Here is a 51329-nt window from a genome sequence, read left to right on the forward strand (position 1 = left end):
AAGATAAGAACAGATACACAACTTTTCTATCTTATCTCTATCTTTGTGTCTTTTGTTCTATCCTTAAACACTTACCAAACACAATCATAGTGCCATACTTCATAAAATGGAATGATACCAAATGTCATATAACTTAAATCCCTGAAAAGGTTGGCCTATAATCTTACAAATGAGGAGTGTCGTGCGTAATATCGCCTAACTTCAAGAACAGTCAATCAAATTCACCCAAATAGTAATGATTAAATGATTAATTAACACTAAATATGTCACTCATTGCATATCTCTCTAAATTTCATCAATCACACACAACTTCAAATGCTAATATAAGTAATGAGGGGGTAAACTGGTAAAGCCCTTACCCTAAGCATTTCCATGTTCAGTGAAACTTCTAGCAGATTCTTTCAAGAATGGATATAAATTGCAGTATGGAAACTTAGCTCAAGATTATGATGGTGAATAGATATAATTAACCTACATCACAGAGAATAGCTATACATGCAAGTAAAAATCAATTCAACTTCCAAACTCATAACCTAAATGTAAAGAAGAACCAATACAACTATGGAAAAGGAACACTAACTAATTCATTAATTAAACAAGATTAAGAAAGCTGATTAACTTAACAAAATGGATACAAACAAAAAAAAAAAAACTTTTTGAAATTGAAGAGAGTACAAACATCATGCAATAATCAATGTACATACAACCTTATGATAAAGATTAAAGGGCAAGTTTTTTTCCGAAGCTCCTTAAAGTCAAACCTGTGAACCTGAAAATTGAAATGATGAACAAAACAACAACAAATGATTGTGTGTGGGATTAAGAACAAGAAGATGGTGGTGTTGTTGAACAACAAGATGCAAGAACACAAAGGAAAAAAAGGATTTTTAAGAAGCCATAAGCTAAAGTTGGAATTGGATAATGGAGTTAGATATTAGAAAAACCAAAGCTTGTTTTTGTGATGCTCCCACCACTTATTATTGTCTTCTCTCTCTGGGGATTTAAATAAAAAAAATCAAATTTTATTGATGAGTGAAAGAATATTAAAAAAAAATTAATAGGACAACAAATATAAACTGTTAAAAAGAATAAAAATCTAAAAGTACTATGTACACCTACAAATTATTAGTAATTAATTATTATATATTGTGTATAAATATATAGGTAGTTTAATTTATTTTTAATGTGTATTTTATATATTAATATATATTTTATATTAATAATTAATTTTAATAGATGATTTCATGTGTAATTAGTTTAATTAATGAAAATTCTCAAGTATATTATTAAGAATATGTAAACTAAAGGGTAAAAAACCATATTAAGCCAAATGAGTGAAAAAATAACGTAAATACGCTAAAGTGAAAATCGTTTCAGCAATAAGCCAAATCATATTTTTATATAATTCGAACCAGCTTGGTTCGAATTATACACAAACACATGCACACACGTAATTCGAACCAGCTTGGTTCGAATTACACACAAACACACGCACACACATAATTCGAACCAGCTTGGTTCGAATTACACATTAATAATTTATTTAAAAAAATTTATTAAAAAAATTAATAATTTAAAAATTAAAAAATATATATTTTTATTTCATACGTTAAAAAAAGCTAACAAAATATTTAATTACGAGACTTCTTTAAAATATTAATGAGCTATCAATTCGAATTCCATACAATACTTTTCTGTCCATTTTTAATAGTTCATGAATATTTTTTAATAAATTTTTTTAAATTATAGTACAAAAAATATTTTATCCTATGCAAAAAAAATAAAAAAAGATTGCTTAAAAAATGTTAGGAGTACTATAAAAATTTGTAATGTTATAATAACTTAGGTAAATACATGCATGTACTCAAATTTTAAATAAAATACTCTACATAGTTCAGTAATAATTTAGAAATGAAAGAAAATATTTTATTCCATACAAAATAATTAAAAAATATATTTTATTCTATACAAAATAATTTTAAAAAATGGCTTAAAAGATGTTATGAGTACTATAAAAGTTTGTAATATTCTAGTGATTTAGGTAAATACATGATAAAAATATTTTTTCTTTAATTTCTAAATTATTAGTGACTATGTGGAGTATTTCTTTAATGTCTTAAGTCACTAGGACATTACAAATTTTTATAGTACTTCTAACATCTTTTAAGCCATTTTTTAAATTATTTTGTAGAGAATAAAATATTTTTTTTATGATATAATTTAAATAAATTTATTAAAAAATATTCATGAGCTATCAAGAATGGGCAGAAGAGTATTGTATAGAATTCGAATTGCTCACCATATCATTTGAATCAGAGTAATTCGAACTTCCCTATGCGTATTCGAATAATGTAATATCTCAGCATATAATTTAAATAATTTTATTAAAAAATTATCATGAATATTTTTTAATAAATTTATTTAAATTATATCATAAAAAAATATTTTATTCTATGCAAAATAATTTAAAAAATGGCTTAAAAGATGTTAGAAGTACTATAAAAATTTGTAATGTCCTAGTGACTTAAGACATTAAAGAAATACTCCACATAGTCACTAATAATTTAGAAATTAAAGAAAAAATTTTTATCATGTATTTACCTAAATCACTAGAATATTACAAACTTTTATAGTACTCATAACATCTTTTAAGCCATTTTTTAAAATTATTTTGTATAGAATAAAATATATTTTTTAATTATTTTGTATGGAATAAAATATTTTCTTTCATTTCTAAATTATTACTGACTATGTAGAGTATTTTATTTAAAATTTGAGTACATGCATGTATTTACCTAAGTTATTATAACATTACAAATTTTTATAGTACTCCTAACATTTTTTAAGCAATCTTTTTTTATTTTTTTTGCATAGGATAAAATATTTTTTGTACTATAATTTAAAAAAATTTATTAAAAAATATTCATGAACTATTAAAAATGGACAGAAAAGTATTGTATGGAATTCGAATTGATAGCTCATTAATATTTAAAAGAAGTCTCGTAATTAAATATTTTGTTAGCTTTTTTTAACGTATGAAATAAAAATATATCTTTTTTAATTTTTAAATTATTAATTTTTTTAATAAATTTTTTTAAATAAATTATTAATGTGTAATTCGAACCAAACTGGTTCGAATTATGTGTGTGCGTGTGTTTGTGTGTAATTCGAACCAAGCTGGTTCGAATTACGTGTGTGCATGTGTTTGTGTATAATTCGAACCAAGCTGGTTCGAATTATGTAGAAATGAAATTCGAACCAGCCTGGTTCGAATTATATAAAAATATGATTTGGCTTATTGCTGAAACGATTTTCACTTTGGCGTATTTACGTTATTTTTTCACTCATTTGGCTTAATATGGTTTTTTACCCTAAACTAAAATTACATAATTTAAGAATAATTATATTATATATATATATATATAAATAGTTATTAAATTAATTATTTATATAAAATATATATTAAAAATAAATTAAATAATGTTTATATTTATATAAAAATATATAATAATTAATTTAGTGATTAATTTTTAATGTATATATAATATTTTTTATTTAAAAAATAAAATTTGATATGGTAAAAAATATTGCATTGTTCTATCAAAGGAATGTAAGTTGGGGAGGTGACTCACTCACATTTTCTCAGGTTATATAATATATTATATACAACAACACCCTATATATTATAGATAGTCACAAAAAAATAGCCTATACATTATAGATTGATTAAGTAATTTTGAGAAAAAAAGTTTTGTTTTGTTTTCTCTTGTCTTGTCTTTTATCAGTGATATTTAAACCCTTTTATTAAGAATTTGAATATTCAAAAAAATGTACTATCTATTTTTTTTACTATAATTTTTTTTGTTTAATCTTAAAGTTCAAGTTCTAAATTCAAACAAATTTCTTTAGTTAATTTTAGTCCCTTGTCTTTAAACTTTTGGTCAAATAAAGGAAAATAAAACTTATTTGAATTTAAAAATTTAAACAAACTCAAGTATTTTTTACGAAATCTACAAACTTAAATGTTTGTATTTTGTAGAAGATAAATGTTTTAAGGGACTTATTAAAGAGTTTAAAAATTAACTCTTATTTATTGAATAGATTTTTTTTCTTAATCCAAGAGTAATCTACAAGTATTTTCATATAATCATGTTATTTTTCTTAAAACCTTATCAAATGTCTTGTCAACAATAATTATCGACAGCTATAAACTAGTATATCATAATTTTTATATATTTGTTATTTAAGTGGACCATAATCTTTCACAAATGAATTATCAACAATTTCTAAAACCCATTGATCATTGGGTTCCCATTTTAGTACGACAACCACCTCCAAAATCTATAGTGCATGGAGGGAATATTCTCATGCCATCATCAAATTCTGATTTTGAGTAAAAAAGAAAATCCTAACATATATCTTTTCTTAGTGATATCATCACCCCTTCTTTATATGATTTTTTTAATAAATTAGTTTTTATTCTGGTAATCATAATAACAAAAAAATCTTAAATTATTTGGAAATAATTATAATAAATGAATAACATTATCGATTTGACAATGACAATATCTATATTCTTTTTCAATTTTTTTGAATCGAGCTAACATTTATTATTTATTATGAAATAAAAAATAATATATTTTTTGAGGTTTGAGATTAAAACCATTTTTTACGATATTTTTTAATTCGATTGATTAAGAATTAATTTATTATAAATTTAAATTTTATTTAAAAATTTATCACTAGTTACTAGAAGATTCTAAGAATATAAAATGAGTCACTCTAACTCCAATAAACCCAACTCATTAACATTAAGTATTTTCGAAAAAAAAAGAATTAAATTATAAAAAAATCTTAATTAACATCTAAATTGTGTGCGCATATATATTAATAAATACAATTATATTAATATTAATATATTAAATCTATCAAAATTCCGCAATTAAACGTGCTTTATACTTTTAACTAATATGGTCAATTAGTGTGACATGCATTATCTCTTTTAACTAATGTTATTTTCTATTGGAAAATATTAAAATAATATTCTCTAGGGAATCTCCAAAAATAAAATAATGTCAAGTAAAAGAATAAAAGAGAATAGCTATAATTCCAAAAGGAAAAAGAGTATTTTGTCGCCAACCTTTACAACCCTTTTTGATAAAGATTGAAAATTTCCAAATGTAATGTAGTATCTTGCAACCTTTTGTATGTCACAATGCCTCTATTATGGAAGAGGACCATGCTATGCCTCCATAGATTGCGCCTTTTTCCATTCAAAGAACCTTCAAAGCTGTTGTCTTTTGAGCATTGTCATGTTTACATATCAATATCATCAAAGTTTGGTCCCCCTTCATGATATCATATTTTCAATAAAAGAAAAAAAATAATATGTTGGCTTCATATATAGTTGTTTCTACTTTCCACTTTTCTATACCTTGAAAATAGTTGCCATAGTGAAAGTGATTTATTTTTAAAAAAAATGTAGTATGAAAGTTTATTGAAATGTCAATATCCATAGTGATAATAGTACAATCATTTTAAAAAGAGTTTATTAGAATTTGAAATGCAAAAGTATTTGGATGGCAATGGCTTATAATAATTCAAGGTGGAAATTAAATTTCTTGTTGGGAAATTTGTGTTTGGATTTACATTGAAAGGATTTATAAATTTCAAGAAATTTTATTGAAGAATTTTAATTAGTTAGAAATAGGAGTTTTTAATTTCCACAATTTCATCTAGAGTGAGAGAATTTTAATTTTCCTTCTCTTTATCTCACTTAAAATTAACAAACAAATAATAATAATTCAACTATATTAAACAAGAGAAAAACAAACTAATATATCTATTTCATTCAAAATAAAAAATTGTAACCGAAGAAAATTCAATTAAAGCATTTCAATTTCCAAGCAAAATCTTAGTAAAAATTTGTCTATAACAGACCTTTGGATAAATAATTTAAATAAATTTTTTGAAAAAAAGAGCCTAATATATAAGGACTTTTATTAATAGCAACTTATAAATAAGTTATTTTGTGTTTGGATTTTAGTTATAAATGTATTTATTTTGAAAGTGGTAGCATTTGGATAAATAACTCAAGAACTTGTTATAAGTTATAACTAACTATTAAAATAATAGCAAGCTATATACAAATAAAATCACATATAAAAAAAATAAAATTAAAACTGAGATTTCATATCACACACAATGTTAAATACAAAATTAATAATAAAAACAGAATGATAAAATAATAAAAAAAACAACTGAAAGAAATATATGAAGTAGGTCATTCAGATGGAACATTATTTTAAAATGGTGGTGGAAGGTCAATATTTTCAGCAGATAAATCATTACATCAGAATGGTGGTGGAGGGCTAATACTTCAAGCATATAACATTACGTAAAAATGATAGTGGATAGTCAGTACTTTTAATAAATAGAACCTTGCGTGAAAATGGTGGTGGAGGTAAGTATTTTCAACAAAAATAGTAAACATTTTCACATAACTAAAATAAAAGTAGATTTTTTTTGTTTTAAAATTAATTTTTTTTAAAAAAATGATAGAATGAAAAGAGAAGTCATATATTTTTACTTTTTAAAAAAATTGTGAATTAATTTTTCGATAAGTTAAAAACTTTTTTTTAAATGGTGCTAAACACGATTTTTTATAATTTAAAAATAAAAAAAATTAGCTTCTACTATTACTCAAACGAAATCTAGTTACTTTTATTAAATTATTTTTGGTAGAGAATAAAAGTAAATTAAGTGAAACTAAAGAATCAACCTTTTTTTAAAAGTTTACAAGGAGAAAGAAGAAAAAGAAAGATAAAAATAAAAGAATAAAATTTAGATAGTAGTATAAAAAAATTGAAAGATTAATGCATTTTTAAATAATATATAATATATAATTGAGAATTTTTTATGACTACAAGAATGACTCAATGTATTAAAATGTCAATACTTAAAACATATTTTATTAGTGATTTCATATGATTAAGAAAAAAATTATTCACTTAATTACTTAAACACCCTTTTGAATATTAGATGAGGATATTATCTTTGGTCAGTGACAATCAGCGGCGAAGTTGGAGGTCTTTGATTATTGATTATTATGTTTGGTGGCCATATGAAGGAACCATTTTTTTAATTTAAAATCAAACAACCATATTATATCATTAAATATATAATAGTTGATTTTTAATATGCCCATTTCATTTTTTTTAATGCAAGTGGTAAAATATTTTCATAGTCAGCATTACAATATTAGTTTAGATAAAATTATAAATCAATAGGAGGATTTTTAGTTTAAATAAATGAGTAAGAGTATAATTCACTTGTAAATCTCTTGTGAGTTTTGCTAAACATTATAGTTAAAGATTTTAAATGTTACTCTATTTTGTTTTCTTTAAATTACTCAAAGCTTTAGATTAAAAATACAAGTTCTCATGGCTTATTTTCGGTAAATGATAAAACTTTTAAAATCAACTTCATTCATATTTATACCTAAGATATTATGTAAATCACTAACAATTTTATATGAATATAGTAGTTACTAAAAAAATAAATGATAATCATACGCAATCACCCATAAATAGTAAATAAATAATAAAAAACTTCTGGTGGCAAATGAGTACTTTCACAACAATAATTAGACACAACAGTCAAATTTTAGATACAATCATGGTATTGTATTATGTATAAATTAAAAATTAAATATTAAATCAATTATTTATAAAAATATATATACTAAAATAATTATATTAGATATATATTAAAATTACTCACTAAAATTAATTATTAATATAAAATATATGTATATTTATAATTTATATACATACATGATAACTAATTTTAATATATAAATAATATTTTAATATTTTTTTTTGTACATCTCAATCTCATATATTTTTGTTTTATTTCAGATAATAATATGCATCACATGCCGTAGATCTGTCTTTCATTGATCCATTCCCACACACCAACAAACACAGTTCATAACAGCATTTCCAGCAGCTTGTTATGTTCTTTTGAGTTTTAACTCTCTCCTTTCACACTCATTCACTTCACTTCAATGCCAACAACAACAAAAATTTCTCTGCCATCTCTCTTCCATGTCCACTTCTTCATCTCATAAACCATTATTTCCATTGCCCCCTTCTCAGGTAACTTCCCATTCCCACACCACAAGAAAAAGTTCCCATTACACATGCTTCCTTTTGTCCTATACTCACATGGGAACACTATTACCCCATAAAAAATGAACTCTTTTCAGTCTCTTTCATGATACCCAGATCTTAATTCTCCATTTTATGCCACCCCATTATCTCAAAATCTTAACTTGCTTCTGGGTCACAAAAAAGATAAGATTTTTGTTTTTATTTATTTCCCTTTCAGATAAATGAAAACTACCCTTATGGTGATACTAGTACTAGTACTAGCTTCAGCTACATTTCTTGTAATTGTTGCACTTTATGTGTTCTTATACTTGAAAAGATTATCATCAAGAGATGGAAGTGAGAGGAAGGATATAGAGAGCTCAGAACAGCAGAAACAGGAAGAAGAAGAAGAGGAGGTGGCTATGAAGGAGGACTTGATCATCTTCCATGGTGGTGAGGATTTGACAATTTGTGATATTTTGGATGCACCTGGTGAGGTTATTGGGAAGTCCAATTATGGAACTTTGTATAAGGCTTTGCTTCAGAGGAGCAACAAGGTGAGGCTTTTGAGGTTTCTGAGGCCAGTTTGCACCACAAGAGGTGAAGATTTGGATGAGATGATTCAGTTTCTTGGAAGGTTGAGGCACCCCAATTTGGTGCCACTTCTTGGATTCTACACAGGTCCAAGGGGTGAGAAGCTACTTGTTCATCCTTTCTATAGGAATGGAAATCTGACTCAATTCATTAGAGGTAATGAATCTTTTGCTTTTTAAATTCTTCTTTTTTGTTTGAAATATTCATTTGATGAAGTGTTCTGATTTTGTCAAGATAAGGATCTAGAAGACATTCACAGTGCCTGATCTCCTGAAAATTTTTTAGATAATTCAATTATTCCATGTTTTGTTTGGTATCTCTAATTGAGATGAAGGATGTTGAATTATGGGAATTATGGAAGTTACAATGCTGAAGAAACAACTTATTTTGTCTTGTAACTCTTAATCTTAGTAGCTAAGTAACTCCCTATTTCTAAGTGCTTGATATTTGTTTCAACTTGAATCAAATAGTTCTGTTTTGCTTTGTTTTTTGTTTTTTGTTTTTGCATTTTTTAGTGAATATTTTGATCTGTTGTCAACATTGCATTTTTCTTAATTGTACCCTTAGTTTGAACTAGTGATCAAATAGATAGATTTCAGAACTTGCTATTTGAATCATCAACCTACTCTTCCCCTATTTAGATAATGACTTTTTCTGTTTTTATATATATATATTGAAAACTTTATGTTATAATTATTGATGAACAATGTTCACTTAACAGATGGAAATGGAGAGTGTTACAAATGGTCTAACATATGCAAAATATCCTACGGTATAGCCAAAGGATTAGAGCATCTTCACACTGGACTAGACAAACCAATCATCCATGGAAACCTCAAGTCGAAAAACATCCTTTTGGATCGGTCTTACCAACCGTACATCTCAGATTCCAGCCTCCACCTTCTGCTGAATCCTACTGCCGGCCAAGAAATGCTCGAAAGCTCGGCTGCTCAAGGATACAAGTCACCAGAGCTCATCAAGATGAAGGATGCAAGTGAAGAGACTGATATATACAGCCTTGGTGTGATCTTCCTCGAATTGCTTTCGGGAAAGGAACCTATCAACGAGCATCCGACACCGGATGAGGATTTCTATCTTCCCAATTTCATGAGAAATGCTGTTCTTGCACATAGAACTGCTGATCTTTACCATCCAGCCATTCTCCTCAGAAACAGCAGAGATGACAACAAGAATTCGGTCAGCGAAGCAAGCATTCTCAAGTTTTTCCAACTTGCAATGGCTTGTTGCTCCCCTTCACCTTCAGTTAGGCCTAACATAAAGCTAGTCCTTAGAAAGCTTGAAGAGATTATACACTAGGAAAAGAAATCTATAGTGGTAACCATTATTGCCCTTTTGAAGCAGTTTACAACTACTATAGTTCTCTCCAAATTCATAATATACATTGATGTGGTTGAATATACTAAGGTTTTATGGATTCAGGCTCCTCTAAAGTGCAGATCCGAATGCACTTCGGAGAGTAAAGTGCAATGTTTGAACCATTGATGGAAAAAAATTGACGACACACATTGCATGATTAGTTACTCTGGCCGTTAATTTTCTCATCAATGGTCTAAAACATTGCACTTTACCTCCGCACTATAGAGGATCCGAATTCAACATTTATATATGAGATATGAGAGAGAAAAAAAAATGTGCTACTTACAAAAAATGTGGAACTGGCTACCAGACAAAGAGTTCAAGAACAGTTGATGCTGATGTTGATGTTAAGGGTTAAAAAGTCAAGTGTGAAGAAAAGTATAGCTACAAATTGAACACATTAAATTCTTGCTCACAAATTAAGTTACTGACTTCATTTTTGGGATGAGATCATTATGTTCTTTTGAACAATTGAGAATGTGACATGGACAGTGACCCAAGGAACTATTCATGTGATGTTATCATGTCACCTATTCTTAGTAACTTTTAGTTATTGTAGAGTTTTGAGGGGAGAAAGAAGACTCTTTCACTGTCAAGAATTTGTAGCTATTCTCTCAGATTTGTAGTTGTGGAGAGACAAGAGAATCTATCATGAAAAATGCAATTTTTTCAACAGTGACTAACTCCTGTTCAAGTTTTCATTGCTGGAAAGCTTAGACATTGAGAGTGCAAAAGTGCAAAGGAACCTGAAGAATTGAAGTGGGGGGCAATTTGGTAATTCAACCATCTCTCTGCACAATGAGTCCTCGGAACTATGATATATAATTCAAAATTCTCACCTATTGTTTTTTCTTGGTTTGATCTCACAGCATTTCCATTTGATTATGTCCTTTATAATTATCATTATTATTTACATTAGACCATACTTCTCATTCTCAATTGGTAGGATTATAATCTTCATCAGACAAAATATAAACTGATTTTGATGTTGATGTCCAAATACTTTAAAAGGATTTTATATTATCATTCAATTGGACTAAGTAACATTTTATTATCCAATATAATTGAGTTTGATACTGATATTGCAACTCATCAGAAAGGGAAATAGAATAATATCTAATACAGTTGCCATTTTTAATTTCTCATTGATAACTTCTAAGGTGTTGGAGAGTGGTAGTTGGCAGGTAGGTATGGTGAGTAGGGTCTGCAATATTCATTGTTGTTGGTAACATCACAATCTACTTAAGAAGCAATTAAAGTGATATCATTATCTACTTAAAAACTAATCAAAGTGGTTTTGAGATTTTTGTACCCTCCTCAAAGAATATTAAACATTTTTTTATATAGTATCCTTTAATCTAGTATACTAATGACTAATTCAAGCTCTATTTAAAAATATATCATTGATCAATGAATTACACAAGGTGAAATTTAAATTTTAAATACTTGATTAAATAATAAAATAAATTAACCACTCAACTAATTTAAGTTATTTATTTATTTATTGACCACTAAACGACTTAGTATCATTGAAATTGCAACTACACACAAATCAGCATGTGCTTTTTTGGAATTGTGAATGCCACCTGGAGTTCTAATGTTGTATGACCACTCTATGTAAACTGTTAAGGACCAATAAACCATAATTTTGTCAACATAAAATAAATTGGAGGACATGTGGGGCATAAGGTCATTGTGGATAACATAAAGCAATCATATGATTCCAGTTTTTTCTCCTTCATTTATATTGGTAGATTTGTAGATAATTACTTTATGCATAATATAGTCCTGGGGATATGAAGATCAGATATGACTGACACACACAAAAGGGAAGAGATTCTTTCATATTTGACATGTTTGTAGAATCTAGTATAACAGGGCTCACAAGAATGTAAATAGCTATTTGCGGATTAATTAAAGAACTCAAAATTTCGGATTAATTATAAAATTATTTATTAATTAAGGAAATAATTTATTGTGTTAATATTTGATTTTTTACTATAAAAGGTAAAACTGAACAAATATTTACTGTACGTCCTTTGATTAGTTCTTAAACGTCATTATGGTAAAGTGCTCCATAAGTTTTGTTTTTTTGCCTTTTTTCATGGCCTTTCTAAAAATTGAAACCAACCAAAAAGTTGTTAGAAAATATGTAGTTGAACAACTTTACATAATTAATAATTTAATATTAACATCATTGCAGTGTTTGTTTGATTGTACTTTTGTATGTTGTCCCAAAACTAAGGTGATTCCACATGGTTTTGAATATGTCATTAACCAACACACATGTAGTGTTATTATTGCAAACATACAAGGGCTCTGAGTTTTATTGGGATATCTCAAGCGTTTGAGTTTCTTTTATATACTATCAATGTAAAAATGTTTTAAAATAACATTTAGTCATATATTACCACAAATAAAAGTAGTTCTTCATGTTTTTCCAAAAGTTTAATTTTCATACACATTGTCATAATGTCATTCAATAAAAATATATTACCATATGATCATGACTAGTTGCACAAATCTATATCTATATGTATAAATGTAAAATTCACTTAACTTAGCAATTAATACTTTAAATAATTAATGTTCTTTGTTCTTATTATACATGTATTTCACTAGACAATTTTATTATGTCTACACTCTCTAAACCTTTTATATACTCATTTAATCATTGTTCTTATAATTAAGATATTACAATATTTGTTATTATCATATTTTAAAAATTAATTTCAAAACTCTAATTTAAAATTCATAACCCAATTGTTTATATACATATATGTTGGAATTTAAAATGATGCAATCATATATGAAATTTTTTTAGTAAAGACAAAAAAAAAATGTAGAATTGTCATAGATAAATGAGAATATACAAAAATTAGATAAAAATAGAGAAAAAAAATTTCTTATTGTATCTAACTACATGCTAACACTTGTATTTAAAAAAAATGACATGGTAGTTCGTTTATTGTAACTGAATGGATTATATTTCTTGAATCTAACAACTTTTTTTTTTTTGTTATTCTTTGCCTTACCACAGTGACGGAGAAATATGTGTTCAGACTTCTATTTCTGGTGCATATGCAAGATTCACTGTTTTTATATATAGAAAAATTAACACGAGCTAAATAGAGAACATGATCCAGCAGCACAATTGGTGAGGGAAATTAATAAAGTAACCACCGGAAGAAAAGCCTGTTTGCTACACTGATTATCCCAAAATTGGCTTGTTTAATTTTAAAGTATGACTATAGTTGTGATCATTTTTACAAGCAAATAATAAACTCGATTATGTAAGACCAAGTACTTACCACCTGGTACTAATGTCCATGAAGTGTAGTTTCTTAACTCTATTTTGCTAAAGTAATAAAAGGGTGAGCTTTCTTTCCTTCAAATATAAATTGTGTGGTGTATTAGGGACTTTGCCAATGTTACTCTAGGGGTGAGATCATGGGTTCCTTTATAAGGTTAATAATTTTTGGGATCATGGGGTGTCTAATGGTGGAGAAAAGCAAGGGGAAAAGGCCCCAAAGACATGGGTCAAAGTAGCATTGCTCAAAGGGCGTCTCTCTGCTAATGGCTTAACATGGGAATAAAGGTTAGGCATTGGCATTGGCATTGACAAGTGTTCAGTGTTGGGTTTGGAAGCTGGATGGTTTTCATCAATGGGGGCAATATAATCAACCTTTGGAGAAGACACATCCCTATTTGGCCACACAAATACCCCTTTTGGCTTGCAAATTTGGAAGCCACTTACCAAGCTTTCCATATTTCCAGTGCTTTTTTCTTGCATCAGTGCTTCATCCCCTGAATTTGCTGATTCTGACATTGTTGGTTCCTTCAGCATCCCTAGTTGCTCCTGCATCAAATGCGTTCCATTAGCAGCAGTGTCAAGCAAATAGGATTCATTACTTTCAGCTAGAAGAGTTTTACTACTGTTCATTTTGTGCAACTCTTTGCAGGTAGTACTAATAAAAAATCATTCAACCCAAAACCCTATGCAAAATGAAGAGTACTGATAAACTAATGGCTATTATGTTACCGCCATGGTGCTCAAAGTGAGGGAAATTTCCTTCAGTTGTTCCTCAATTTTAACCTTCTTATTCACCAACTCTACATAGATCTCCTGAAATTTGACAAATAACCTAAGATGTTAAAAGCAACACACTTTCTATGTAACACTCACATGAGATTCCAAAATAGGCTATTATGAATTCACAAAATTAACTGTACATTAAAAGTTAAAACTATATACTAACCAACCTTGGACAATTTAGGAAAAAACAAAAACAAGAAGTGTCTCTCTGGTGTATGCATGTCATCAAAGTTCAGCATCACATTTCATGTACAAATAATTAAGCTTAGAAATTAGCACTAATTAACTAAGCCTTATTGTATGCACACGGATGCATTCATGCAGAATTCACCTGCTTTGGACCCAAGGAAGCATTCTCCTCGGATTGTAAATTGGACAAGCATGAAGTAGGGGTGGTGACCAAAGCTTCCTCTTCCTTCTTTGCTGCAAGCTCCCTCATTTCCCTGTTGCATTCATAATCAATCAATCAATAAATGACTCACCATCTCAGAATTTAGGAAACAATACTAATTATGGGCTTAAATCTGAATCAATGAATTAAGTAGTAATTACTGCTTCAACTGAAGAATTTCCTGCTTGATCTCATTGAGTTGAGCAACAGCAAGAACATGATCATGTGGAGAAATGATAATATCACCAATGCTCCAACCAGGAGGAGGAGTCCAGTAAGGGTCCTGAACCCCTGCTTGGCGCCGGACATCGACGAGATCAGCACTCTCCAGCCAATACTCCATGGCGCCCTCGGCATTGTGGCGCCGCCGGAACCTCTCAGTTCCGCCTGGTGCCACCTTGCCTGCCATGTGCTTGAGCAAATGGTCCAATAAACCAGTGTCCCCAATGTACTTCCTTGCTTCTGATCTCAGCTCTGCCCTCATTATTGGGTTGCCAAACACTGCCCCCTTCTCCTTCATGACCCTCAACATATTCTCCTCCGCAGTCTTATACCTACCAACATCAATTAAATCAATTGATTCCAATAATTAAAGCAACAAACAAATAATAATTTCACTACTAAATTGAAGTGCACTTATGACTCTGAATAATTACAATGAGATATACTTAAATTTCAATAATCAAACGAACAAGAAAACGAATAATAACACTTTATGATATGATTCTAATTATGTTATATACCTTTGAACTGACCATCTATCAATAGCGATTTTCCGGCGCTTGTTTTTCGCTTTGGTGTTTCTGTTCGATGCATGATTCGAAACGACGTCGTTTGTGGTTACAACAATCGCATTGCATTGACGAGTTGTCAACTTCTTCTTCGTCTTCGTTTCTTCTTCTTCGTCGTCTTCTTGATCTCTTCCGTTTCTCTTCTTGTTCTCCTCCGTGTCATCAACGGTAGCTAGTTGAAGTTGATTGGGCCGTAATTGGGCCTCATGGCGGCCCAAGAAGCGAACGTGGCGTCGTTGGCCCCACTGAAGCATTCCCGTGAACTTGAGGTGAGACCAGCACCGACCTTGCTTGCATGCTATTGTACTATTTGCTCCTCCACCGGCGGTGGCAATGGGCTTTTCTTCCGGCGAGGCCCAAAAGGCCCACGACTCTCTATTTTCGACGAATTCGAGGATCGGAACTCTCCTGAAGAGTGCTTTCACGGCGGAATTGAAATCCATAACGCATTTCTCGTCGAGCGCTGGAATCTTCTTGGCTTCGGGTTTTCCGAAGTCGGGATTAGTGAAGTGAGTGCGAAGAGAGTGAAGGCTTGGGTACCTCAACGAAACCAGATTCTCCTCTCTGTCAATCTCACTCACCTGGTTAATTAATTAATCACATTCATTCATTCATTCGTAGTTCAATTAATTGACATCTTAATCATGAAGAAAAAAGCTAATAATGAAGTAATTATTACGATGATGATGATACCATTGCAATGCGAACGGATTTGAGCTGAACGGGGGAATCAGGTGGGAGCATGGAGTGAAGGATTTCATGGAATCCACCGACTTGTAATTCATCGGAACCTGCTGCAATGGTGGTAGTGTTCACCATTATCAGCCACACTCTGTTTCAGGTGAGAGCATGTTAGGAAGATGAAGAGATTATATATGAGAGTAGTGTGTGTGTGAGTGAGTGAAAAAAAAAAGATTTAAAAAAAAAGAATGTAATGATGATGGTGAAATGGTGCAAATGTGTGCGTGCGTTGCAGCATGCAACGCTGGGTTCGTTTATTCGTTACACTCTCACAATGATTATTTAGCGGGGTCGTGGCGCGTTTGATATAGTGAGAGAGGTGAGGTTCACGTGCTATGGAAGCAGAGAGGGTGTGTGTTGAGAAAAGAGCGTAGGTGCGCGTGTTGGTTTCAGTGACTCGTTTTGTCAACTGTGCCAAACGGGCAACTTAACAAACGAGAGAGAGAGAGAGAATCAGAATGATATCGTGTAGCAAGAGCAGCAATGGAGAATCACTGAAACGGACACACACTCGTCTCTGCAATTCAAAGAGCTAAAGCATTTGTGGCATATGTAGTAGTAGTAAACTAGTAACTACTTTTATTGTAACCAAATTTCAGTATACTTTATATAATAGAGTATTAAAATGCTATTTGTACCATGAAATTACTATGTATTTATGTTAGAAGAAGTGTTACTCGCGTTATTATTCTATAAAGGGTATAACCATAAATGTATTATACATAATTACATATAAGTTGAGCTAAGGAGTTGCTTTATTCACACACGGAAGACGTACACCTTTTCAGCACCAAGAATGCAACCAAGCAAGTACCTTTTGCTTTTTGGTGTTGCTTCTTTCTTAACTAGATTCATGTTTTGAGCTCTTCCACCCTCCCAGTGATGAGCAATTCAGGTTCATATGGAAAATATTTGCAGTGCATCTCCTCTGTGGTTTGACGAGACCATGAACTGGAAGGACACCACAAGGAAAGGAGAGGCTAGCTGGGCCTGTTTTGTGCGTATTTCTCTTTTTGTATCATCCCCTCTGTTATAGTTGGGCCTAGGCCCAATACTTCTATTCTTCATCAATGAATATTAGGCTGAACAGTTACATGGGTCCATATGTTAGTCGGTTTAGCTTTGCCTATGGAAAAACCACCAAAACGACGTGCCGTTTTAGGTGTAGTTCAGTTCCCTCCTTCCCAGTGGCAAGTAGTGAATTATTCGAAGGTGGAAGTGGAAGAAGCATCTTTGTAGAATTGTAGTAGTTGTTCTCCATTGTAGCATAGCATCTCCATCACAATCACATAAACCTTTTGTTATTATTATTAATTCATTGTTCAGCTCAGTATCTTACTTCCCTTTCGTTATTCTCTGCGTCGAAGACGAAGAAGAAACAGAACAAAGATGGAGGAACATGAGAATGGCACTGCCGGTAATGTAACTGAGGAAGAGCCCGCCATCGGACCCGGCCCAGCCCCTCGAGCCCGCCCCAAGCGTCCCCTCCAGTTCGAGCAGGCTTACCTTGACGCCCTCCCCTCCGCCAACATGTCTCTCTCTCTCTCTCTCTCTCTCTCAACCGTACTTTTCTTTTTCCAATTAGGGTTTTAGAAACTCACTCACTCTCTGAGCTTTGATCCAATTGTTCTTTCCGTTCTTTTACAGGTACGAGAAAAGTTATATGCACCGCGATGTGGTTACGCATGTTGCTGTTTCAGCTGCCGAATTCTTCATAACTGGAAGTATTGATGGTACGACATGTTGCTAATTCTACTTTAAAGTTAGATTTTTGTGTAACTAGTTAGTAATTCATCATAATCATGTATAATGATTTAAGATTAGGTATATTTGGCTAATTTTAATATCACTTAAACATTGTTGTCAGGGCACTTGAAATTTTGGAAGAAAAGGCCCATTGGTATTGAGTTTGCCAAACACTTCAGATCTCATCTCGGTCCGATTGAAGGTCTAGCCGTAAGTTAGTCAACTCGGTTTAACCCCTTTGCATTAATCTAATTGATTATCACTTCAATTATTGCTTGCTTGTTATCAACCATGACTTATTTCAGCTATGCAGGTTAGTATTGATGGTCTGCTATGTTGTACCATATCACATGACCGTTCTGTCAAAGTATATGACGTAGTGAACTATGACATGATGGTAATGATTCGTTTGCCGTATATCCCCGGTGCTGTGGAATGGGTTTACAAACAAGGGGATGTCAAAGCTAGACTTGCCATTAGTGATAGGAACTCATCTTTTGTGCACATATATGATGCTCGATCGGGTTCAAATGACCCTATCATTTCCAAAGAGGTAGCTGACTTCAAAATGTGTTACTTTCATTTTCCACAGTTAGTTACATAATTGTGTCATTCCTTGCCTCTATGTGTAGATACATATGGCTCCTATTAAAGTTATGAGGTACAATCCTGTATATGATTCTGTAATTTCTGCTGATACAAAGGGGATCATTGAGTACTGGAGCCCCACCACGCTTCAATTCCCAGAAGATGAGTATGTGCTTACTGTTAACTTCTACTTCATCCATCTATTTATATTAATCAATTCACATACAATTATGCCAAAACATTTACAAATTTTTAGGTAATCCAAACCCTTTGTAGTGCTATGGTACTCCTTTATTGTTGTGATGAATGGATTACGTGATTTCAAACATTACAAAGTATGCGTTTTATTTGTTCTCAAATTCTCATTCTATTTGTTCTCCTTTATGGTGCTTTTAGGGTCAATTTTAAGCTGAAGAGTGATACTAACCTCTTTGAAATAGTAAAATGCAAGACATCTGTTTCAGCTATTGAGGTATTTTTCTTGTCCAAACATAACCCATAATTTTGGTTACCATATATGCAATCAAGACACTACTTGTTCAGTTTACAGTTTATTGTTACTGGTATTCATTCAATGTATTTCACAATGTTTTAGGTCAGCCCGGATGGTAAACAATTTTCGATCACATCTCCTGACCGCAGGATACGTGTCTTTTGGTTCAGAACGGGTAAACTAAGAAGAGTTTATGATGAATCTTTGGAGGTAATAATTTAACAGAAATTTCCCCTGAATCGTGTGCTCTTTATGAACATGTGTTACAGAATGAATTGCTTTACTGATAGGTTGCTCAAGATCTTCAAAGAAGCGATGCTCCATTATACCGGCTGGAAGCCATTGATTTTGGCCGAAGGATGGCTGTCGAGAAGGAGATAGAGAAAACAGAAAGTGCTCCATTGCCCAACGCAGTTTTTGATGAAAGTTCTAATTTTATTATATATGCAACCTTGCTTGGGATTAAAGTAAGATTTTTCCCCCTTTACTTACCGTATAGAGAATAGAGCCAATTCTTGATCTGTGCAACTATTTCACCTTTTCAAGTTATCTGATCTCTCCACATACATAACTACATAATTTTTCCTTGTTTGCTTATTGATACCATGAGGTGAGTGGATGAAACTTCATTCGCTAATGTGTATTTCATCTTCTCTATTTTTATAGATTATTAACTTGCACACCAACAAAGTTGCTCGAATACTTGGAAAGGTGGAGAATAATGATAGGTTCTTAAGGATTGCGTTATATCAAGGTGATCAAAGTAGTAAAAAAGTAAGAAGGATTCCTTCGGCTGCTGCTAATGCCAATGAAAGCAAAGAGCCTTTGACAGACCCCACTCTCCTGTGTTGTGCTTTCAAAAAGCACAGGATATATTTATTCAGGTATAGAAGATCCTGATAGTGATAAAACCCGAATTTTACCCCAGGTTTATCATCCAAAGTTATGTAGTAATGTTATAATTCCGTGTATTATCTCATGTGGAGTGGGTTTCCTGGCATTTTTCTCAGTACATTGAGGCTGTACTTTTTTTACCTGCATATCATCAGTCATATGACATGCAAAATATAACTCTTTATTGTATCTAAGTTTTGGAGTTTGTCATGTGTCAGTCGGAGAGAACCAGAAGAGCCTGAAGATGCAACTAAGGGAAGAGACGTGTTCAATGAAAAGCCTCCTGCTGATGAGCTTTTGGCAGTTTCAGATATTGGAAAGACTGCAACAACCTCACTTCCTGACAATGTGGTGAGTTATCTATGTTAGTGTGTAAAACAGGCACACACGCACAATGTCTACAAATAACCAACCTTATGTGTATCAGAACCTGTCTCTTATTCTTCTCTATCTCTCTTTCTTTCTTTCTTTTTTATTTTATTTATTTTTAAATTGCTACTTAATAGCAGAAAGGAGACCGGGTTTCGTTTGTATGGTTTTTCTTTTTTATAATTTTTTTTTTTCCAAATCCCATTGGTCACCTCTTTCCCGTGATAAAGAGCTTTACAATTCCAATTATTCCTTTGCAGATTCTACACACCACCATGGGTGATATTCATATGAAATTATACCCAGAGGAATGTCCAAAAACTGTGGAAAACTTTACAACTCACTGCCGGAATGGTTATTACGACAATCTTATTTTTCATCGTGTCATCAAGGGCTTCATGATACAAACGGGAGATCCTTTAGGAGATGGCACTGGTGGGCAGTCCATTTGGGGGAGGGAATTTGAGGATGAATTTCACAAAAGGTAATTATTTTTGTTTATAATGTTATTATGTCGAAGTGTCAACGAGATGCTATATTGATTCTGTTCTCCTCAATAGAATGATTACCTTCGTGCTGATGGCCTCTGGAATTTCATGTTATGGTTTACCTCATGGGACATAAAGCAAATATCTTTTTCTCTTGCAGTCTAAGGCATGATAGGCCTTTCACGGTGTCAATGGCAAATGCTGGTCCGAATACGAACGGCTCCCAGTTCTTTATCACCACAGTAGCCACTCCTTGGTTGGACAACAAGCATTCTGTATTTGGTAGAGTTGTGAAGGGAATGGATGTTGTTCAGGTACATTGACTTCAATTCTTGTATAATCATCATCATTTAATGCAATAAATTAATTCAGCACTGTTTATTAAGGGATTTGCTTGCATGCTCCTATTCTGATTCACTTGCAAAATAATTTCCATGTTGTGATTTGAGCTTCTAAGTGTAATTTAATCATTTTCCTTAGATTTCTCAATAAATGCTCTCGCTTAAGTTATTGTCTACAATATTAGGTTACCATTTATTTTTAGGTGTTTGATTACTGTGAGAGGCTGCTGCCCGGAAGAAACTAACCAATAAAAAACTTTGATCTTTGACAGTCTATAGAGAAAGTGAAGACAGACAAGACAGATAAGCCATACCAAGATGTTAAGATCCTAAATGTCACTGTACCGAAGTCCTAAGGTCCATGGTTTGTCCGGCTAATTCTGTGGGTCAGTCCTTGCTGGCACTACAAGCTGGGCAGACGAATAAGCTTCAACATGAGTAATTTTAAGTTTCTTTATAACAACCATTTTAACAGGCCTTGTACGAAGAGCAGCTTTTGTCTTCGTGTACCAGTCTCCAAGCCAAGCAGTTCAGACTCGGCGAGTTGCGATCACCTTGCCATTATTCCAAATGCTTTCCAACAATACAGAAACATTTTTGCACATCAAATCTTCATAAGCCATGTCAACGCCAAGGACTTGCCAGTCTGTACTTGATATGTATGCATGTCCAAAACATGAAGCAAGACTTTTCTTCTGAAGTGTTTTTCTGGAGTTTTGGACATATATTGTATTCGGTGTTATTTATTCTTAAGGGACTACTAAAGTAGTGATTGTTACTTGTTAGTCCTTTGTCTTGATGGAACTATACGTAGGTTTGATTTGAAGATAAACTCCCTTTAGATATTGTCCAAGTCTAATAGAAAAGATTACCCAGCAATGCTACATAAACAACTTTTACCAACCACTCCAGTCTACCTTGTCAAATATTAAATAAAAAATATCCATAGCCAAGAACATAACTTACTATCTTGTTCAAATTATTTCATTTTTATTTAATTCATTGCAAAATTTCTGTACTTGGATAAAAATATATTTAGATATATCCATTTTTAAATAAACCCAAAAAGACACTATTAACATGAAAAAAGTGTAAAAACTATATGAGGAATTCTCCACGTACAAGCGTTTTTTCAAGTTATTTATTTCTTTTTCTTTTTCTTCTCCTCTTTTTTCCGTGCCTCTTTTTCTTCTTCTTCTTTGTTTTTGAAGTGTTTCATCTTCATCGTTGTGTTTCTCCTCGTTCTTCTTTTGATTTTGCAACATTATATATTTTTTTCTTCTTTGTTTAATTTTTTTCCTTCCAAAAAGAATTATGAGAATATGAAATAAGAAAATGAAGAAGAAGAAGAAGGAAGATGAGGAGGAGAAAGAGGAAAAGTTCTGAATTATGTATAAAGTGTACTTCAACAAATTTTGGATGTATTTTTAAAATCCTTTGGGTGTATTTCTATAATCCTTTGGGTGAATTCTTGTAACCATTTGGATGTATTTCTGTAATCGGTTGAGTATATTTCTGTAATCGTTTGGTTGTATTTCTAAAGTTCCATTATCTTCAAAACGATTTCAAAACTTGAGTTCAGAAACTATGAAAATCGAAAAAAAAAACGAAGCAAGAATACCAATGATAAACACAGATAAAATAATGAATGAAAAAGCAAAGAACGCACGAAAGAGATCGAACAAATTTGACAAGAAACTCGTTTTTATGGAGGGAGAAGAATAGTAGAAGAAGAAGGAGAAGAAGAAGGAAGACGAGGAGGAGAAGGAGAAACATGAAGCACGCCATGAAAATCGTATATGGGCCAACGTTTAAGTTTCTCCCAACTTGTATGACTTGTAAACCAAATAATTTGTACACACTCTTCAAACTATATATTATTCAAACTATATATTATCCGAGTCTCAGTCCCCCACCCCCTCCTCTGATTTTCGTTGGTTCCAAACTGTTAGTAGCAGTTGCAAAATTTTAAAATGAAGATGTTGCTAAGAATCGTCAAATAGAGATATTGAATTGTTTATAAAGCTTTTTTGAATATATTAAAAAACATTCCCTTTTATTACCTAAAAAAAATCCCTTTACTTTCCAAAGTTTTATGCGTTGGACTCATTACTCTAATCCATTGACAGTGCATAAATCGCATGCTAGCAGAGCAAAGCATTCAAATGAACTAGCTTTTTCTAGTCAAAGAGATACCAAAGCAAAACTGATAAATACCGCAAGCCTTATTTTTCATAATAAGGAAGAGCATAAAAATGCAAACCCATAATAAGCAAAACATTCAAAACACGACTAAATTATATAGGGCATTTTGGTGTCATTACATTGTCTCAAGTCAAATGAAAAATGGCAAAACCCATGAAACCTAAAAGTATGTGTAACTTAAGTAACAAAACCTTGTGATTTGGGTTGAAACTCTTGACTAAAACCGAAAATGTGTTGTACACATGAAACACTTGAGATCTTTCTAGTCAAATAAGCTGAAACCCATATCCTGTAGAAAGAATAAGAAACATAAATCAGCAGCAAATCATGAATTTACTATATACCAATCGAATAGTGGTTTAATTTTGAAACTTACATCATCTGACTCTTCCTTCTCTTCAACTTTCTTTTCCTCCTTTGCTTCGGCAGCAGGTGCAGCACCACCCCCTCCAGCGGTGGGAGCAGCGGCAACAGCAACTCCACCGCCACCAGAAGGCACTGCGGCCAACTTCTCCCTTCCACATGCAATTAGCTCAGTGACATCTTTGCCCTCCACTTGACTCAAGAGCAAGTCAATCATGCCATCATCAGCCTCAGCTCCAACTATAAATCATAAACAAAAGAGGTCAACAATTCAACAGCATGGAAGAGACACCCTCGAATGATTTAAAATTCAATGTTACATGTACTCCAATTCAAAGATTTCAATACATTATACTTCATGTCTCAAAAGAAAAAAAACAGACACACTTGATTCTATATGGAGAAGAAAACTGTAATGTCTACTACAACTGAATCCCAAAGCAATATAAACAAATCAACAAATCAAATAATTAGGACTAAAACACCAACTAATGCATCTGAGTTAACTAACATATGAAAATGCAACCAAACTTAATTTAACTCCAGTAACACATCTTATATTAAAGTCAATGTTTTACCAATCAGATTCTCAACTCTAAATTAACAATAACAATAAATCTCCAACTATGCTAGGTGTACACCAAAACCAGCCACCAGTATAAAACACATGTTGGAATACAAAGTACATTGAAAATAAATTAAACCTCACATGTATTTATTCGTAAATAAACTCGAGACTGATATTAGTAGCTGATTTTGGCGTGCGAATAGCATTTTTTATTACAATAACATAATAAATAAGAAAACCATACATCTAACTCACAAAACAATTGACCATGGTAAATCCAACTCATACATCTAACACTTGACCAGCTCAAATATTTAAAATAAAAAACAAAAAGAATTTAAGATGTTAGAAAATAGGGACCTGAGGAAAGGATGTTCTTGATATCATCAGCTGAAGGGGCAATGTTGCCTCCCAATACGGCCAACAAATACGCAGCAATGACCTTCATTTCTGAAAAATTGATTCCGAAAAGAACATAGCAAATTGCAAAAGTTAGTTACTAACAAAAAATTCATAGAACATATAGTCAACGAAAGAAAGAGACTTTGAAATTCGTCGTGAGTGCACGAAATCGTACTTGCTGGATTTGAGTGCGGGATCCGACTGGGTTGCGATTTGGGCGCTAGCTAGGGTTTCTGCTGAAAGATAGGAACTTGGCACTCTCAACTTATTTTATAGCTAGGGTTTTCAGTTGTATTCAAGTTTTGGATTCCCGGAAATACCCTCCTATTGCGCCTATCAAACATTTTGAATTTGGGTGTAATTGTAAAAGTGGGAAAATGCGTGACTAATTATACTTAAATCAATAATTTCTAAATAAAAGAATTATTTAAAACTCTAAAATGTTGGGAAGATGTTATTTTGACCAAATGTCTTTTGTTTTTTGAAGTTTTGTTAAAAATCTAATCTAAAAGAAAACAAAAAAAGTAATACAATTAGCATTTATCAATCAACAAATATTAAAAATAATTATCAACATTTGTAGAACAAATTTGTTTAACTTATTTTTTATGTATATTTTATATTTTAATATATATATATATATATATATATATATATATATATATATATATATATATATATATATATATATATATAATTGATTTGGTAGCTGGTTGTTTGTAAAAATAGTGAATAATTTATCTATCTTTATATATTAGTCTTGAATGAGAGTAATTTAGAGTGTAAGATGCATTTTAGATGATAAAGAAAAATGATGTTTATATGCTTGATTTTTAATTATTTACTAAGTTGTATTTAAGTTGAACATGAGTTATACACAACTTAAGATACAAATAATACCATCCAACAATAAAATAAAACATGTGAATCTTTGATAAAGAAAAATAAATGTTAATGATTTCATATTATATAACTAGTTGTGCATGCGTTAATAACTTGATAAATGAATGGATTGATTATCACATTAACTTTTTAGATGCTTCACTTTAAGTACAGCTTGCATTTTGAAAAAGTCAAATTAATCTAACATGCAAAAGTTTAATTTTTCACATTTTAGATCTTATTAAGAGTTTATAATATAATAGAGTTTTCTTATATATTTATCTAATTAATTGATGTTCAATTAATTTTAGATGTTTATTTTTTATTTAATTTTAATACAATAATTATATAAAATATTTTATATAATTATTTAATTATATCTAATTTTTTAATGACAATTCATATATTTAAAAAAATTTATTTTATTGATATAATAGTATATAATTAGATACATACATAAAACAATTTTATAGTTACAGTATATTAAAATTAATTATTTTATTTTATTAAAATAATTTTAAAATATAGATATATAAAAGTAAAAAGTAAATCATTTAATAATGTTAAATTGATACCTATTTTATTATGTCAGAAATAATAAGGCCCAAAAATTAAAAAATAAAAAATAAAAAAATTCAAAGACTGGAAACGAAGCGTTTAGATTTAGAACATTGAAGAACACAGTGTGCAGGTTCGTCGATCTTCCTTCGTCTATCGTCATCTTCTTCTTCTTCTCCCTTCGCGTTAGGGTTTCCAGATATCCAATTTCCCCTCTTTTCTTAACCCTCCTTGCTCCAATCATATTGCAATTTCTCGCAAATTTCATCTCTGCAATTCATCAATTCGCGATATATTGGCCTTCAAGGTACCGTATTCCTCTTTGAGATGCAATTTTTATTGTTAGTTAGCTTAGCATCTTTTCTGGATTTACAATTCACTTCAATTTTAATTAAATTTATTTATTTTTAAATAATTTCAGTACCACTCTAATGTTTGTGAATATTAATTATATGTGCATGATTAATTAATTAGGTGTGGATTCATTTTTTTCTGTGCCTGTAAGCTACATTGTGAAGTTTGAGTCTGTACCTGAATTTAAAAAAATTATGATCCACAAGTTATTCGAGTGAGTTGCAGCTGAGGCATATTTTTTATTCACAGGGAAAAAAATTGATATTTGTTGTTGATCACAGGGAACTAAATCTTGTATCTTTGGTGCATTTGAATACCATAGAATGAGCATATACTAGGGTGAGAAAAAATGCAGGCTGAGGCACAAATCTCGGTTAATCCGGATACTAACCTTAACCCGGAGAATGCTGTTTCAATCCGAAATGGGGATCCTGTTGTTTCCTCATCTCTTTCAAATGCCACCACAACTCAACAGCCAGGTTGGTCGTTTACTTTCGTCCCTAATTTGTTTCGTTATGACTTACGAGTGATGTCAGGCTTTGATGATTAATGTGTTTCATGGTTGAGAAGTAAAAGGTATCATTCCCTTGTCTTTTGTAGCTCCGAAGAAACCGACAAGACAGTGGGCTGCTTGGACTCGTCAAGAAGAGGAAAGCTTCTTCACTGCGCTACGACAAGTTGGGAAGGTATATTTATATTTACTGATTTTGCTTTCCCTGTGGTTGTTTTGTTGTTAATAATTACTAATTGCATTACTGTTAAATGTAGAATTTCGAGAAAATCACTTGCCGTGTGCAGAGTAAAAACAAGGATCAGGTACCTGTTACAAGGCTTTATCATCCGCTTCAGCTTGCTTACATGATTTTTTACCCCTCATTTATAAGTTTTGGGTTTTATTGCCAAGCTAATAGCCTTCATTGTTTCCCATTTTTCACTTTGTTTCTCCTGGATGATGATTTGCAGGTCAGGCATTATTACTATCGGCTTGTGAGACGGATGAACAAACTTCTTGGTCCAGGATTGTGTTTAGATGCCAAAAACTCAAAAGATACCAATGCTGCAATGCTTCGCTGGTACACAACTGTCTCAATGGGTTTTTGTCAAATGAAGTGCATATGTTATATATATATATATATGGCTTAGAAGTTAGAAGAGATCTAATTCGTCTTTTTAATTTTATCATTTCATAGTAAATTCCTGAATAAGATTTGAGGAATGGTATTATATCAATTGATAATTTTGCATTGAAAATTTCTTAGGAATGATTAAGATACTCTCCTCAAATTATCTGACCTTTGACACAGGTGGTCTTTATTAGAAAAGTACAGCTGCAAAGCCTCAAAGCTTCACCTAAAGCCCCGAAGGTTCAAAGTTTTTGTAGAAACCTTGGTTAGTCAAGACTATACATTTGTCTTTGCATTTTAATTTTGAATATCTTAATATGTTTGGGAACTCACCTATACTTGTTGCCATGAAGGAGCACCAACTTTTGAAGGACAGGAAGAAGAACGTAAAAAAGAAACCTCTGCAGGCGGTAAACTGTCCTCCTCCTGCTCCTAACACAGTTTCAAATCAAAGTAGAGCATCGGTAAATGATCCTCGTGCAGTTAAACTGGTTATTGTTGATAGTCAAAATATTTTAAAGCTTGGGCCTTCAAAACCACCATTGAAGCGCAACATAAACATGGGTGTTAACCGTAGTAACACAAAGGGAGATTCAATTACCATGAAGCCCTCAAGGCAGCGAAAGAAATCTGGTGATTCTTTTTCATTTCCCCTTTGAGATATGATAATAGATCTAAAATAAATTCATGTATCTTATTTTACATTTAAAAATAAATGGAAATTTACTCTTTGATGTTTCTATCTATCAGGTGTGATCACAACTGCAGCATATAAAAAGTGGGAGAAGGCTGCAATTGCTGGTGTTTCTTTAGTTGCAGATGCTGCTGAGCATTTGGAGCGAGCTTCCTCTGGTAAGGAGGCTGAAAATGACCAGGAGAATAATCTAGGTAGTTGTTACCATGAGAGCTTTATCTAATCTTTTCTCCCAAAAAGGCTTACTATAGCTATTCTGCAACTTCACACTTATTCTTCCATCTTTGTCCAGGAGAAAAATGTTCTGATCCTGCTAATTATGTACTGCCCCCTTTGCCCACATTTCCACAAAATCATGTAGATAACAATGTACATAATAGTATGAAACTCAAGCTGCAATTATTCCCAATTGATGAACCTACTCGAAGAGCATTGGAAATGGTGAGCATGAAAGAAAACCAACTAACATCTTACAGTAGTACTGCAAAAGTGCTTTAGAAAGCGATTTACATATTCATTTTTCTTCTTTCTTTCTTTGTTACTCCTAGGATAAGCATAACCCATACCTGGAGCTTACACTTAGTGCAAGAAAGAAGATATCATCAATTTTGGAACATCTAAACCGTAAGTGGGGGAATTCAAGCATAGCAACTGGAGAATTAATGATTTTTCCCTATGGTACTCAAAGGGAGAACTTGGTAAATTATCATAGGTGGACCCAGGAATCTACTCTTAGTGCCGCAGATATATATGCAATGATTGGAAGTCCACACATATTTCGTTTGAGGTACCTCATTTCATTTCCATGTTGCTCTCTTGATTTTATTTTCATATAAGAAGTAACTAAACATCAATAGTAAGACATGCCACCTCAACCTTGTATGAAAAGCTAACCATATCAACATTATAATATTTATATATATTCTGTGAAGGTATGGCTGGATTTCCAACACTGAGCTTGAGTTATTAAATATGCAAGCCCCGGTAGTAACTGGCAGCATGCTTGGACTATCAGACAATAGTGTGAACAATACTATGGGTCAGATGCTGAATTCTGAAGCACTCCCTATTCCTTCAACTAACAATCATTCCTTGGAGCTCTCTGAAGAACGAGGAACGTCCATGATCAGAAACTGTGCTAACACTACTTCCACTGCTTTGCCTAATACTAGAGACAACAGCGAATACCTGAATACAAGAACTGATGATTTCTTTGATCCTACAGCAAATGTACCATGGCGTGGAAAAAATGTTGGGGATAGAACTGTGACTAGACAGTTGGAAGATGCGGTATTTGTTGTTCTCTCATATTTTATTTTCATTAGCTCTGAGATTATACTGTAGATTTTCACCCTATTGTATTTCTTTGGCTCCTCTGCATAAATTCTCATATTTCTCCTTGAGATCTTGAGCATAATCCACTCATCTTTTTAGATTGTGAAGATCTAAAAAGCTTTGCTTTTAAGTTTCTGGTTGGGTTTGTATGGTTTTGTTATGATGTCTGATGTATAATTACTAGCATCTATATCTATAATGCTACTTGTTTGTATTCAGGATGAGATGAAGTTAAGCAGTGGAACTGGTCTGTCAGCTGGTGAGTGGGCTGACAGCCTTACCAACATTAGTGTGGGGGACCTACTTTCAGGAGTTTCTCAAGATCTTGAAGATAACTGTGTTGATAACCGTATTGCTGAAAATTGTCATGGTCTTCAGCAAATTCCTTTCAGTAGTGATTCTTTCGATGCTGCTATTGCTGCTCATATCTCTAGACACCAAGACAGGATGGGACAACCGACCATGGCATCCCACATGTCTTCGATATGGGATGCTGAAGAGACATGCGATGCTTTCTTATTTAAAAAGGATCCTATTCCTCATAAAGATGGTACTTGTCTATCACCAATTGCTATGTTAGATTCTGAAAATGTGGTCCTTGGAGGGTCCGAGAAATTTGAAAAGGTGACTCTTCTTCCTTTTGTTTTCTATCAAACATTCTTTGCAAATTTAAATAAGATTTAATTTTCTCCATTCTTACTGCAGCTGTCACCTGAAAGAGAGAGGCTTGTGGATGATTTTGCTCAAACTGACCATATGGATAGTGGTGAGTCGGATGCAGAGGCCCAGCATCAATTAGCAAAAGATTTCAATGGACTAGCGGATATCTATTGGGTATGTTCCTTGCTGCAAGAGAAGCAAACCTAAATAACTACAAATAGGGAGTTATTAACGAATATGTTCCGCACTCTAAACCATCTGTCAACACTAGCTCTATGAACTTAAATCTTTGAATCATTATTGCATTTTTGAAACTTTTTTTTTTACACTGGCATCTGATTTTGAAGAACATATTACAGAATACATACATGTTAGTTTATTCCGACCTAATCTTTCTTTACTATCATCATGTTACAGCCTGATTCTCTGGGACCGTTGGATCTGGATATACCATCAACCAAGTATCACAGTGAAGATCTAATTCTGAGTGATAGCCTTAGTGGTCTGAACCGCTTAATAGCCAGCAGCTTGGATGCATTCCAGAACTGCTCCTTTTTCGGGTTTGACAAGAAGGAAGCATCATCAGCAGTTGAGGCTCGAGAAGTTTCTCCTCTTTCGGATTTTAAAATTGGAAGTGAAAAATGAGCCTCAGCAGTCAGCATGATCGGATCATCTTGGTAACATTATCGTTCTTCGGCATGAATTTTTCTGGCTGAATCAATGTTCTGATTAACATTTTACTTAAACTTACTTGACTTGAGGTGTGCAAGCTGAAAATGAGACACTTCACACTTCCTGTATATGTTTCTCTAATCTGGGTCTTTCCCCTTCTGTACAAAAAAGAAGTTCATCAAAGGATTTCACTGTATCAACCCCTTGTTTGATTGTGTTAGCTTCTGTAGAAATACATCTGTTGTTTTAAGAAATCTTAACCCCTCTTTTTATTCTTAGCTTCTATACGTTGTATTTTTTTAGTAGAGTTCATAATGTGGGGGAGGGTAAAATTAAGATTCTTTCAAAGAATGACACACAAACTTTTGGTGGAAGTGTCTTCCCATTTGTTAAACAACCGAACAAGCTATCATATGAATCTTTTCATTTGATTTCTTACCGCTTCATCTCTTTTTACCCATTATCGTTTTAGATCTTCCAAAAACTTTTCGTCCTTAAAATTGGGTTGGTTTTGATATTAAAGTATAAAAGTAAGAGAAAACCAGCACCATGTATAAGTTGGATTAGTTCGGAAGGAATCGTTATAATTGCATTTCTTTTGAAGGAAAATGTACAAGTTTGAATCCCTAATTTGTATCCCACTATCCCAAATATATTAAATACAAGAGTTTAATTTTGATGCATTGATCGTGCAAAATATTTTATACAATTATCTAATCTAACTTATGTTTTTAAGTAACTTTTAAATAATGAGATTGAAATTAATTACCTTTGCTTATGTGATAATACACGATTAATAATGTCTGTGTAAAACCGACGGTATATGAAAATTAAATTCTTAAAACAATACATTAACAAACTTCTAAATTAGTCATGTAATTGCCTTGCTTACATCATAAGCAATTATAATTGTTTAGACATCAAAGCATTGCCGTTTAATGTATTTAGCCATGTAAAAGGTGTAATTACTTGTACCAAATGTGATTATAAGATCTTACAAAGGATTAAGTTATCCTAATCATCAGCTACATATAATCGTTTGGTTTAGTGTGATAAGCAATAAGCAATTGATTAATAAAAGGCGCATGTTCATAAATTTGAATTTATCGGCTAACTTTGTAAATGGAATTTTGCTATATTAGCTTTACATGGCAAGTAAACATTAAATTTAGTCTTTGTCCATTTCTTCCAATGATAAGACGGTTTTTATCTAAAAAAAAAAAAGAATATTTTGGCCTCTAACAAAATTATTTTGGGACAATACAATTTTTTTTTATAAAAAAATTGTTAAATAATAACAAAAATTAGTATTGTGGGACTTTTATTTGTAATTTTTGGGGGTTTTAAATTTCTCACAATTTTTCTTTTACAATAAGACTAGCTACTATCATCACTATCACTGTCTTTCTCTTCTGTCATCATTATAATTTCTACCTATACTATTTTAATTATGCAATCATATCTTGTCATCATCGTTATCTCTTCTACTATTATCAATACCAACAGCAACACCATCAACATCCCATTCTCTTCTCTCATTTCTTGTGCTATGCTATTTTTTCTTTTTAAAAGGTTTTAGTATTGTAATTACTTTTTTTTCTTGTGATGTCTTTTTGCAATGAACTTTCTCCAATTAACTATTACTGATGAAAAAAATTTAAAAATAAATTTATTAATAGTTTGTAGATATTTAAAATTTTTATAAATTATAAATAAAATTCCTATAAAATTAATTTCTATTACTATTTAATGAATTTTTTTAATAGAAGAATCGTATTGTCAGAGCCAGTGTCCCTTTTTTCTTTTTTTATAAGAATCACTTTGTCCTTAAAAAAAATAGATAAGAAGCGACTTAGATGTGTACTCTTATATGGCTATTGTTTTTTCTAAAATTTGATTGCAATAACATTCTCCTCCATTGGCTTATAATGGGCGCAATCCGTCAATTATGGCTAATGTTTAAAATAAAAAAAAAAGGGGGGGGGGGGGGGGGGGGGAGAATGACAATAAAAATTGAAGGTAGTACTTATACAGCTGGTGCGTGTTTGGATTTTGGTGGCACCCTAAGTCAATGGCACACAATGGCACATGTTAGTGTGTTACAATCTTGACAGTTGACACAATCGGAAGTTGAATCTTGTCTTCAACACCACATGGTAGGGTAAGATTGTTAATTAGCTAAGGTTGCAAAATTGCTTCAACATAACCAAGATAAGAAACCCGTTAGTATTTCGGTTAAGGTTGCTATTATCCTTTGTATTTATTCTCACTTTAAATGCTTTTTTTTCTTCTTTCTTCTCTTTTTCTTTATTGGTCAATCACAATGCTTATATTTTTAACTAATACAAAATAAGATTTTAGTCAAAGGATAATTCATCTTTTCATGATTCTTTTTTTAAAAATAAAATCAAGACTGTTAAAGAGAAGTATATGAAAGATGACATAAGGCTTCCATGGGAACTTGGCATTCTTTGTTTGTCTATTTAGAATGATAAAGTCAATCAAATCTTAGCATTCATTTATGAGGATAAATAGAGGATCTGAAACTCATAGGCTATCTCCCTGAACATTGAACAAAGTAGTGCACCAAAGTAATGTTAATTGAACTGTATTCTTCATATGTGGAATCTACCACCAATGGATCATAGACCCTGATAATTAATTACCACAATTCTGCATCTTCAAGTGGCCACTAGCCTCTAGTTAAGCTTTCAGCCAAAAAGAAATGAACTGGAGATAAAAATCCATAAGTTACAGTCAAAGTAAAACTATTACTCATCTTGAATGGGCACATTTTAGACCAAGCATGGCATAGAAACAAGAACTACAGCAGAAACTCCAGAAAATAAGTGTCGAAATAGCTACCGGTCGCCATGATTTGGTGTCGGGGAGTCGGGTCTCAATGGAAGTACGGATCACATGCCGAGAAGGAGCATTCTTGCCGACTAACACTTCTATACAATTCCTAATCTGGTCCTTGTTTTTCTCATTTTATGGAGAAACGCCCACAATCTCTGATAGGCGGATTCATGCATGCGGTTGATTATGACTAAGATTCATACCTGTAACGGGAATCTACAGGGAGGATTATCAGGAGAGGCAGCTCTTTCAAATAGGAAGCTGGTAACTCCATAAGCATTATTAGTTCATTGGTTAAAATGTCAGTGGCTGCTTTTCTCGTTCCTAGACTTTGAAGCAGCCCATTTAAAGTAACCACAGTTTGCTTCCGGGTTAGACGAAGGCCCCTGTAAGAAGAAACACATGTTAATATTAACACAAGTCTGAATTGGCAGAAAAGATGCATGGTTTGCAGCAGAAGCATGATATTCAAAACCACTACGGAGGTGAATTACCTCAGCACGGGAGCAAACGTAAAAACGGCGTCCACAATTAGGTCCTTGTTTCTTCACTACCCGAGCAACACATGGTTCCTTATGGCCCTTGCAGAGTGGTATACTGTTCTGCATCAATTGATGAATTCTTTGCCATTCCAGTGAAGCCATATTACTCTTTTCTTTCTTTATAGAACTCTCAGTTAGTTTAGCTAAATTCTGATCACATGCATCAGTATCCAACCTACATTGCTTGGGACTGTCACTATTATCACACACCGACTGAGTTTCAAGTTCGCAAGGGTCAGGTTGTGAGGTTTCTGTCTTATTATCTGAATTATCAGTACAAGAGTCATCGGCACCATTTTCAATATTTGAACTTCTCTTGAAAAATGACATAAGGGAGAGCTGGGACCATTGATTTCTAGCCTTTTTCTTGGATACATTGCACTGCATGGTTATTGATTTTGTATATTCACTTCCTGATTTTGAAACAGCCTCCTGAGGAGAACTTCCACAAGTATCATTGAACTCCAAAATGCTACCTTCAGAACCCTGGCTTGGAGGATAATTACTATTATCACATGGAAACATGGCAGGCAAAGCAGTTTTTTCGACTGGTTCTTCGGTGCCCTCAGAAACTTGTCTTTTCATCAAAACTGACACTGGAAACAAAAAAAGGCTCAGAAACAACAAAAGATTAAATTCTTATTTTATTATTTAAATGTCATTCATGTTTTATACCTATAGTTTGCTGTAAGCCATGAACCATGGGAACATATCTAGAAGATAAAGAGGGAGTACTATGTAAAGAGACATCAGGAATATCAACTAAAGTCATAAAAACTGGGGCATGATCAGATCCTTCCAGCTTAATGCTCCGTCCTCCTTTCCACCTGTGTGCACTGAGCATATCTTAAAGTTAAAACTTATATTCTAGTGTCAAGAAAGGCAAACAGCACTAATCTTGAACATATGATACAGTACTGCTAAAGAACCACATAAGTGGGAAGATGTACAAATATATGTCAACTAAACAAAAGAAACACAACTTGCAAAAGGAAGGAGATGATATTTGCAGCTCCCATGTACATAATAAAGGGCATGTTATGGTAGAACCAAATATTTAAAATTATTTTCCAAAATAACTCAGAATAAATAGCTTACAACTTACATCATATGCAATGCATGCATATTACCTTAGTATGCTTTCAGGTTTAGCCCGTTTATACTGTGTCAAAATGTCACACTCCTGAACATGGCATCTTACAAAGCTATGGCATTGCATGTCATCTGATTCATGTAAGCATGAACCAGCACAAAGAATATGGTCAATTCTACTGCCGAAGTTGAATACTTCAGCACCTGTACTTTGCGACCAGCATGTATATGCTTCCCTTCTGCATAAAAGATCGAAACGTAAAAATTGACTAACAGTCTTGGCACCATTGACATCGAACAATAAACGTAGCTCAAGCACCATACTTATCAGGATGCTTTGTTCTGAAGACATCAGAAAATTGACCTCCATTTTCAAGTAATATTGATCTGAACCATCTTCTAAACCTACACAAAATTCAGGTGAAGAAATGATTAGCAGCATATTACTGATATTTAGAAGTAGTGAAGTACTTCATATATAACTCTGGCATTCAGCTTACTCATTATTGTCAAACTCAGGTCCTGCATCACATCGATCAATTGCAGATGGCGCGATGTTGAGATCACCAACAACAATTATTCTCCTTCCCTTATGCAGAAGAGACTCCCATCTTTTCTAATAGAGAAACTATAAATATCAATGAAACAGAACAAGATAAACACTAAAACATAGAAAATTCTCGGCTCTTCAAAACAAAGAAACAGAGGAAACAAAAGTGAGTACAAACGTTGATATTAACATATCCAAATTTTTGAAAACTAAATACAGTTTCCTAAGAATAATTTACAAGCCAGCATACACCCAAAAAAAAGAGAAACTACCAGATTTAATTTCAGTCAGGTTTATGCTAAATATATGAGAGGCAAATGGTTTTATGATCACCTTTTTACAGTTGAATAAGCTAATTCAAATTTCACCAATTAGTTTGGTTTGGAGAATCCCGAACCTTGTCCCAAATTATACACTAGTCATATAATTAATTTGTTCCAAAACCATATCAACATTTTAAATACCTGTAATATCTGGTAAAATTTTTGTTTAAACTGAATCCTTTCTTCGTCATCACCTCCGGCTCTTGGTCCATACACATTGAAAAGAACTGGACAGAACAAATATAAATTCATGCTAAAATTGTAACCGGGTAAACAAGGGAGCGAGCTTTCTATTCTAATTATTTCAATAAGCATATGTACACAGGACACTCACCAAAGTGATCGTGATCAGTGATAACGCATCGCCCTTCGCTATCAACACTAAGAAGCTCATCTTGTGAAAATTCCTCAATATCTTCCGCTAGGAAAGGTAATTCGACTTTGTAAGCTTCGGAGTTTCCCATAAGACCAGTGAAGCCTTCTTCTGCTGATACTGGCAAGGCTACTTCACCACTTGCAAATGCCAACTTCACACGACAAAATGTGATGACACCTACACAACACAATCAACAGAATTCACTGCTTTAAAGGAAGAATGCTATTCCACAAACTCCTCATGATGAACAGTACTAAGGCATCTTTGTAAAAAATAGTATTCTTGAGAATAAAACTACTCTAAGCATTTGCTTTTTTATTATAAGCCATGTCAAACTCAAACAGATATGCTCATTCAAACACACAATGCAAGCAAATCAATTTTTCAAACAATCAACAAAAGAGGTTAACTTTTACAACTATAACATTATAAAGGATTTTGAAATTGTATACTTTGATTACGGTCGCATTTGTTTCTCACTTTCAAAAAATGTCATTTTTATTTCTCAACACAGTTGACAAAGCTGAAAAATTGTTTTTTCTTATTAGAAGCTACTCTAAAATTTGATTTTTCTTCCAACTCTCATTATTTTACAAAATTCATACAAATATTTAAAAGATAAACAAAAAATTCCACTCGCCCTAAGCAAGTACAGATTGGGGAACGCGATTTGAGAGTTTTGATTTGCATGGAAAATGTGAAGGGCAAAGGAAGAGTGTTGCGAAGAGGTTGGTTACCGGAATAGCCGGTACGGCCTTTCTGGGAGGAGCGGGAGCAGGAGAAGAAGGATTCATAACCGGTGGCCATGACGAGATCGGCGGTGAGTTCTTGACGGCGGAGCTTGGTCTCCTGGAAGCAAATGATGTCGGCGTCGAAAGAGTTGAGAAGATTCCGAAGAGAACCGAACTGCGCTACGCGCTGCCGAAGGCCGTTCACGTTGTACGTCACTATCTTCATTCTCTCTCTCTCTTCGCGCCTTCCTTTCGCGGTTCTGCTCAGCTCGCAGCGTGGCCGGTCTGTTCTTAACGGGGTTAATATTGTAATTAGCCCATGATAGATTTTTTTTTTCATTAGTTGTCGATAGTAATCCCTAATCAGATGAACTAATTTATCGTGAATCTAGGATTTGGATCCTTTAAAGTTTAAATTTTATTTTAAAGAGTAAAGTATGATCTTCTATCTTTGAATAGTTTCTTTTTCATATTTATTTTTGACCCCACCTATAAAATTAATAGTAAAAAATCACACTAGTAAAATTCAAACTTTAGAATATTCAAATCCGTGAATCTAAATTCTATTTAAGAGCCTGTGATTGGCCCATAAATCATTATTTACACAAGACAAAATTTAAATTTTGATATTTATATAAGTAAATAAATGAATAGAACCACTCGACCAATCTAAATAGGTTAATTTAGCAAGGTTTAGTGGGAGTACGTACTCCGTACTGTACAATTTTAAAAATCGAAGATGAGCGGTGGAGTGAACGGAAAAGAGACTTTGAGGGTGAAACACGGCGAGGCAATCGATAATGTCAGCGGAAGAGATAAGGGGGAGAGCGAAGAGGACTTGCATCAGGAGAAAATGAGGATCATATTTCGAGAGGGATTTCTAAACCTTTGAAGGTTTCTTTCAGGGACAACGTTGTGGATTTTAAAATTGCTAAAACTTTTTCACTCGTTGAAACTTTGTCGGGAGATAACATTGCGGTAGTTTCTGGGAAGTAAGGAGATCTCTTGCCACCGAGTTACCCAAGAAACTAAGAATTGTTTTGCAGAACCTTATAAGGATGTTATAGTGATTAAAGTGCTAGGTAAACATTATAGCTACATTGCATTGTCTCATAAACTCCGAACGATATATGGCGGATTAAGGGATATTTTGATTTATTGGACGTGTGGTTTGACTACTTTCTTGTGAAGTTTGATGTGGCTGAGGAGCGAGAAAAAGTTCTCTTAGGAGGTCCATGGATGATTGAGGAAAATTGTGACAATGAAGCCTTGGGATCAAGATTTTAGATCAAGTGAAAACTGTTTTGGAGCAACTTTAGCGTGGATTAGAATTTCCAGATTACCAATTTGGTGCTACCAAGAAAATGCAATGCTCTGTGTTGCGGCTGCAGCTAGCATTTCCGTCAAGATTGATTTGGCAACAAAATTAGCTGAAAGAGGACAATATGCTCGAGCCTATGTTCAGACAGAATTAGAAATTCTAGTGACTAAGAATTCTAGTGACTAAGAAGATTCTTATTGAAGGTGTTGAATATGAGGTTGAATATGAAAGTCTTCACCTTATTTATAACTCCTGTCTCAAGTTTGGTCATGATATGAAGGTGTGCAAGACTGATAGCAATGCGGCGGGAGGAACTAATGCCAAGGTAGTCGGCGATGTAGCAAAGCAGCCAAAAAGTTCAAATTCAAAAAATCCAGTGCATGTGGAAAAGGCAAGTTTTAATTTTGGCAAGAATCTTAGAGATGAGACTGTAAATGTTGCTGTCCCAGATTTGGTGGAGAGTAATTTGCATGTTGTTCATGTAGACTATGCACAACATGAGGATTTGGAAGGCTGGACTCAAGTGATTCGGAAAGGAAAGTATAAAATGAGTCAAAAACCTTCTCCTAGCACCCATCAAGTCCAACCAAAAATAAAGAAGACTCCTAACAAGGCTACCAATACTTGGACAAGACCTAATCACCAACGTACAACACATGCTACTAGATCCAAAGTAAAATTAAGCAGGGGCATCAATATTGAAAAACCGGTTAGTGTGGCTTCTTCGGGAACCCGGCACAATGTTCATCATCAGTAGCAAGCTGAGACAACAAATAGCACTGTGTGAAAGTGTCCTCGCCCAAACTCTTTGCAGAATTCACCAGTAGATAAGGATGGAGCATCGACGACGGGTGTGGCGCAAGTTTCGACGGAGAAAATTGTGCTGCAACTTGAGAGTCCATTAAAGGCGGGATCGTCGAAGACAGGGACATCATGTTGAGTCTCGGGTTTGTTATTAGAGCTCCCTTTTTGCTATTTTTTATGGATAGTTTCAATATCATAGCCTGGAATGTGAGGGGTGCATATAACAAGATGGCCCGTGTGCATTGCAAAAATTTGGTGAAAATATATAAACCATCTTTCTTCTTTCTCTTTGAGACTCATACCATGTTTAATAATTTGAAGAATTTTTGGGATAAGTTAGGTTTTCATTGTGTTAGTATTGAGGAAGCAGTAGGACATAGGGGTGGCATTTGGTTTCTATCTTCTATTGCTAATGCTTCTTGTGTGGTTATTGACCAAATTGACCAATGTATCACAGTGAAAGTGAGTGTGAGTAACTTAGTTTGGCTTTTGTAGTGCAGTGTATGAGAGTCTTCAATTCGAAAAAAGAAGTATGCTTTGGGATCATTTGCGTTCTACTAATTCAGGCCATAATGGACCGTGGATGGTCGTTGGTGATTTTAATAAGATTGTGGCGCCAGACGACAGTACAGGTGCTTATTTTTCTTCTCACAAAGCTAGTCTATTAGCTACTACTCTAGATGACTGTGAGCTCTTTGATCTTAAAATGACTGGTAGGAGATATACTTGGTATAGAGCAGTTCAGGCTGGCAAGGACTTGGCTAAAAAGTTGGATAGAGCTCTAGTTAATGAGGCGTGGATGACAATATTTTCTGAGGATTATTCTGAAATTCTTAGCAGGCTTCATTCTGATCATTGTCCTATTTTAGTTCGTTGTCATGGTGGCCCCAGAGTGAAAGATTCTCGTCCTTTTAGGTTCCAAACTGCATGGGCAACACATCCTTCTTATAAACATGTTATTAGTAAGGCTTGGAATCAAGAGTTTGGAGGCGTTACTGAAAGGCTTAAGATGGTTCAACAGGCTTCTTTGGAGTTTAACTCAAAGATTTTTGAAAATATTTTTGTGCGAAAAAGTAACCTGGAATATCATATTGATCAGATTCAACGGCGTTTGGAGATTACCGATGTGTTATCTCTTAGAATTAAAGAAGCTGAATTAAGGAAAGATTATAATAGGCTTTTATTGCAAGAGGAACTTTTTTGGTACCAGAAATCTAGAGAGCAGTGGGTCAAGTATGGGGATAGAAACACTAAATTCTTTCATCTTCAGACTTTGGTGCGTAGAAACCATAATAGAGTACATTGATTATATGTTAGAGATGGGTCTTGGTCTACTAATCTAGATATTCTCCAGGAAGAAGCCCTCTCTTTTTACAAGAATCTCTTTGGTACAACGGAAGAGGTTGAGGTTGATTGTTTAGGGAATGTTCCGATGCCCACTCTAAGCACCGAGGCTTGTGCTAGGTTAATTGACCATGTCTCTTTTGCAGAAGTCAAGTCAACAGTATTCAGTATAAGCCCTTTTAAGGCTCCTGGTCCAAATGGCTTTCAAGCTTATTTTTTTAAAGAATATTGAGAGATAGTAGGCACTGAGATTTGGAATATTGTTCGGAGCACTTTTTTGGGAGAGTACTTAAATCCTAGCATCATGGAAACTCTGATTGTGCTTATTAAACTCTACCTTTATGAAGGATTTCAAGCCTATTAGCTTGTGTAATGTTGTTTATAAAATTATCACCAAAGTATTGACTAATCGGCTTCGGTCTTTTCTTCCAGATATTGTTAGTCCTTTACAAGGAGGTTTTATTCCAGGTCGTGGTGCTCCTGATAATATTATTGTGGCCCAAGAAATTTTGAATTTCATGAAGCACACAAAATTCAAGAAATGTACTCTTACTTTTAAAATTGATCTTGAAAAGCTTATAATAGGGTGGATTGGAGGATTTTGGAGAGTACTCTCACTACTTTTGGTTTTTCTATCATCACTGTTAATTTGATTATGAATTGTGTCCGTGCATCATCTCTTTCTATTATCTGGAATGGGAATAGATTGGATAGTTTTACTCTTAGAAGGGGGGCTTAAACAGGGCGATCCAATGTCTCCTTACTTATTTGTGTTTTGTATGGAAAGACTTGCTTGCTATATATCTCATAAGGTGGTCGAGGGTGTGTGAAAACCAGTTTCTGTCACTAGGGGTGGCCCAAAATTTTCTCATTTGATGTCTGCAAATGATCTCTTACTTTTCTGTCAGACTACAAAGAGTCAGGTCTAAATGGTTATGCATTCTCTTAACATTTTTTGCAAGGCATCTGGCATGAAAGTGAATCTTGAAAAGTCTAAAACTTTTTGTTCTAAAAATGTGACTGCTCGGAGAAGAGATATTTTTACTAGTGTTTTTCCAATACATTTTGCTTTGGACTTAGGAAGATATCTTGGAGTTAACCTTAATCATTCCCGTAATAGTAAGGCTTCTTTTCATTCGGTGATTGAAAAGGTGAGGGGAAGATTAGCTAACTGGAAAGGAAGGCTTCTAAATAAAGTAGGAAGACTTTACCTGATCAATTCTGTGGCAGTATCCATTCCTGTCTATCATATGCATGTATCTTTTTTTCCAAATTGGATTTGTGATAAATTGTCTTCTATGATGAGACAGTTCCTTTGGAAGGGTCAAGTTGTTGTTAGAGGTCTTTCTCTTGTTAATTGGAGGACCGTGATCACTCCAAAGAAATTTAGTGGCCTGTGTGTTAGAGATCCTGCATGTGTTAATATATCTTTACTTAGTAAACTGGTTTGACAACTTTTTCATTGTCAAGACAAGTCTTGGGTTGCTCTATTAAGGGCAAAGTATCTGAGGAATGAGGGAGTTTTAGATGGCCCTGTCCCTTGCAACGCTTCTCATGTTTGGAAGAGTATCTCAAAGGCTTTTGGTGCTCTTAAGGATGCCTTCTCTTGGTGCGTTTGGGTCACTTGATCAATTTTTTTTGTTTGACAATTGGAGTATTGAGGGCCCAATTGCTCAAGATGTCCCTTTTGTACATATATCTGACTCTGATTTAACTATTAGAGACGTTTGGAAAGATGGTCAATAGAATCTCCATGATATTTTCTCTATCATTCCAGAAAATGTCCAACAGTGTTTGAATGCTTATAATCCAGATTTGAATGCTGGAGAGAGTTCAGGTTGGTCGTGGGATGTGGCATCTTCTAGACTTTACTCAGCTAGGAGTGGGTACAGTTGGCTAGCCAAAAGAAAGTTTGACTAGAATGAGCATGATAATTGGTTGTGGGTATGACGACTGCATATTCTTGAGAAGTACAAGTTCTTGATTTGGCTCAGTCTTTATAATGCTATTTCTATGGCAGAGTTTCGTTTGGGTCGTGGCTTAACTTTATCTAGCACCTGTCATCGGTGTCAAAATGGTTCTGAATCCATTTTTTATTGTCTTCCGGAGTGTCCTAGTGCCAAGGAGGTCTGGAACCTTTTAAGCCTGTATTCAGATAACTCGGATTTACGTGATTGGCTCTACAGAGGTGCAAGGAGTGGAGATGTTTTTCTTTTCTTTTCGACCATCTGGTGGATTTAGAGAAGCAGGAATCATGACTTATTTAATATAGATGATTCTTGAAGTGCTAGTAAAGTGGTGAGTTTGATTCGTAGTTCAGTAAGGGAGTTTCACACTATTTTTGCTATGCATCAATCTGTCTCCTCCTTTGCTTTGTTTGCATTGGTTCTACCTCCAGTTCATTCTGTTAAATTGAATTATGATGCTAGCTGTTTTGCTCTTTTTAGCTATACTGGTTTTGGTTATATCATTCGCAATCCTGATTGATGTTAGTTGAAAGGTTGCACTGGAAAAGTTGAAGTATGCAGTGTTCTTTTTGCTGAATTGTATACAATTTGGAGAGGTTTATTTCTTGTTTGGGAAAGTGAATTTCGTGAGGTTATTTGTGAAACAGACTGTTTAGAAACTCTTTTCTTGGTAAACCAAAGAATGCTTGGTAAGGATATTTTAGAATGGGATTTGGCAAAGTATATACAGGAGGTTATGAATTGGAATTGGAGAGTCTCTATTCTTTTAATAAGAGGAATGCAAATAGTGTTACAGATTGTATGGCTAAAGCAGCTGCTTCTGGCGCGAACATTCACTCGAGTAACAAATTTTATCTCATATATTAATAATTATCAAGTTCATATCATAAATTAAAAAAAATAACTAATTTAATTCACGTGAGTAATTCTTTAAGATTAATCTTTAAATATTTTAGAATTTTAAACTCTTTAAATTTTAAATTTTCATTTAAGAAGGTAAAGTTTGTTCTTTTATTTTTAAATAATTTTTTTCATATTTTTTTTATCAATCACATTTTATCCTCTAAAATAAAATTTAAATTTAAAAAATTTAAATCTTTTGTTTTTATTTAACTCTTTATTTATTATACTTTATATCCAATTCAGATTTAAATTTTAGAATTTAGCATTTAAAATTAAATTAAGAGATAAGATTCATAATTTAGAATTTAAATTTTAAAATTTAGACTTTCGAATTTAAAGAACACTACCCTCCTTATTTTTTTTCCGTAAGGTGTTAGCATCAACCTTTTTCCAACGTCAAATTGATCAAGTTGAGGTATAAATCTTTTTTTTTTGTTTCCACGGTATCCCCTAATCCGACAGGTCAAGGACTAATCCGCCACGGTACTGAGCTCCATTTAAGGGTTTGCCGCGGTACTGAGGTATAAATCTTTAAGAAATACAGTTATACTTCATTTTTTTAAGGACCAATATCAACAATAATGCATTCTCAATCCAAAGTTGACCAATGAGTCAATTACATATTTTTCTTTCATTTTTTCATAAAACCATCCTGCATAGAGTATTATTCAAGTTATTCAACAGACAAATTTCCCGTTTTTTCATATTATGTCAAATACTTAGCTAGCGTCGAAAGAAAAAGACTAAGAGACTGAGATTGGGAGACAAAGACGAAAAAACAAAGATTGAAATAAGTATTAGTATTGTATTTAGTATAAAGTTGGAGACAGAGATTGAAATAAGAATGAAACTCTAATTTAATTTGCATAAAAGATAAAGTTAGAATTAATTAATTAAAATAGAAGTATTTTAGGTATAAAATATTATTAAATTTTCCGTCTTTATCCTAAAAAATTTCAATCCATGTGTTTCCATTTTTTGGAGATACTGAAATTTTAGAGACAGATACTAAAATTTTAGTACCAATCTCTAAAGTAACAAACATGATACTGAATCCTAGTCTCTCGATCTCTATCCCAATACCTCAAAACAAATGCTATCTTATCACAGAAATACTTTTAAATAAATCGGATAGCAAAGTGATCCTTAAAAAAGAATGGTATTTAATGTTTAATAATCTTTCTAATACTTAATTAAATGTATTTAGCACCTTGTAAAACTTCCTATATTTAGTTGTTAGGATTTAGGAAGAGTATTTGTGAAGATTTATCATTATCCATTATTGTTACATGATTCTACTTCTACCTCAGTGTGGCTAGCAAAATCGTATCATCAATAGTGGGAAGCTTACTAAGATGCTTTTGGGGTTTATGTACCAAAAAAAAACTCAGTTCTAGCTACACTTCATATTCAAATCAGTACACACCACATGTAATGTAATCATTAGCACAATACCAGGTCGAACTTGCTTTTTTGGGAGGAAATGACTAAACTAAGAAAAGTTTGAAAATGGCAAGACAATAGAACTCTATCAACATATTTCTTGTTCATTTGCTGCTGCTTCCTTTTTCATTTTTCCCCCAATTTTTCTGACTAGAAGATATATTTATTTATAGTTACACATTATTACATGAATGACAAACCAAGAACACCCCCCACAAATAAATCATGTACACTGATGAAACCTGAAAATATTTTATGCACAAACTCTACCAAAAACCTCTTGACGTAGTCCTTAAGGAATATAATCACTGTGCGGGGCGCACGCCACTGTAACTGGAGTTCGAGTTCCATAGATTGTCAGAGCAGACGAGCGAAAAGAAAAATGCAGAAATAGATAACAGTCTTAATGGCTTCAGCACAATCTGCACAGAAGATAATCTTAGAAGGAACTCTACTCCACTCACAAAACTTGCTTAACTGAGCCTCAGACTCCGAAACAACCTCTATTCTAAGATTGTAGTGCGCCGGTTGCCGCTGGGGCTTGGCAAATTCCGAGAACCAATGCTTGCAGTTCTTAGGAGTCTGCGAAATTCTGGAAGGCTGATTTTTCCATCTTTGTCAATGTCAGCTTCCTCAAGCAGAGGATCAATTGAACCTCTTAATCCTGTATGCTGAAAACGGCCAAAGGGTTACATTAGTTGCAGAAAATCTTAAATAAGGTTAAATTACTTTGGAAACCTTTATAGTATCTTAATCAATTTTTAATTAGATCCTTCTAGTTTAAATATTTATAATAAAATTCCTATACTGTACAAACATTTGCAAATAGGTCCATTTAGTTTAAAACTTTTTAAACTCCCAAACTAGACAAAAACTCTAAAAAAAACATTCTTTAGTATAGGGATTTGGTTACAACTTACAAGATTTATTAATTAGAGAGACCTAGTTGAAAAATATTTGTTAATATAAGGAATTGAATAAAAATGTTTAAACTATAGGGATGTGATTGAAAATTGTTGTGAAATTAGAGGCTTAATTGCAAATATTTAAACTAGACTTCCAGAGTAATTAAACCTTTAAATAATTGAGAGAAAAAACTTCTTTAAAAAATGTTTGGGTAGCTTTAAAAAAGACAGAGACCAACCATTCTTAGTTCCTCCGGAGTAATATATCCATCCTTGTCTATGTCGAATTTCTCAAAAGCAGCCTGTGATCGTCGCTGCCACTTTGCAGAGTCATGTTCCTCCAATTGGTGAACGTGTAATGTAGCAGCCACAAACTCGGTGAAATCCACTAGCCCATCTGTGTTGCTATCTATCTGCAAATATATAAGATTGAATTTTACTATTTTAACAAGCCAAAGGCAATATTAAGATTCCCAAGATCACTATCATCAATCACCAAAGAAACTCCATGTCTTAAAAGTTGAATTATGGCTGATTATGTGTACTGTCTGCACAATATCACGCATACTCACCGCTTGCAATATCTCTAGAACGCGCGATTCTTTCAACTTCCAAGGTAGATCTTTAGCAAGAGCCTGAGCAAAAGTGGGGGAAACCGTAGTTAAGGGAATAATTACTCACTAATTGGTAATGTATTAAGATACTAGTTACAAAGCAAGTAAATTTAACACGCTACCTGTCTCATCTCTTCCAGACTAATTGAACCATTTTTGTCCACATCAATCGCGTCAAATTGATCTCTTAAATCAGCCAACTCTTCTTCATTAAGTGTACTCGCCAATGCCTGGAAGATTATCAGGTAAGAGAAAAGCAGGACGGCTGGACCTATCACATTCTATGCCTACTGCCTCATATAACATGCAAAGGTTATAACTTAACTAATTTGTCTTACCCTCAATGCAAATTGTTTCAACCGGCTATACTTCACAAACTGGCGCATGTTGCTCAGAACTGATATATCAATAGGAATCTCCGATGCTTCTCCTCCTTCTCTAACCCATGGATGTGCTGGAAATATCAGGAATTTACAATAAGTCAAAGCAATTAAACATCAAGGGAAGCTTTTATTGTAAATTAACATATTAGAGTCTTCTTAATAAAAAAATGTAACGAAATACACACAATTGGATACATACACAAAGCCTGAGCAGCAGTTAATCTTGCCCGAGGATCCTTTACCAACAATTTCTTCACAAAATCCTTTGCTGCACTGCTTATAGTTGGCCATGGTTTCCTGCGGAAATCAGGCTTGTTACGTAAGACCTGCATGGACAGATTATATCAGATCATACATTTAATGTAGCAACAAACAAAAGTTGTAAAACAAATTATTTGATCACAATCAATAGGCAAGGAAAGTAAGGGGCCAAAGATTTATTATTTATGCCACTAAAGAAACAAGAATAGATCACAATACCCCAAAAATTGTAAAACTTAAAAGAATGGACTAATGTTAATGTATAGTACCTCCTTGAAAATACCATCCTCGGTCTTATCCCAAAATGGACGTTTCCCACAGAGTAATATGTAAGTAATAACACCTATGCTCCACACATCTGACTCAGGGCCTGACTTGCGTTTTAAAACTTCAGGCGCAACATAGTAAGCACTGCCAACTATATCATGAAATTTTTTTCCTGCATTTTTTCCCCGAAAAATAACAAATAATTGTCAAATAAAGATCACAAAGATGTCTGATAACTCAAACAAAAAAAGGAAAATGATGGTAATAATAATAAAAGTAATAAAGTATACCGTGTTTGATAGAAAAAAAAAAAAGAGGGGGTTGGGGCAGGAAAAACAATCATGCACATTAAAGTATTTCCTCACCAGGTTTTATGAAATCTGACAAACCAAAATCTGTAGCCTTTAAAGGTGAGTTTTCTTTGGTTGATTTGAAAAGGAAGTTCTGCATGCAAAGAAAAAACATATAATTTTGACAATGGCTCCATATGACTCAGATTTGCTAGGTATCCCAATGAACTTAACCCTACCTCTGGTTTCATGTCGCGGTGTACCAAACCATGTAGATGACACTCAGCAGCAACCTTGAGCATCTGCCTGACAACCACTGCGGCATCTTTTTCACTATACCGACTGTTCTTCCTGATTAAAGCAAATGAAGAAGTGAGTTTTGGTACAATAAATCGAGCTCGGACGAAAATTGGAGTCATTAATGGCCCCGTCACTGCAATCTCAATATGAACATTCAGAATAGACACCTAGCTCAGTAAAATACTGACACAAACAATACTTACTTGGCCAATATCCGATCTAGCAGTTCTCCACCCTCGCACAACCTAATAAAATAAAGGAGGTGAGGCTTAACTCAAGTACTCAACATTAACATGACAATAATACATGATTTTATAGGATAAATTCAGACTACATTGCAATAAATTACTAGTCAAAACCAAATGAACACAAAGGAAAAAAAGGCCAAAAATGAAACCAACTTACTCCATAACTATGTACACATAGGAATCATCTTCAAAAGCATTGTAGAACTGAACCACATTCTCGTGGCCAGCAAGTGCTTTCAGTATCTTGACCTCTCGCTTGACGTCCTCCACGGCTATAGGAAGAACCATCTGCCAACAAATTCAAGAGATAATAAATTTAGAAATGCATGATTTTATCTAAGCTCACATCACTTCTGTGTGGCCAGACTGACACTAAACACACAACCAAATAGCTGCTTAGCCTTAGGAATGCAATACACAGGTAAAAGAGAGAACCACAGTAACTACAAGCCGAGCAGCTACAATTAGAATAACCAACCACAATCTGAGAACTTAATCTCGATGCAGTTTAACAAACCTTTTACACAGTCATCCAATTATTTACTCAAGTCACTGGGATTTAGGAATAGTTGACTCTTTCAATAATAGCTACCTCAAAACTCAGTCACCACTCACCTATACACCATACATTTTATATAATAAGTTGACAATGTAAAATACCAACATTATTAGTGTACAAAAATCAAATTTCCAAAAAATAAAAAATAAAAAACCATATTCATACACCAGAAAATTTCAGCGAATGAAAGTCAACATTCAACAAATCTGAGCACACCATCAGCATCATCATCATCCAACAACCAAATCAAGAATTGCAGAGCCTCAATCACCCAAACCTTAATCGACTTCACCACTTACGCTTGAAATCTCAACAAATATTCCAGCTGTAATAACTGAAATCCTAACTAACTAACTAATCATAACTAAATAAACAAATCTACCTTTGCCTTATCGAGCCTCTTAACGGCGACGCGGTGGCCATCGGCCTTGTCAATTGCGACATAGGTGTAACCGAATTGACCGTGACCTAACAACTTGCCAAGGGAGTAACGGTCATCGAAGTCTTTGTCGTAACCGAAATCGGTTCGCTTGCCACACGGCACGTGCTTGTGCGTAGGCCGTTGCTTCTGCTGCTGGTGATGCCGTTGGTGTTGGTGTTTGTGTTTGTTGTGATGCGACGTCGTATTGGAGCCGCTAACGACTTTAGATGCGGAAAAGCACGCGCCCATGATTGAGTGTTAGTGAAAAGAGAATAGTTATTGTTTGAGATGGTGATGCGGTGTTGGGAATAATAATAATGAGGAGTGTTAGTCGTCGTAGTAATAATAATAATAGGGAGTAGGTAGTAGTTGTCATTCATTTGATGAGAGAATAGAAAAGATAATAAGATATATGAATTAAGAAAGTGTTGTGTGTGTGTGTGTATCTGTGAGAGAGAAGAGGAAAGGTTGGAGCAGGGAGGAGGAAGAAGGGAAGAAGGAGGGGAGTGGTCAAAACGGACTTTTGAATGGAGAGTTAGTCAGACAGACTCTACTACTCTTTTCTGTTGATTTTTGGTCTTAAATCATTTTTTTTAAGTACTATATGTAATTATTGCTTAAGAGTGAGTGCGTAGATTAACCAATAACCATGTTAAATAATGCCAATGGACTTTGTGAGTTCTGAATTAATCCATATCTAAGTGAAGGAAGGAAACTTTTTTAAAGTAATGTTACGTAAATAAAATTTATTATTTTGTATTAATGTTTATTAATATTCTAAATATTAAATTTTAAATTTTAAATTTTAAATCTAAAATTTTAATTCTATAAAAATAAAATATTTGTTTATTATTGACTATTATTAATTATTTATTCTGAAGTTTAAAATAGATTGATCATGTGATGGATCTAATAAAATTCGACTAAAATTAAAGAAGATCACATAAAAAATAATACGGATTAATTTATCCGACTTATTTAGAAGGCTGCGTCTCTAGTGGCCGTGGCTACGGTGGCTAACGGTGACTATGAGTTTACTTTCCAATCAAATGGTGACAAGTAGAGTGTTCTTTAGTGTGGTTAAGTTGTCTTGATAAAATTAAGCAAGTCAAATTTTGTTGTTTTACTGTGGAGATACGATGGCTATTACATAGCAAAAATAGCACCGAATCTACAGTCGAAAGTCTCAATTTCTTCATCAACCAAATGGGCATCTCTACAGAGACATTCAACAAGGACAAGAACCGCACTAGAAAAAGGGGGACTTCAATAGTAACAGCAGCGACATAGCACACACAGGAATGAAAATTCATTAAGCGCCTATGTCAAAGCACGTTCAGCGGGAGAGAGTCAAGTTACCATGAAAGCACCACCAATGGTTTGCTCCCGCGTGAAGATTAGTTGAGAGGGAGCTAGAGATCAAAATGTGTTACAGTATTGGAGGGGTTACCGTTTGGATACCGAATCTGGTGTTCAGGTTATGATTAGTTTCTAGTATGGGTCGGGTTTGGTCAAGACCTTATCAACAAAAAAAAAACAAGTGTTACAGATAGCCATGGTTGAACGGTTAAGAGTGTAAATAATGAGAGAATGAAGAAGAATTGTATAAAATTTTTATTTCTTTTTAATTTTTCTAACATAAATTTGCATCATTTAAAAATTTATCAACTACCATATGTTTACCGTCCTTGCTTAGTGTTCGTGATTAACAATATAGAAGTAAAAAAAATCTTTTTATTTACGTGTAAAGAAATAATTGTAGCAACTAACATAGGCATCATAACCACAGTAAATTTGTGGCCACCACAAATCGTACCTACTTAGAATATGAGTATCATGACTCGACCTACCCAGCTTAAAGAGCAAAAAAATACTCCTCTCTCACTAATACTGTTATTATCCACTCACTAATACTGTTATTATCCACATAAAAAATTTGTGACATGG

The 51329-nt window shown here is 33.3% G+C and overlaps 7 protein-coding genes across 10 annotated transcripts; 3 read left to right on the forward strand and 4 right to left on the reverse strand.

The window, feature by feature from the left end:
* The first annotated feature begins 7980 nt into the window (after nt 1-7980).
* LOC130960370 (putative kinase-like protein TMKL1) lies at nt 7981-10976 on the forward strand. The gene is made up of 2 exons (XM_057885783.1): nt 7981-8903; nt 9469-10976. Exons 1-2 carry the CDS (start codon nt 8396-8398, stop codon nt 10062-10064), a joined length of 1104 nt encoding a protein of 367 aa, XP_057741766.1. The 5' UTR covers nt 7981-8395; the 3' UTR covers nt 10065-10976.
* Nucleotides 10977-13062: 2086 nt separating this feature from the next.
* On the reverse strand, nt 13063-16221 carry LOC130975246 (protein DYAD). The gene is made up of 6 exons (XM_057900066.1): nt 16096-16221; nt 15355-15983; nt 14773-15165; nt 14552-14663; nt 14167-14250; nt 13063-13983 (listed from the first exon to the last, which is right to left on the reverse strand). The coding sequence occupies exons 1-6, from the start codon at nt 16219-16221 to the stop codon at nt 13609-13611; spliced, it is 1719 nt and encodes a 572-aa protein (XP_057756049.1). The 3' UTR covers nt 13063-13608.
* Nucleotides 16222-17311: 1090 nt separating this feature from the next.
* LOC130941003 (peptidyl-prolyl cis-trans isomerase CYP71) lies at nt 17312-22022 on the forward strand. Of its 2 annotated transcripts, XM_057869341.1 has the most exons (13): nt 17312-17675; nt 17791-17876; nt 18011-18099; nt 18203-18442; nt 18522-18643; nt 18874-18949; nt 19073-19180; nt 19261-19437; nt 19637-19854; nt 20083-20215; nt 20494-20717; nt 20882-21035; nt 21335-22022. In XM_057869341.1, exons 1-13 carry the CDS (start codon nt 17533-17535, stop codon nt 21416-21418), a joined length of 1854 nt encoding a protein of 617 aa, XP_057725324.1. In that variant the 5' UTR covers nt 17312-17532; the 3' UTR covers nt 21419-22022. The 2 variants fall into 2 exon arrangements, with proteins under 2 accessions (XP_057725324.1, XP_057725332.1); XM_057869349.1 differs by lacking the exon at nt 17312-17675 and having other exon boundaries at nt 18195-18442; nt 21335-22020.
* A 1309-nt stretch (nt 22023-23331) lies between these two features.
* On the reverse strand, nt 23332-24905 carry LOC130951679 (60S acidic ribosomal protein P2A-like). Of its 2 annotated transcripts, none has more exons than XM_057880416.1 (4): nt 24776-24905; nt 24559-24648; nt 23644-23870; nt 23332-23556 (listed from the first exon to the last, which is right to left on the reverse strand). In XM_057880416.1, the coding sequence occupies exons 2-4, from the start codon at nt 24644-24646 to the stop codon at nt 23530-23532; spliced, it is 342 nt and encodes a 113-aa protein (XP_057736399.1). In that variant the 5' UTR covers nt 24647-24648; nt 24776-24905; the 3' UTR covers nt 23332-23529. The 2 variants fall into 2 exon arrangements, with proteins under 2 accessions (XP_057736399.1, XP_057736474.1); XM_057880491.1 differs by having other exon boundaries at nt 24743-24861.
* A 1213-nt stretch (nt 24906-26118) lies between these two features.
* LOC130941741 (TSL-kinase interacting protein 1) lies at nt 26119-31268 on the forward strand. Of its 2 annotated transcripts, none has more exons than XM_057870322.1 (14): nt 26119-26347; nt 26676-26873; nt 26995-27080; nt 27163-27210; nt 27358-27467; nt 27699-27783; nt 27872-28151; nt 28269-28406; nt 28505-28653; nt 28761-28999; nt 29145-29502; nt 29767-30171; nt 30253-30381; nt 30625-31268. In XM_057870322.1, the coding sequence occupies exons 2-14, from the start codon at nt 26744-26746 to the stop codon at nt 30850-30852; spliced, it is 2385 nt and encodes a 794-aa protein (XP_057726305.1). In that variant the 5' UTR covers nt 26119-26347; nt 26676-26743; the 3' UTR covers nt 30853-31268. The 2 variants fall into 2 exon arrangements, with proteins under 2 accessions (XP_057726305.1, XP_057726311.1); XM_057870328.1 differs by having other exon boundaries at nt 26134-26347; nt 26644-26873.
* Nucleotides 31269-33328: 2060 nt separating this feature from the next.
* LOC130950774 (DNA-(apurinic or apyrimidinic site) endonuclease 2) lies at nt 33329-37622 on the reverse strand. The gene is made up of 9 exons (XM_057879392.1): nt 37359-37622; nt 36580-36798; nt 36387-36472; nt 35873-35988; nt 35697-35777; nt 35411-35611; nt 34956-35116; nt 34233-34876; nt 33329-34124 (listed from the first exon to the last, which is right to left on the reverse strand). The coding sequence occupies exons 1-9, from the start codon at nt 37576-37578 to the stop codon at nt 34041-34043; spliced, it is 1812 nt and encodes a 603-aa protein (XP_057735375.1). The 5' UTR covers nt 37579-37622; the 3' UTR covers nt 33329-34040.
* A 7579-nt stretch (nt 37623-45201) lies between these two features.
* On the reverse strand, nt 45202-49927 carry LOC130965929 (calcium-dependent protein kinase 28-like). The gene is made up of 12 exons (XM_057890686.1): nt 49344-49927; nt 48560-48690; nt 48358-48399; nt 48094-48205; nt 47930-48008; nt 47567-47736; nt 47236-47362; nt 46992-47107; nt 46776-46883; nt 46612-46674; nt 46279-46452; nt 45202-45805 (listed from the first exon to the last, which is right to left on the reverse strand). The coding sequence occupies exons 1-12, from the start codon at nt 49629-49631 to the stop codon at nt 45638-45640; spliced, it is 1578 nt and encodes a 525-aa protein (XP_057746669.1). The 5' UTR covers nt 49632-49927; the 3' UTR covers nt 45202-45637.
* Between the last annotated feature and the right edge of the window lie 1402 nt (nt 49928-51329).

The sequence above is a fragment of the Arachis stenosperma genome, chromosome 1 (assembly GCF_014773155.1).
Source record: "Arachis stenosperma cultivar V10309 chromosome 1, arast.V10309.gnm1.PFL2, whole genome shotgun sequence".
Classification (NCBI taxonomy): domain Eukaryota; kingdom Viridiplantae; phylum Streptophyta; class Magnoliopsida; order Fabales; family Fabaceae; genus Arachis; species Arachis stenosperma.

Bases quoted from the DNA above. Each gene is read 5' to 3' on its own strand.
- LOC130960370 (XM_057885783.1), top strand. From the start codon at position 8,396: ATGAAAACTACCCTTATGGTGATACTAGTACTAGTACTAGCTTCAGCT. The intron at 8,904-9,468 runs GTAATGAATCTT...TTCACTTAACAG, and splicing joins TCTGACTCAATTCATTAGAG to ATGGAAATGGAGAGTGTTAC.
- LOC130951679 (XM_057880416.1), bottom strand. From the start codon at position 24,646: ATGAAGGTCATTGCTGCGTATTTGTTGGCCGTATTGGGAGGCAACATT. The intron at 23,871-24,558 runs GTCCCTATTTTC...TATGATTTATAG, and splicing joins CAAGAACATCCTTTCCTCAG to TTGGAGCTGAGGCTGATGAT. The intron at 23,557-23,643 runs GTAAGTTTCAAA...TTCTTTCTACAG, and splicing joins AGAAGGAAGAGTCAGATGAT to GATATGGGTTTCAGCTTATT.
- LOC130950774 (XM_057879392.1), bottom strand. From the start codon at position 37,578: ATGAAGATAGTGACGTACAACGTGAACGGCCTTCGGCAGCGCGTAGCG. The intron at 36,473-36,579 runs GTGAGTGTCCTG...TGTTCTGTCCAG, and splicing joins CACTGATCACGATCACTTTG to TTCTTTTCAATGTGTATGGA. The intron at 35,989-36,386 runs GTATTTAAAATG...TTTCTCTATTAG, and splicing joins AATTTTACCAGATATTACAG to AAAAGATGGGAGTCTCTTCT.
- LOC130941741 (XM_057870322.1), top strand. From the start codon at position 26,744: ATGCAGGCTGAGGCACAAATCTCGGTTAATCCGGATACTAACCTTAAC. The intron at 27,081-27,162 runs GTATATTTATAT...TGTTAAATGTAG, and splicing joins CGCTACGACAAGTTGGGAAG to AATTTCGAGAAAATCACTTG. The intron at 27,211-27,357 runs GTACCTGTTACA...GATGATTTGCAG, and splicing joins AGAGTAAAAACAAGGATCAG to GTCAGGCATTATTACTATCG.
- LOC130975246 (XM_057900066.1), bottom strand. From the start codon at position 16,221: ATGGTGAACACTACCACCATTGCAGCAGGTTCCGATGAATTACAAGTC. The intron at 15,166-15,354 runs GTATATAACATA...TGATGTTGGTAG, and splicing joins GATAGATGGTCAGTTCAAAG to GTATAAGACTGCGGAGGAGA. The intron at 14,664-14,772 runs GTAATTACTACT...TGAATGCAACAG, and splicing joins GAAATTCTTCAGTTGAAGCA to GGAAATGAGGGAGCTTGCAG.
- LOC130941003 (XM_057869341.1), top strand. From the start codon at position 17,533: ATGGAGGAACATGAGAATGGCACTGCCGGTAATGTAACTGAGGAAGAG. The intron at 17,676-17,790 runs GTCTCTCTCTCT...GTTCTTTTACAG, and splicing joins GCCCTCCCCTCCGCCAACAT to GTACGAGAAAAGTTATATGC. The intron at 19,181-19,260 runs GTAATAATTTAA...CTTTACTGATAG, and splicing joins TTTATGATGAATCTTTGGAG to GTTGCTCAAGATCTTCAAAG.
- LOC130965929 (XM_057890686.1), bottom strand. From the start codon at position 49,631: ATGGGCGCGTGCTTTTCCGCATCTAAAGTCGTTAGCGGCTCCAATACG. The intron at 47,363-47,566 runs GTACTATACATT...CTGTCCATGCAG, and splicing joins AGGATGGTATTTTCAAGGAG to GTCTTACGTAACAAGCCTGA. The intron at 45,806-46,278 runs GTTGGTCTCTGT...GGCCGTTTTCAG, and splicing joins CTCCGGAGGAACTAAGAATG to CATACAGGATTAAGAGGTTC.